Genomic DNA, 72,089 nt, shown 5'->3' with positions numbered 1-72,089 from the left:
CAACTTTTTTTCCCATCATAGTCAATTGCTTCAACGACAGGTGAGGATGTAGTTTCACATTGAAGCAAACCTTTATAAATCTCACATGTTCTTAAGTTTTATATTTCTCTCTTTCAATTGATAGCTTTCAGTTACATAGAATTAAGGTTAATAATTCTCAATACTTGATAGATGTTAGACGAAAATAGAAGTTACATGGATGCCGTTAGCCAGCTATGTGAATATGCATAAAACTCTTCTTAATCGATCCTATTGGAAAATTTATCTTCAATAAGACTTTACTTCAAACCAATCGATTATTAATTATTTATTTGATTGAACAATAAGAAAGTGGAATGACCACGCTAAAGAAAGTCACCATAAGTCTTCTCAATATAAAACAAACATTTTCAAATCACAATTCTCTTAATTACATGATTTTTTTTTAAATTATTAGGAGTTGAAATTTGTTTCTCCTATGTTCTTTCTATTTATTTAAATTAATATCGCCTTTAACCCATTTAGCCCCCGTTAATTTTCATTCTAGTACATTTTATTTTCTCTCTCCTATTTCCAATCACACGATCTTCCATAAAATAATATTACACGTAAATTGAAAACTCTTTATTCTCTTTCAATTATTCATTTTTCAAAAAAAAAAAAATCTATTCCAACCATTTTCATTTTTACAAAATGAGGGCCATTGACAACCATTATTCAAATTTTTTTTCTACATACTCATTTTCAACAGCACATTCATACAATAAAATGTTTTGTACGTAAATCAAAAAAATTTCTTATTTTTTAACCATATATTCTCCAAAAATTCAATATCCAAAACTTTATTTTTGTCAAATAATGACCATCAAACTGGACTTTATTGACCTCTAATAATTTTTTTTATTTTTTTTATTGTAGAATAATGATTATGAAAATCTGGCAAATTTTAAATTATTAAATTAATATAACTAAGCCCCAAACTAATAGCCTTTGCGCCCAGCAAGATCATCCTAGTCTCTTTACTTTGATCTCCATTATTTTCAAAATGTATTTTTCTCTCTTATTTTCAACACACATTTTTCAATAAAATAATATTATATACAACCTCAAAACTTTTTCTTATTTTTTAACCACATATTTTGCACTAACATACTATTCCAAAATATATTTTGGACAAAAAATAAAGCTCAAAAAGACTCTTAGAAGAGAGATTCATCATCCATTGTTCATTCATAAAACGAGGTTTCACACTTCACTCTTGTTTGCTTCCCTTTAATTTATCTTACATTATTTTTAACAACATATTCACGTAATAAAATACTTTACACACAAATTCAAATTTTTTTCTACTTTTTAATTATTACATTCTCCAAAAAATACTATTCAAAACAATATTATTTACAAATAAAAGCCACTAAACATGGTTTCATCTAGTTCTGTAAGCTTCTGTTTGATGAAAATCATTTGAAAAAAATAACGTTTTCAATATTGAATTTTTGGAGAATATGTGGTTAAAAAATAAGATTTTTTTTTTTTTGATTTACTTGTATGATATTTTATTGTGTGAATGTATGATTGAAAATAAGTGTATAAAAAATGAGTTTTAAAAGAATGGTGACCAAATATTGCTTAAATATCTCCCATCTCAAAAGAGTAATGTTATTTATAGTCCCTCACTATCTTAGTTATTGTACGTGATGTACATGTAACTGTTAGTGATCTGATATATTAATATAATAATTTTCTATTACATAATACATCAAATTACTAACCGCTATATATATACATATATGTAAATTATATATATATATATATATATATATATTTCATGTGTGTGTGTGTATATAAAGGTGTTGTTATATATATTTGTAAACATTTTTTTGAAATGCTTTCCTTAAAATAGAAAGTTTTATGTTTAACCACAATGATCATCAAATTAATTAGTTACTAGCTTTTTCAATTTGTAAAATTTCATAATAGTCCATGCACTAGTATTTTATATTTTCTAGTTGCTGAAATTATGATGTAGTTCCCATGTTAAATAATAATAATAATAATAATAATAATAATAATAATAATAATAATAATAATAATAATAATAAAAGTTTTATATATAAATTCATATTCGGTAGGAGTATTCTTTATAACCTAATTATTTATGTCACTTCTATATATATATATATATATATATTTATGAATATATACATGTATGTATATTTATGTTCGATATGATGATTGTGATAGTCAACTCTCTAGATAGCATTATTCATCTCAAAATGTTACAGTACAATCTTCTTTAACAGGCCAAATCCTTTCCCTTTCTTCTTCATCCGTTCAAGAGTAGCTCTTATGCTTGTCAAAACCCTTTCCCTTTGCCTTTATTTTTAATGGAGGTCATAATTGAAATCTGTGAAAGTACTTTCGTGGAATACAGCTTTAAATTACATTAACTTCAGGTCATGCCAGAAGGATTTCTGCCAAGCCCTTTGTTAGAAAACCATGGAAGAAGAGGCAAGTTGAGTTTCGAAACTTTCATGTAATTATGGCTAGCTTAATGAAGCAGTACTGTTTAAGTGTTAACTCCATGGACATTGCTTCGTTTTCCATTTTCCGGTGATAAATTATCAGAGTAGTATATTCAGTGAAATAGTTTTGGTGTAACTCTGTGTTTTTTTTCAGTGAAAGAGTGGTCTCTTTTCCTCTGGTGATCCTGTAAAAAGAGGTTGGGGCTCCCTCCCCCATTTTACCTCTTGCGTGAGAGTCAGTAATCGTTTTTAGATAAAGGATTTTAAAGAAATGCAGGAGTGACAAAGGAAAGAATTTTTCCTGGAAAAAGAAAGAACCCCCTTACCTGACACGCCCATGAGATATTTATAGGCGTCTGGCATCACGTAACTGCTGGGCAATTGCCATCTACGTGTCCCCATCAGTCTAGTATCACGTAATTGGGTAGTTGTCATCCACGTGTTCTCATGAGACTTGCCCGCTCTTCAGACAATTTTTTCCATTTATTCGGTTACTCGGGTAGTGGGTTCAATAATAACCGTTCGGATGGTTGTTGACCAATTCCAATGGTATTCGGGTAGACGACGGTCGCTCCGCGCATGGCAAGTGTCGGACTAGCATAGCAATTAGCGCTCTAGTATGATAAGCGTCACCCGACATGCTAATGCTGTCTGTACCTTACGAACAAGAGAAGGTAGCATCGATCGAGCTGACACTATGGTAGTCGTCATATCATGATAGGCGCTACCCGACATAGTGGGGGTCGCCCGACATAGCGGGGGTCATCCTTTCTCTACTAGTAGTCCCAATTAGTTATTTGAACCACATGATAGAAGCTTACGACGGGGTCACAGATCCACTTGACCATCTCCAGACCTTTGTTGATTTAATGAGGCTCTATACAACACTTGATGCAGTGATGTGTCGATCTTTCCTCCCGACCCTCAGGAGAGAAGCCAGAGACTGGGTGACAACACTTGCCCCCCAATCTATCCGAACATTTGATGAACTTTTCAGGAGCTCTGTGGCCTACTTCCTCAGTAGCAAAAGAAAGAGGAAGACGACCATCGGGCTGATGCAGGTGGTCCAGGAAAGGATGAGTCTCTGCAAGAGTATTTGGCCAGATTCAGCCGAGCAACCTTTGGAATAGAGGACCTTCAAATGTCGGCAGTAGTGATCGCGTTGATGAACGAAACTCGAAACGGGGCCTTTGAGATGTCACTTTCCAAAAATCCCCTAGAATCAATGCACGACCTGTTGAAAAAAGGAGACAAATTTGTTGATGCCGAGAAAGCGGAGAAGGTCACAAAAACCTCAGAGTGAGATGAGAAGTGGAGAGTCATAAGCGAAAAGCAGGAGAAGATCTAAGGTCTATCAACAAAAATAGACCAAAGGGTAAGCAAATGGGTAAGGGAACAGCCCAAGACCGACAAGCCAGGAAGAAACGAGAGGAGTCCAGGGCGTTCACCCCTTTAAACACTCCGCGTGCTAAGCTGTTGATGGAAATATGAGACAGGAAGGAGCTTGAATGGCCGAGACCCATGGTAACACCAGTCGGCAAGAGAAATCAGGGTAGATATTGCCATTTCCACAAGGATCATGGGCACGGTACCGAAGAATGCCTATAGCTGAAGGAGAAGATCAAGCGCCTCCTAAGACAGGGGGCTCTTGAGCAAATATGTGAAGGACAACCGGGGGAAACAAAAAATAGAGGACCACCCCCAATGTAGAGCTGGAGTAATAAACATGACTGCAGGGGGATAGCAGGAGGTGGAGATTCAAACTTGACAAGGAAAAGCTACGCACATTCTCTGGGATCTGTTCCATCCAAAAAAGAGAGGTTTAGTTAGAACATCACTTTTAGCGAGGATGATTTGGTGGGCGTAGCACGCCTCCATGATGATGCACTGGTAATAATAGGGGACCTAGCTGATTTCGATGTCAAGAGGGTGCTAGTTGATGGAGGGAGAATAGCAAATGTACTTACACAGGATGCTTTTTTGGGCTTAAAGATCTCTCCTGACAAGTTGAAATCGGTAACCACCGCCTACAAGGCTTTGGAGGGGCTATGGCAATTCCGGAAGGGACCGTGGAGCTCCCTGTCATGCTCGGCACATGTCTAACCACTATGGTAATTGTGGAAAGCTTCTTAGTTGTTAAAACTCCTATGGCCTGTAATGCGATCTATGGTCGACCATTGTTGAACGCAGCCGGGGCCATCACCTCAACCTATCACCAGGTCATGAAATTCCCAACCAGTAGAGGGGTCTGGTATGTACAAGAGGACCGACAAGCATCCAGAAAATGTTATGTCGACAACATATCAGTCAAGGGAGCCCCACCGGTCATGATGTTGGAGGTTGAACACTCGAAAGGGCAAATCGAACCACTTGAAATGGTTGAAAAGATCATCGTATCAAAAGGACAGGAGTTTAGCATTGAGACTGGTTTGGAACCTGATGAAAAGGGAAAGTTGGTAAGGTGCCTTGCAGATAACCCAGATGTTTTCACTTGGAGCCCGAACTACATTATTGGGATCAGCCCAGCAATCGCTCAACACCGCCTCGGTCTCTTACCCGGAACTAAACCAGTGAAGCAGAAGAAAAGGAACCTCGCCCCCGAAAGGTAGGAAGTAGCAAAAGCGGAGGTGGAAAAGCTACTACAAGTTGGTTTCATTCGGGAGGTGCATTACCTTGAGTGGCTGGCCAACATCGTGCTAGTGAAGAAGTCAAATGAAAATGGCGCATGTGTGTAGATTACACCGGGCTAAACAAAGCGTGCCCAAAGGACTTATACCTACCCCCGGATAGACCACCTGGTCGACACCACATGAGGTCATGAAAGGCTTAGCTTCCTGGATTCAATTTTCGGGTACCGTCAATTTTTATGGCGAGCTCGACCAGGAGAAGACATCATTTATCACAGATTATGGAAAATATTGTTACACGGCCATGCCTCTCGGCCTCAAAAATGCAGGAGCAACCTACCAAAGAATGGTGAATAGGCTCTTTCAAGAATTGATCGGGAATGTCATAGAAGCATACGTTGATGACATGGTAGTAAAAAGTGTCAAAGCTATTAATTAGGGGTGTAAGCGGTTCGATTTTACCGATTTTTGACAAATTTTCAAACCAAACCGTTTGAATCGATTTGAAAAAAACCCAAACCTAAATCAAACCATTTTGAACGATTTGAAAAAAATTCCACCTAAACCTAATGGTTTGGCCAGATTTTAAATCGTCGATTTCACCGTATATTTTTTTTGTCCGTCTACTTTTATAACATTAATTCATTGAATTCAGTATATATTTATATCTTACTAGCAATAAATTTAAAACAATCTAAGCCCTTATTTGAACCAAATTTTTGGGACAAAAAAATGAAAAATTGGACCATTATCCCACAAGTCCAACCGCATTTGTTGACCTGTTGTTTCATGCGTGGGACCCAGCTTCCTCTCCAATAGTCAATTTTCTCATTATGATAACATGAAAAATATGGCTCGAACAGGGGTTAAATATATCTACTATAAATTTAAATAACTACTAAATCAAAGTGAAATCATAATAAACTAAAATATAGTTTTTTCATTTTTGTTCACCTTTTTTAGGTTAATGACGTTATGATAACGTTACAATACAAGTCTACTAAATGAGATATAAGGCCCAAAAAATATAATGATATCCAACAAGACCTCATGATCATCATAGCTGAAAAATGGTTATTGATTAGACAAAGAGAATAACCAACTACAATAATAAAGTAGTTGTTTATAGTATCTAAACATAAAAATTACACAAGCTTATGTTTGTATGTTGTTACAAAACGCATTTAATTTCAGATTCTTACCTCAGTTTGCTCAAAAAAATTATTGATTTGAAACGTTATTCGTAGCAAATATTATCACCGATGGCCTAGGATCTCTTTGTCTCCGATTTGGTGTAATGAACTACAATTCAACTTTGAAGAGGCGAAAAAAATCTGAAGAAGAAGTGTGGGTAGTGCCGGTGGCTCAAAATTGTGTCGGGTGTCGGCTGGAGTTCATCTGAATTCTGAAAAGTAAAATGACTTTTGATAGATTATGTTAATTTTGAGATTATTAGATATAAATTGGGATAAAAATATCCACAAATGACAAAACTATTGAATTTTACATATTTGGATGAATTTTCAAAAAAATTCATTTTTTTATTTTTATATAATTTTTGTCGGTCCGATTTGGTTTTAAATCGCAATTAAAATTTTTAAGCCTAAACCAAACCATTTTGACCGGTTTGGTTTGTTTCAAAACCATTTCGTTGATCGGGTCCACGTGGCACCAAACCAATGATTCTAAAATGCGGTTTCGATTCGATTTTTGCTCACGGCCAATATCAACCATGTGACTTGTCTACAGAAAGTATTTGATGTGGCCTGATAGAATAACTAGAAGTTCAAACCGGAGAAGTGTCTTTGGTACTGTCGACAGAAAGTTCCTAAGCTTCATGATCACCCAAAAAGGAATTGAGGTAAACCCTGACAAGATACAAGCAATACTGGAAATGAAGAGCTTCACTAGTAAAAAAGAGGTTCACTGGCTAACAGGGCACATGGCGGCCCTTAATCGCTTTATGAGTCAAGCGACGGATAAGTGCTACCACTTCTTTAAAGCCATAGGGGGGCTCTACCAATTTCGAATGGACTCAAGAGTGCGAAGTATCGCTGGAATCCTTAAAGAAGTCACTATAGCAGCCTCCTATTCTGACCAGCCCATACCCGGATGACATACTGTATCTCTACCTCACAGTGTCACCACGGACAGTCAGCACGATTCTTGTGAAAGAGTTCCCAAAATCACAAAAGGTGTAGAGATAAGATACAGTCTGGCCGAGTAACTTTTGCTCACATTGATTGTTGCAACCAGGAAGCTTAGACCTTACTTTCACTCCCATACGGTGCAAGTAATGACTGACCAACCCATCAAGCAGATCCAGCATCTACCGAAAACCTCCAGGAGGCTACAGAAATGGGCGATTGAAATAAGTGAGTTTGACATTGAATTTAGACCCAGGACGACCATCAAAGAGCAGGCTCTGGCAGACTTCATTGTCGAGCTCACCATCCCGACAGAGCCCCCAGAAGGGCAGAAGGCAGACTGGAAGATCTTTGTAGATGGTTCCTCAAATGTAGAGGGATTAGGAACAGGGATCATAATGATCGGACCAGACTCCCAAGAATTGGAATACTCAATGCGCTTTGAGTTCCCTGCTACCAATAACAACGCTGAGTTTGAGGAAGTAATCACAGGCTTGGGTTTAGCAGCAAGGCTGGGAGTGACTTCAGTGGAGGTATGCAGTAACTCGCAACTAATAGTTGGGCAAGTATCGGGGGAGTACAAATCGAATGAAGAAAGGATGGCAGCATACCTAATTAAAGTAAGGGATCTGCAAAGAGGGTTCACAAGCTTTAAGGTGACGAGGTCTCACGAAAAGATAATGAGTGCGCAGACGCGCTGGCAAAGCTCGCATCTGCCAACCTGAAAAACTTACCTCAGACAGCGAGTGTGAAATTTCTACAACAACCCAACATTCAGCGTTGGGCCAAGATGAAAAATATTGAACACGAGGAAAGTTGGATGGATCCGATAATCAAGTACCTAGCAGAAGATAAGGTATCGAAAGACCCTATGGAGGCAAGGAGATTGAGAGCTCGAGCAGCTTCATTTACCATCATTGATGGGCAGCTCTACAAGCGGGGTTTTACCATGCCTTATCTGAAGTGCATACGACCCGCCGAAACCAAAGAGGTATTGTTTGAGATACATACTGGGACCTACGGTAACCACCAAGGGGCAACATCCCTTGCCTTCAAAGTTCTACGACAAGGTTACTATTGGCTACTATGAAAGATGACGCCAAAGAGTTAGTATAGAAATGTAACACATTCCAACATCACGAAAATTTGATCCATGTCCCAGCCAAACAACATGTAGCCATCTTTGGGGTATGCCCATTTTTCAGTGGAAAATGGTCATTTTAGGGCCTTTGCCCATGGCCAAATAACAAAGAAATTTTTTGCTTGTTGCCATCGACTATTTCACTAAGTGGGTGGAAGCGAAGCCATCAGCGACCATTACGACAACAAAAATACAAGGCTTTGTATGGAAAAATATGATATGCTGATTCGAAATACCCAGGGTGGTGGTGACAAATAACGGTAGACAATTTTACAATCATAGCTTCAAGGCCTTTGTGCAAGTTATCACATTGATCATAGATTGACCTCGGTCGCCCATCCTCAATCAAATGGACAAGCCTAAGTAACAAATTGAGTTATTCTCTAGGATCTAAAGACTAGACTGGAAAAGGAAAAAGGGCTTCGGGTAGATGAGCTGCGCAATGTGCTTTGGGCATATCACACAACCCCATGAGAGCCGACCGGGAAGACACCATTTAGACTAATCTTTAGAATGGAAGTAGTGGTTCTAGTTGAGATCCTAAGTGAGATAGGTAGGATGAAGGTCAAGCAGCCCGATGACACGGTGACTAGAGAGGAACTCGATCTCCTTGAGGAGGTAAGGAAGAAGGTGGCAATAAACATGATGGCCTATAAACGAAGAGTCACTGAGTACTTTAATCGGAGGGTGAAACCAAGAATCTTCCACCCGAGGGACCTCGTGTTAAGAGATGCAACAACAATAGGACTTCCCCCAACAAAACTTGAACCAAATTGAGAAGGCCCATTTGAAGTAATTCGTAGCCTGGGAAAGGGAGCTTACAGCCTTAAAGACATGAAAGGAAAGCTATTTGTTTGACCATGGAAAGCAAAGCATCTCAAAACATACTACCAGTAGATTTCGAGGTAAAGGCATAGGCTATGCTTTTGTAAATACAGTATAATAGGTTGTATTATTAATTCTCTTCATGTAACACCTCACGAAGGCACCCTTAGCGCCCTCATCATCGCCACTACCAAGGTCTTTCATTGAATAAGATACTTATCTTATTCAATGAAAGACCTTGGTAGTGGCGGATGATGAGGGCACTAACGAAGGGCCAGCCTAACTAGGACATCTTGGTATGCCTACTGAGCTCACAAATGCAAGTATTTTTATGTACTAACATGCATTTTAGAATCCCTATGCTCATCCCGTGAAGACATGCGGTCGACATAGTCTACGCGGCTAGGCGAAGAGCCTTGAAAAGCCAAAAATGGCTAAGACCCTTAACCGCTAGACCCATCTCTCGACGATCGACGTAGCACGGCTAAGTGGAGAGCCTTGAAAAGCTACAAATTAGCTAAGGCCCTTACCCGCTAGACCCCTCTCCTGACATTCGACATAGCCTGCGCGGCTAGGAGAAGAGCCTTGAAAAGCAAAAAAATGGCTGAGGCCATTGACCATTAGGCTCAAGCCTTGCGCCCGCATAATGAGCGCCACCCCTTGCTATCAAACTACTAAGCGAGGAAAACAATGTGAGAAAAAACAAGTTAAAAGAACGACGCATTCAACATTAATAATAGCGAATAACGAAGCATTCATATAAAGAGACATATGATGTGCTCTTGCCCACACTTCGGACAAGTAGGAAATGATGTTACAAATAAAAATAAAAGGCAACACAAAAAGAGGATAACTAACAAAGAGTACTACTACTAAGACATGCTTCAACTCGAGGGGAAAGCATTCCCATTGCCACACCATGACGACTGCCCAAGTGACATGGATGGCTACATCCCACTCTCTTTTCCTTTGCGCTGCGCAAGGAACTTATCAAAACCTGAGGGGTCAATAGAAAGATGCTCGGCCAATATCCACTCCTTGATTAGTTTGATGGATGCCGCCATCGCCTTCCCCCATATGAATGCAAGTCCCTGGCATGATCAGAAAATGACTTATACTGCTCCACGGATGCCTCTAAGTCCTTAACATACTCAGCAGAGGCCTTGTACCTCTCGATCATCTCCTCTGGAGTGCGAGCTAACACAGACTGTAAATTGTCATTCTCTCTCTCTTGCTCGCGGGCTCGAGCCTCCAATGCCTCTAGATATTTCTTCAAAGAAGATATCTTTTTTCTCGTAATGATGGGCATCTTTCTTCTTTTCTTCTGCAAGAGTCTTCAACTCTAAGGCCTGGTGACGACTTAATTCAGCAAGCCCGATCTGAAGGGCCACCACCTAAGGGATGAGGAGACAATGTGAAAGTCGAGTGTTAAAATCATGCTCAAAAGATAAGACTCAGCGTAAAAGAGATAAATAATTAGAAACATACCCTCTAGAGATAGACCGCCGCAGCTCTCTCAATGTCGTCTGTGCTACATCCTACAATTGCCCAGACCCGAGCGGGTGTCACCAAAGATTTAAGTACCCCCATCTCATGATAGCCATGGGTAGGAGAAGACCCAAAATTCGGAAGTGAATCCTCGCGCTTGCACTGCGTACAGCTAGAAACACCTGGCCTAGGAGTAGGGACAACCTCGATAGGCTCATCTGAAGGTTGGGCAAGTCTCTTTAGCCACTTGAGACCTTCCTCCCTGGACGGCTGTCTTCTTTCTTTTTAAAGGAATGAGTGATGGATCAACATCACTCCAATGGCCCTGTTCGGGTATAGAATCCATAGTCCCCTCCAAATCAAACTCCATCCCTGCGTATGTAAAGTAAGGTCCATTACGTTTGCACAAAAAAAAACATGGGAGTATGAAGCAAAAAAGGGAACCTTAAGAGCTTGCCATCAATGGGAGCAAAGTCCTCGTTGCCACCCGACAAGGTCTTCAATACCTTATCAAGGTCAAAATCCATATCTACATACATGCGGTCAAACTCATTAGCACAGAAAACCAACAAACAAAAAATATGTGTAAGTAAAAAATTGCAAAAACCAACTAAAACCACCTACCAATAGGATAATTCATCCCCACTATTAACATGTTCCTCATGGTTAAAATCGATCCTAAGTCAGGTGTGAGAGGGGGTACATCGACCAACTCCTGGATTTGAGTTTTTAGAAGAGAAATAATTTCTACTTGACTATTGAAAAGGCGAATTTGGGGATACCGCCAGTTGGTATTGAAAGGGAGCCCACCTTCTGGAAGCTGAGCAAAGAAGAACTGGGATTTTCACCCACTATTTGAATTCTTAAACTTGGTGTTGATTTTCACCCACAAATGCATTGCACTGAGCTAGTTCGTGCATCTCGAAGATGACGCAGCCAAAGAGGTCTATGGAAAATGGAATTCTCCTCTTAAGGCAAACATACAAGAAATACAATGCCTTTCTCCATCCATTAGGGTAAATTTGACTAGGGATAAGGTGAAATTCATTGAAAATCAACACCAAGAAGGGGTGAATGGGAAATCGAAAACCCTCATCCATAATGTCCTTATACACGGCTACCTCGCGCGGATCGAATTCGGGAAGTCTTTCTTTGGGACCTGGGGCTCTATAGACATAATTGTCGACCCTATCATACGTACCGAGACATTTTTTTCAACTTAAGTTGGGAATTGTAGAGACTATAACTTTTTGAAATTTCAAGAGGGACAATCTTGCCAGCCGGATCCTGCACAATTTCTAAGTTTTGGTTTGGAGACTTGGTGGAGCCAATATGTCTCTTAGGGGAGTTTGAGATAAACACCTAAGAATCAACTGAAAGGGTTCGATTATTAGAGTCATAAGGAAACCCACTGGATGAAAAAGGGAGGCCAAAAGACTTGGGTTGGTCGGTGTGCGGCTGGACAGCAGGGGTTTGGTTGATTGACTGGCCCTTGACTAGTCGCTCGACTAGCACGAGTTGGTTGATTGACCATTGGACTGGTCAGTCGACTAGCCTCGTCGATTGTCGGCCGAACTTGTTCAAGCGTCGACCGGTCCATGATCACTACTTTCGTTGAAAGAGGAAGAAATGATAGTTTGGTCCATGATTTTACAAAAAAATGAAGAAGAAAAAGGAGAAAGTTACCTTGGAAGAGAGAGAAGACTAAGATATTGGGAGGAGGTGAAAATGATTCACATGTGAGGGACCACCCCCTTTTTATAAGTAAGAAAATTCGATTTTTTTGGGGGGAAAATTCCCTCTAAGTTAGGACCCATTGGGTGGGTGCCAAGTGTACAGTGAAATAGGTGACCAACTTTAAATTGTCCTGCTCGACTTACTTAGGCGAATGATACGTATAAAAAAATAGAACCAGAAAAGGAAAATTGCTACCCCTTGCCGAAAAATATCAACAAAGGACAAGGGCCTAATGATATAAGCTAGCCTAGAGAACCACTCCCAATGATGAATGAGGCGGGTCACTATACGTCAATGCAAGGCCATCGACCCCCGGGGGCGCTGTTACTCTACGCAAGATCATCGACCCCGGGAGTTACCTATGTGGCCACCCCAACACTTATTCAAAAAATCTCAGGTAAATTGACAAAGCTCCATGGCAATTATTACGGGCGGTTATTATGGGCATAACCTCCAGGCGGGAAGTTAGAGACCCCCCCACCCAAAACATGATATAGTGGGAAAGCCAACGTTGAACACTTGGCACCATGATCGCTCGTCACTCACCTGACTTCCAGCACCTATAAATACCCCCAAAGGCGACACAGGTATGGGGACTGACATTTTCTAGCCATCTAAATTCCATCTAAATTTCTCCTAACGTATACACTAATTCTCACGCTCGAGGTAAAACGGGCGACAATGCCCCACCCTTCATTTTCAGGTCATATACGCCGATCAGAACAGTAAGAACCCAAAGGTCAACAGGTGGACAAGGAGGTATCTTTTCTTCTCCATTTCACCATCCTTCCTTTCTATAAAAACTAAAATCAAAGGAATTAGTTGGCTTATTGTAAAAGCTCCCATGAGGAAAATGTAAATGCTTTAGTAAGCAATCTAGTGCAAATAAAGCTCTTAAACTTACAGCATCCTCCTCAATCAAAGACTTTTGAGTTTCAATTTCTTCAATAGTTGCATATCTGAATGATATCATGTGGTTCACACTTCTTTGCAAATTGTTTGACAGTTGTGAAACGTTGGCATTTATCACACCTCTTTGCAAATTGTTGGGCGTCCTTTTTCAAGGTCGGCCACTGGTATCCTTGTCTCAAAACTTTTTGGACCAAAGCCCTCCTACAGAGTAATTGTTGTACACTCCTTCATGTATTTCTCTCAGAACATAAGTGGCTTGTTCTCCACCTATACACGAAGTAGGGGTAAGGAGAAACTTCATTTGTAAAGTACGCCATCTTGAAGAATAAAGTGTGCAACCTGCCTTCTCAGTCTTCAGGCCTCCTCTTTGTCACAGGGCAGGAGCTAATCTTGTAAAAAGGCCATAACTAGGGCCATCTATGTAGGGGTATCTTCTACTTACATCACATTTTGTTCCTTTGAAATTGAAGGCTTCGACAAGTGTTCAATTAGGACAACAGAGAGTAGTTCGGAGTCATTACTGCTAGCCAACTTTGAAAGAGCGTTGGCATGGGAGTTTTCACTTCAGGGGATTTGTACTAACTCAAATTTTTCAAAAGTGGGGATGAACTCGATGACGTGTTTGAGATATGCAGCCATGCTCTTGTCATTGGTGGTGAAGTTGCCATTAACTTGAGTAACTACCAGTTGGGAATCACAATTGTTGTGGAGCCTCTTGACTTGCATTTCCCTAGCTAAGGTTAGCAAGGAAAACTTCATATTGGACGAAGTTGTGGGTCGCTTTGAATCCAAACCTTACGACACAATTGAGCTTTTATCCTTCTGGACTGATTGGGACAATGCCTACTCCAGACCCAATTTCTACGGAGGAGCTATCAACGAACAAATTCAAGCAGGGGGTCGACTGGCTCCATTTCTAATTCCATTTCGAGAAGAGGGGTAAATTCGACCACAAAATTTGCCAATGCCTGACCCTTGATTGTTGTCCTTGGCTTGAAGATTATGTCAAATTCACTTAACCCGATAGCCCACTTTAACAGCCTTCCGGAAGCATCCATTTTTTGAAGCAGCTGTTTGAGAGAGAAGTTGGTTAGCACTTTGACAGTGTGCCCTTAAAAGTAGGGCCTCAGATTTCAAGAAGCGGTGATTAGTGCTAAAGCAAGTTTTTCCATATTCGGATAATGTGTCTCAGCTACTAGAAACGCCTTGCTTATGTAATAGACATAGCTGTCGATCCCTTTCTTTTCTTAATAACACCAAATTGACTGCTTTCGTAGTTACAGCTAGAACAGCAGCAATGACTTTCCATTTATAGGTTTCGACAGGAGAGGTGTCTGGTCGAGGTGCTTTTTCAGCTTCTACAGAGCCTCTTCACATTCCTGGGTCCATTGGAACTGGTTTTCCCTTGAGGATTTTGAAAAATTGGATGTACTTATCTGTCGCTTTGGATACGAAGTGGCTTAGAGCAGCAACTCGTCTTGTGAGGCTCAGGACATTTTTTGGTTTCTAAGGCAACCTCATTTCTATCAAGGCCTTAATCTTGTCCGGATTGGCCTCAATGCCTCTTTGATTCACTATATAGCCTAAAAACTTCCTTGAGGCTACTCTAAAGATGCGATTGAGGGGGGTTCAATCTCATTCTATACCTGCGGAGAATCTAGAAGATTTTCTCCAAATGTTGGATGTGGTCATCGGCTTTTAGGCTTTTCGCAAACATATCATCCACATAAACCTCCATTGTTTTTCCTAGGAGGTCAGCACACATTTTATTTACAAGCCTTTGGTAGGTGGCTCCAGCGTTTTCAGCCTGAAGAACACCACCTTGTAGCAGTACAGGCCTTGGTCTATAATGAAGGACGTGTGCTTTTCGTCGACAGGGTTCATAGGGATTTGATTATAGTTGGAGTAGGCGTCCATGAAACTCAATAGTTCATGGCCAATGGTGGAATCAACCAACGGATCTATTCTTGGGAGTGGGAAGTTGTCCTTTGGACAAGCCCGATTCAGATTAGTGAGATCTACACACACTCTTTACTTCCCGTTGTGCTTCGTGATTAGCACCGGGGTGGATACCCGCTTCGAATAAATTGACTCCCTAATGAATTGGTTGGCAATCAACTTTTGCACATCGTCTTTCAAGGCTTCATATCTTTCTGGATTTAAGGCTCTTTTCTTCTGCCGATGGGACTTTCGTTGGGGTTGATCTTTAAATGATGGCAACTAACCTTCAAATCTATCCCAACCATGTCATCATGTTTCCATGCAAACACATCCAAGTTACTTCACAGAAAGTTCTGCAGATTTTATTTCAAGGCAGGAGAGAAGCTCTTGCCGACCTGCAAGCATTTGGGCGAGGTCGAAGAGCCTACTTTGAAGTTTTCCAGTTCTTCCATTGGAGCCGTCTAAGGCTTATCTTCAATCATACGGGGGTCTAGTTATCAACCTTGGGGACTTCTGCAAACCCCATCCCTTCTTCAGGGATATTCTGAATTTCCATGGCCTCTTCTTCAAGGGTATAAACCATGTCGACGTCCTCCCCTTGTGCAGGACCTTCGACCTCGTCAATTTCCATTAATTTGATGTTAATGCTTGATGGATTGACTTTTTGCATAGAGCTAGAATAACATTCCCTGACGCTTTGTTGGTCGTCCTGGACAACAGCAATGCCCCGTTCGGTGGGAATTTCATGTAGAGATGATGAATGGAGGTTACTGCCCATAGCTCTTTCAAGGAAGGTCTCCCTAACACTCCATGATATGCTGAATGATGATCCATTACTAAAAATTTCATGAAATTGTGGGCTGTGAGGGACGCCACTCCCATCTCTGTTGCCAAGGTGATTTTTCCCCGGAGAGGATACGGTCTCCTGTAAACCCGTAGAGTAGGAAATTTACTGGTGTTAGCTCATGGTCTATCTCCATTTTTTCATAAGTGGATCCATATATTATATTGACTGAACTCTCATTATCCACCAACATCCTTTTGAGGCCATTTCTAGCCACCACCGCCCTTACAACTAGGGCGTCGCAGTAAGGATAATGTACCTCGACAGCGTCGTCCTGGGTGAATGTGACGAGCTCAATTTTTCTATCACCGAGTGATTGGCCACTATTGACTATGAAGCTGGCCATTGGAGGGTCCTTGGCTTCCTTAGCGTAGTTCCTTTCGGCATTCCTTGTCTCGCCACCTACCTATGGCCCTCCAAATATGGTATCAATTTCTCGAATGGTTTCGTATCCGGCATTTGGTGAAGGGCTCCTTCGATGCTTACGACCTTTTTCAGGTCTGGCACGATTGTCACCTCGCCCTTGGGAGTTGTTCTTCCAAGTTCAATTCTCGCTATTTCTCCTTTATCGACCTTATCTGGGGAGATTGTTTTCCTGATATTCATTCCTCCTTTAGTTGGATGGGTGTCTGGCTATGTCCCAGCATCCCGCTGTACTATAACTGTAGAAATAATATAGGTGCAATACCGAGGGGCTTCATTCCTATTCCTAGGTTGAGGGCCTCGTCCTCTCTCTCTTTGTCCCCTAGAGGGTCATTAAGGTACCCTATCCTAGTGTACCTTGATGTTAGGATTTACCTCTTCATAAGCTAGAGTTGGGATGGTGTTGAGCTTTGCAATCGCTAGTGCCTGACCCGGGTTAAAAGAGGCGGATGGTCGACCTTGCTGGTGTGATGTTGGACCTTTTCCTCTCTACATTTGTGGAGGTGGGAGCCCTTGGTTTGCCCTATTACGATGATCCTTAAATTCTTCATTGATGATCTCTCATTGTATCATTTCTAACAGGGCGTCATAACTAGCAGGGTCCTTGTTCTGCATATCCTTCCAAAAGAGAAAATTCATGTCTAACCTTCTTTTTTAAGGTGGTTAGTGCTTCTCTTTCAGTGACTTGTACACAGTAGATCATCTCATTAGTGAAGCGAGTCAGGAATCTCTTCAGTGACTCTCCTGGCTGTTGTCTCATATCTTGCAATTGCTGTATTGGTCCTTCACCCTCTTTGCTAGTAGCGAAATGTTTAAAAAAAGCCTTATTAAAGTCCGACTAGCTCCATATGCTTCCAGCCAGCCAAATGTACCATACTTCAGTTGCTCCGCTAAGTGATAAGTGGAAGGCTCTACACTTCGTTGCTGGTGTGGCACCCCTAAGTCCCATACGGGTTTTGAAGCTGTTGAGGTGTTTCGCAGGGTCTCCTCTTCCATCATACTTAGGTATCTTAGGCAGTGTGAAATGGTTTAGCATTGGAGCATTTCTGATTTCTTGCGAAAATGGTAAGTTATCATCATCATTGTCGAGGTCGCAAGACCTCTGTGGTTCACCGAAATTACCTCCTTCTATATCAAGGGCTTCCACAGGCGGTTGGGATTGTTCCATTCGTTGCTGTGCTTGTTCTGCTCTCCTTTCTCGCCTATTCCTAAGCGGGGGGTTGGCATTTTCTCCCATAGGATCATTGGGCACTTCCAACCGAGGCCCTTCTTGCTGCTTATTCATATGCGTCAGACGTTGGTCACACTTATTGCTAGGTTGTCCTGGGCTTAGTCTGTCAAAAATATTTATCGATCTTTTTGCCGGATTTCCCGAATTGTATTCTGGTGGAAAATTGAGGGGGACTTTGGCGTATTGGTCCGAAGCGTAATTTATAAAGGTATCTACTCCCACTTCTCTCTCCCGAGGGTTGTCTTCCCTTGGATATTATTGATATTCGGTTCCTCGACTATGAACCACATCCACCTCTATAGTAATTGCTTTGTAGGAAAGTATTCTTCTGGTGAGCATATCGTGGGATTGAATGCCCTTCCTGGCCTTGTATGATTCTCAACAGTTCATGCATAGCAAGATTCTGCTGAGTAATATTCCTCATATTCTCAGCCATAGTGGCTACTTCCCTAGTTAGTCTAGTGGTCAATCCAGAACCTCCCCGAGTCCTGCCGCATGAGCCACCATGTCTACTTGGCTGTTAAAAATGGTGGCGGGACGTTAGGGCAATGTGCGAGGATTATTCTTCTTGAGGATGTTCCCTCGTTCTTCGAGGAGCATGTTCTTCTTCACTAGTACTCATGATATCTTTCCAAAATCCTTTGTGTACGAATGTTGTTTTGCACGCACCCCTCTTGCCTAAGGATATTTCCTTTTTCTCAAAGGTTCTCCTTCTTGGCCTTTTCTGAAAACTCATATTTCCTTTATCTATAGGACTTTCGTGGTTTAGCTATTTCAAGCTTTCCACAGATGGTGCCAATCTGTTGACCTCTGAAAATGGCCAACAGGTGTCGTTAGAAGATAGTGTACACGTGGATATATTTCACAATATGTAAGCTATTAATAGTATATTTGTAAAAGGAGATGAACAGTAGATAATGGAAGTATATTGTATTCTCGTCTATGTTTCTAAGATCCCTTTAATTGATACAAGAATTGCTTATTTATAGTGATTATGACGACGTCGTCACCGTGGGATTTGATCCACATGACCTGATCTGCCGGCCCTAATGTCACATCAACTCTATTGCATATTAATTACATTGATAGAATTTCGACAAGAGGTCAGTTGCCTACAAACCTAGATTGACATTCCTGACACTCATTAACTACGCGCGTCACATAAGCTCACATCAATCAACTCTGAAGGCGTGCTTGCCCGAACCTCCTTTGGTTATCAAGGACTTCGGATACTCTAGGAGTTCGGTAGTAAAAGGTAAGCCACCTCGGAAGAACTTAGTGCAACGACCTTGGCGCATCTTGTAACAACCTCGGATGTTGATCCCTTCTACATCAATTTTTGGGTGCTTGCCACGTGTATAAATGTCCAGTTCCATGTGGACTATTTTGCATTGATCAGCAACAGATTGCTTACTGAAGCATTTACATTTTTCTCATGGTAGCGTTTTCAATAAGCCAATTGTGGTTAATTTTAATTCTTTCAATTTTTTTTTTTTTTTTTTTTAACAGACCGAAAGGATGGAAAAGACCATTGAAACTTTGAGATCCAATTTCACGTCCATAAGAACTAGGAGAGCAAATCCAGCAATGCTCGATAAAGTTGAGGTATCGTTTAATGTTTGTAGAACGTTAATGTTAATACTCAAATTTTGTTTTCTGCTGTAGTCTTACTGAATGCTGTACACATCACAATTCATATCGGGCCAAATAGGTTACTATGCGTATAGATTGACTGCAGTCAAATTCACAACTGTGGTATTCAACAGTTATAAATTATCCCCAATCTAAGAACCTCATCCTTTCCAAAGTTTCACCGGAGACATTTATGTTGAGAGAGAGAGATTTGGTGTATTGTTTATCACCCACAAGAACAAAGTTTTCCGACAGGATTGCACCTCTTATCATGTTTATGTGTTACTATTCTGTGAAATTGTTGAGGCGTACAATTTTGTAGAAGAAGTGCTTCGGTAAATTTGTTTTTGTTCCATTTGACTTTTAATATGGATAAATTATAAGGTAGACGGATACATTGGGATTTGCATGTCACTAGCATTGAGATTTGGATGGAATTTTTTCTACTCTTTTGAGATTGAGCATTGTATTTTTTTTTTAATTGTTTTTCCTTCCAACTACCCGCAATGTGATGTGGTTCCCCTGCTTGAAAGAAATACTTCTAAACATAAAGGGGTTAAAACGAATAGCATAAGAGTGATTAAAAGAGTGGATGTTAGGATCTTCCTCAAGCTGCTCAAAGTGATTTCCGAACTCAGTTAACCATTAAACATCGAATTCAACACCAAAAACGAGATGACCGACCGCCGGCGCCAATTCTTCCTATGGTTGCTATTTGCTCTTTTGCTTGTTGATTCTACCACACACTTAGGATGGATACCACACAGGTAAGAGTCACAAAGCCTCAAGCAATTGGTAGGGAAGATAAATTGGCAGGATGCATGAAGGAGAAGGAGAAGAAGAAGAATAATGCCTCTCTCTCTCGGGTTCTCTCACACACGGCACAAAGGAGATGAAGTCAATTACCAATATATATATTAGTTCAATGGCCAACTTAAGGTAAGTCACAATATGGTAAGTAGGCTGTAGTATGATTCCTCGTCTTTTAAACGTCTACTCCCGTCACTTGGGTTTTTGTTCAGAATGCTATTATAGGGGGTATTAGTCATTCAAAAATCTTTCAAACTCACTGGTGTCCGCCCCCTGCACCAGCATTTGTAATTTTCTGCTTTCATCAATTGTAATGTTCAGTTTTCAGCAATCAATGTTCAATTTACTTTCAATGTATTCAAATTCTCAATTGTAAGCTTTCTACAAAATTGCAATCAAATTTTCTTTCGTCCCGACGCGACCGAGAAAAGGCGGAAGGCAGACTACTGCCGCACGGTGTCCCTTTCTGTGCCAAGAAGAAAGGCACCCCGTGAAACTAGGGCTTGCTATATGCAGGCTGCTTCATACGTGTTTAAAAATGGGAAATATTATCAAATGGCTACTGCCAAATGTGCTTTTTAATAAATAGATCACTTTCTACTAACAATATGAAATTTGTTACTCTTAAATGAAATTATAAAATATAATATTCATGTTAAATTTACCCTACAATTAACAATTTCTCATGACTCAGTTACTCTAATAAGCGAGAAGAAAGTTAGCTGTGGCTGAAGAAGTTGAAATGCGACGAGTACAACTCAGAACAAGGACTTAAGGTATGTAATCTTCTTTTCGTAATTTATTCTATTCAATTTTCAAATTCCATTTTAATTTTTTTCTCGGCCAAATCCATCGACCAATGACCTATCTCATTGATCAAATCTCTACAGAACCTCAAATTTGCGTTCCATCAAAAGAAAGGGACACTCCAAAAAAGGGGCTCAAGCACGATTTTTTTGTTTCTAAACCACGATATCCGTTGCTATTACTCTTTACTAACGGGATATTAGTAGCCAAAAATTCATTGTTAATTTGAGGGTTTTGGTCAAGTGTGAACCTTTTACCAATGAAAATTTTAACTGGTAAAAATCTTAATCATTACCTACCGACTTTCCATTGGCAAACGTCTACTATTATAATAAGTAAAAATCAGTGTCATAAATAGTCACATAGGTGCAAAGCGTGGTATAAATTTTTATTATTGTTATTATTGTTTAATAATTATGAATTTTTTAACTTCTAGCCAACTGAATTGAAATGTCCAAAAAGTTGTTTAATCAATTATTGCACCACTAATTTATAGAGGGCACTTCCAAAGATTTTGTTATGAACTTTCAGTGTGGGATAAAAATTCCTTTAGTTGGACTATAGTGTATTGTACCTTTAATTTGGCTGTAGTGTATTATACTATTGTAACTCAATAGTCGGCTTTGGGTTTGCTTCCCAATGATTATCAGTTCGAGTCCCCTTAAGACGACATCGTTCAGTCATTCATGTCGACTGATAAAATTGGTTTTCATCATCGCCCGGGAGGTCGTTTGATAACATGATGTCTAACAGTGGTTTTTCTTTTTCTTTCGAAACTTTTGAAAGCAAGAACCTTAACATCTTAAACACAAGGGTGAAAGCCTTGATGTTGATCGTTCTGGAACTTTGTTACCGTCGGATTTAACGCTTGCCCAATCAGCTCAAACATAGAGGTAAATCTAGTCCAGCTCCTCGAAATTAACATACTTACATGTGTTAAACAATTAGTTGAAAGAACTGTTATGTTGCTGTCTTCATCTTGCATTATTGTTTGTTTTCGAAGGATAAATTTTCACGTGTCAGAAAATGATTTGCCCAGAGCAATACATGAATGGTTTTGCTGGAAAAATAGTGCAAAAAAATAAAAAAATAAAATAAATAAAGCCTCTTCACTGGAGTCATGTCCCAAATTCCCTTTCAAGCAAACTTACAATATGATTCGTCTAAACACACATGCTGTGAATTTTGATAGCTTTGAGAATGCTATTTCCAATGGCATGTATGTTAGGAAAAATAGATGACTTCATTATTTTTTCTATCCAAAACTCTGATTACCATTGTAATAGTTATTTTAATTGTAAAATAGCTCTGATATTGGTAAAAGATTAGTATGATTCCTCGTCTTTTAAACGTCTACTCCCGTCACTTGGGTTTTTGTTCAGAATGCTATTATAGGGGGTATTAGTCATTCAAAAATCTTTCAAACTCACTGGTGTCCGCCCCCTGCACCAGCATTTGTAATTTTCTGCTTTCATCAATTGTAATGTTCAGTTTTCAGCAATCAATGTTCAATTTACTTTCAATGTATTCAAATTCTCAATTGTAAGCTTTCTACAAAATTGCAATCAAATTTTCTTTCGTCCCGACGCGACCGAGAAAAGGCGGAAGGCAGACTACTGCCGCACGGTGTCCCTTTCTGTGCCAAGAAGAAAGGCACCCCGTGAAACTAGGGCTTGCTATATGCAGGCTGCTTCATACGTGTTTAAAAATGGGAAATATTATCAAATGGCTACTGCCAAATGTGCTTTTTAATAAATAGATCACTTTCTACTAACAATATGAAATTTGTTACTCTTAAATGAAATTATAAAATATAATATTCATGTTAAATTTACACTACAATTAACAATTTCTCATGACTCAGTTACTCTAATAAGCGAGAAGAAAGTTAGCTGTGGCTGAAGAAGTTGAAATGCGACGAGTACAACTCAGAACAAGGACTTAAGGTATGTAATCTTCTTTTCGTAATTTATTCTATTCAATTTTCAAATTCCATTTTAATTTTTTTCTCGGCCAAATCCATCGACCAATGACCTATCTCATTGATCAAATCTCTACAGAACCTCAAATTTGCGTTCCATCAAAAGAAAGGGACACTACAAAAAAGGGGCTCAAGCACAATTTTTTTGTTTCTAAACCACGATATCCGTTGCTATTACTCTTTACTAACGGGATATTAGTAGCCAAAAATTCATTGTTAATTTGAGGGTTTTGGTCAAGTGTGAACCTTTTACCAATGAAAATTTTAACTGGTAAAAATCTTAATCATTACCTACCGACTTTCCATTGGCAAACGTCTACTATTATAATAAGTAAAAATCAGTGTCATAAATAGTCACATAGGTGCAAAGCGTGGTATAAATTTTTATTATTGTTATTATTGTTTAATAATTATGAATTTTTTAACTTCTAGCCAACTGAATTGAAATGTCCAAAAAGTTGTTTAATCAATTATTGCACCACTAATTTATAGAGGGCACTTCCAAAGATTTTGTTATGAACTTTCAGTGTGGGATAAAAACTCCTTTAGTTGGACTATAGTGTATTGTACCTTTAATTTGGCTGTAGTGTATTATACTATTGTAACTCAATAGTCGGCTTTGGGTTTGCTTCCCAATGATTATCAGTTCGAGTCCCCTTAAGACGACTGAGGTGAGTATTCGGTTGTAAACTTCAGGGCCCGTGGGATTAGTCGAGGTACGTGTAAGTTGGTCCGGACACCAATGGTCATATAAAAAAAAAACAAAAAAACTATTGTATAAATAATTATTTATATTTTATTACCCCTCAACTATGTATATTTAGTAGGTGAATAATTGATTTTTTTTTTAAATTATTAGAATTAATTAATATCATCAACGGATTTTTAGTAGGTAATATGAATTATTCTTCACCTACGAAATTTTTGCTGGTGAAGAGGTTGAATTTTCTCTTTTTAAAAAAATTAATTACCCTATACCTACAGATATTTCGTAGGAGAGTGTTTGAATTTTTTAATTATTAAAATTGATTAATATTAACAATAACAATTATGTTGGTAATATAAATTTCTCTTCACCCACGAAAAATTCATAGATGGAAGGTTGACATAGTTTTTAGAAAAAATAGTTGAATGACATCATCCACGAAAATGCTAGTGGTAAATAGTAAGTGTACTTAACAACAATAGGCATGGAATATCCATTGATAAAAAACTACCACTATTACCAACGGAAATTTCTTTCGTGGTTTTCGAAATTAAAAGTCTAATACTTTTACCAATCGGTAATTATCCGTAAGTGAAAAGTTGATTTTTAGTTGTGGGAGTGATTTTTTGTCGGCTCTCTTATAAATTTGTCTGGATACAGGTAGATAAATGTCCAATATAATTATTTGTATATGAAAATAAGTTTCAATAAAAAGGACAAAGTATTTATTATAAACTGATGAAGAGTTGTAGAAACGTTACTTCAATTTCAATAACAAATACTTTTACAGTGAATGACCCTTATTCCCAGTTCTTTTCTTGTTGCCTTTGCATTTTATAGGCATTCCATGTTCGATTATGCGGATACTGATTTTACCTATGTAAATTTGCAGCACCTGGAATAGACTTCTCGAGGGCAAAGATTAATTAACTAGAATGACAATGCTTATTGGGGTACTCAAGTTACTTGTTTTTACCATATTTTGGCTGGATAGAGTACATTTGGTACAATCGTTATGGCATTCTACTTGAATTTTAGTGGGCTTTATTTTTTTAAACTTCTCCCAGTGTTATATGGGAAGGATTGGTTTGTTTACTTTTAAAATTCAAGTATTTTTGTTAGGAATATTAAAAGACAGGTGTTCTTTGCTACTAGCTAGGTTACCAATGTTTATAATGTTTGCTTTACCATGGCCTTGAACGTTAAATCTATTGGAGTTCCCTTTCATTGCAAACTTACCCTGTATGTTGATAGTCTGACACCACAAAGATCCCGATTGTTTAGGATGGTAAGCTCCTGAAATGGTGAATCAAGTGACATTTTAGAAATGAGGTAAAAATTAAATCTGATGAATCTGCTTTTCAGAAGTGTTGGGTTTTCCTAATTTTATGTTCTTCTTGGGGGATGACAAAGATGTGATCAGAATGAAAACCAAAAGAGTGACATAGTTCCGTTAGATTATTTGTACATAATGAGCATATCAAATTAAAGTGATGTGTTGGGCTAGGGTTTGAAGGGCCTGTTGGATTATTTGGGTCACTCAATCGTGTTTGGCTTGGGTTTTAAAAAATAGATAAAATTATAAAAGATGCAGCCAGAGTCCAGTATATAAATCATTTTTGTGGTGCAATTTTATTATGATCTTTGATAAATTTTGTGGTTTACATATAGATTTCTTTGATATAACAGGAAGTGAGAGTCATTATGATCTTTGACAGATTTTGTAATTTACATTTATATTTCTTTAATTTAACAAGAAGTGAAAGAGTCTTTTCATTTTGGGGGACTGCAAATGGTAATTTGGTACATCCTGCTGTTGAGTGTATTCAATAATTAGTTAACTAAGTTAGCATCATAAAATAAACGTTGATGGCAATGTTTGCACTGTCATGGCAACAGTTACAACGCTGGGGCTGCGAGGAAAGTTGATACTAACAATTCATTTGGTATAGAGGATCACCCAGTCAATTAGCTCATCTCGCTGACACTGCTGGACTATTGTTGGTTCTACGTATCAAAAGTAAGTTGTATGAATAATATATCAATTTTTATTATTATTATTTTTTTGTAAATTATATTTTATGTATCCCACAGTAAATGAAATTTCAAATACTGCGTGAATTTGGGGTATTCCATTGTATTTGGTGCAGGCTTGCAACGCTAAATCTGAGGACATACAAAGGATCAAGCAATGATGTAGAAATTAAGAGTGCAATTGAAACATTTGGCGTTGAGATTGTAATTTTTTATGATGAAGTATTACTCGGGTTAGTTTCTTAATAACTTTTATGTCAATATTTAATGCTTAGATTTACTTTCCTTGTTGAGAAATTCCAATAACATTTCTTCTATTCTGAAAATGCTTTACCTTTGAAAATGTTGTTGACAAAGTTTCATTTCCGCTCATGTGTGAAATAATTTCTTTAATTCAGTTTGCTGAGAGGACGAGCTCTTTCTTTCTTAGCTCTTTGTGAGGGTTTTATGCTAGAGTTACTCATTTTCCCCCTTTATTCTTTTTTAATTGTAAGAAACATGATGTAATTCACAGAAAATCCAATACATTTAAGACACTAACATTACCTTAAAAAAATAAATCCCGTGCAATGCACGTGCAAAGACTAGCTTAAAAAATGAGTACAAAACACACAAATCATGCCAACATCTTCAACAACATGCTAAATGTTTTTGAACTAATAGAACAAAAAACAAAAAAAGAATATGATTTACCTGTGCTCTAGTACAATGGTTAAAACAAAATCGAGGAAAAAGGCCCCTAGACAGGCAAAAAAAGGAAAAAGAACTGCGTCAAAACTGAAAGACATCATACATATGCATTAAAAAAAAGGACCAGCATACTTAATCTATAAATTTAACCTAAAACAAACCTGCTATGTGCCATTGATTTAATTTCATATATAGATAGGAGTAGCTCGGCATTGCAATCAGAGGTGGTGATGGCATCAATTTTGAGGCGAAGTGGTGGTGGCATCGATTTTGATTTCTCATTTGGGTTCAATTGGCAACGAATAAGAGCGTAGCAGACGTGGTGGAGGTTGTGAGTTGATGGCGGAGGGCATATTAGGACAGTGATGGGTAGCTAGGGTTGGGTTTTGAGGCAAGGATAAGGGTAGGGGTTTGGATGGGGATGGGGTAGTTGTGGAAGATGATGATTTTTATTTTTCATTTAATTATTGTAATTTTTTTATATGGAAAGAGAGAAAGGTACCCTTATAGAAATAATTAATAATGTGGCAAAATCATTTTATTTGTCAACTAATGATCAAATGGACAGTTTCCATGCATTTGGATCTCAGGTGCATATTTCTGAAAGGTTAGGGATCTTAGCTGGTATAAATTGAAGGTTAGGGTAAAGTTTGAAAAAATTGAAAAGGTTAGGGATCGCTACTGCAATTTTCCTTATAACTTAATCTAAAGAAATATTACTTAAGCCCTTGTTTGAACACCATTCTTCTAAAAATTTATTTTTCCAAAATTCATTTTCAACCACACATTCTTTAGTAAAATAATATTACATACAAATCCAAAAATTTTTCTTAATTTTTAACCACACATTTTCCTTCAAACACTATTTAAAAATGCATTCTTTCTCTCAAAATGGGAATTAAACAAGAGCTAACTCTGAAGTCCAAATCTCAACCTTTCTTCTCCTTCTCTAAAACCCAATAGTGATGGGCAAAGATGATGAAAAGCATTGATGAGAAATACCAATTAGGGAAAGAGAATGATTACAGGTCTATAGCCACAGGAAGCTAGTTTAGCTTGATTACTTGTTCGAAATTTTTTGCTCCAATAATTTGTCCTTGATCTCTACGCTACAACTGGGGGCTAGATGCAAGTGGCTATCGAGACGATGATGTGGGCATTCTAGTAATTGGAGTCTATTGTGACTCGATTCAACCCATCGACGGTGCATTATCCATGCGGGAGAGTATTAAGGTCCCCAAGTGTAAGGACGTTATTAAGAAACTCATGGCGAAAAATGGATGCGGAGCTTTTAACTTAGTGCTTCTCGATGGTTACACGGGTATTGGTGGCACGTGGCTTAGGGAGGCCATCAATCAGAATGCTCTAGTTTTTGATTCCATTAAGCTTGCTATGGAGCTTTTGGTTCATGAAGGAACTTCGTTACCAAGGTATTTAATGTATACGTTTAATAATATATATTGATCTTATGAAACTATGGACTAGGTTATTTTGAAGCAATCAAAATTGACTCTAATTCCAGACTTGGATACTTAATTATAGCTTAAAAATTTAATGTTAAATGGTTTATTGCATTTAGAACACAAGCACTCTTATAAAAATTGTTGGATTTTATACGCAATATTAAAGAGATGAAAACGAAAATCAACACAAGAATTTTACGTAGTTCGGCGATGTGCCTACGTCCACGAGAGCGAAGCGAAGATTTCTTTATTCAGTTCTGAAAAATAGGGTTACAACGTATTATTTATACTAACCCTAGCCTGGGCCCATATAAAACTTTAAGGCCCGTACAGAAAATACCCCTGTACCGTACAACCAGACAGTGAATTAAATCCGCGCAAGGTCGAAGCCACATGTACAACAATCTCCACCTTGGCGAATATTCACTCCCTTAGGGAAAAAAACATAACCTGAAAAATATCACACCATCTAGGACCAATGGGTTAGGACACATCTCTAACAGCTAGAGATGTTAATCAAGTTCAAGCAGTGCTTGAACTTATCCATTGTGATTGGCTTTGTCATCATGTCTGCTGCATTTTCTGAGGTATGCACCTTCTCTAACAACAGCTCTTCTGAAGTAACCAACTCTCTTATCTTATGAAATCTCACGTCAATGTGTTTGGTTCTTGCATGATAAATCTGATTCTTAGATAGGAAGATGGCACTCCTACTATCACAGTACAGCTTCATTCCTTCTTACTTGATTCCAAGTTCCCTGACAAGCCCTTTCAACCACAATAATTCCTTGGCTGCCTCAGTTGCCGCCATGTACTCTGCTTCAGTTGTAGATAATGCCACAAGTGATTGCACCATTGACCTCCAACATATGGGCCCACCTGCGAGTGTGAAAATATAACCTGTATGGGACCTTCTGTCATCCAAATCCCCTGCATAATCTGCATCTACATATCCTTGAACTGAAATATCACCATGTCGTCTCTCAAACATGATCCCGCACTCCATTGTACCTTTCAAGTACCTAAAAATCCACTTTACAGCTCTCCAATGCTCTCTACCANAAATCCATCGACCAATGACCTATCTCATTGATCAAATCTCTACAGAACCTCAAATTTGCGTTCCATCAAAAGAAAGGGACACTCCAAAAAAGGGGCTCAAGCACGATTTTTTTGTTTCTAAACCACGATATCCGTTGCTATTACTCTTTACTAACGGGATATTAGTAGCCAAAAATTCATTGTTAATTTGAGGGTTTTGGTTAAGTGTGAACCTTTTACCAATGAAAATTTTAACTGGTAAAAATCTTAATCATTACCTACCGACTTTCCATTGGCAAACATCTACTATTACAATAAGTAAAAATCAGTGTCATAAATAGTCACATAGGTGCGAAGCGTGGTATAAATTTTTATTATTGTTATTATTGTTTAATAATTATGAATTTTTTAACTTTTAGCCAACTAAATTGAAAGGTCCAAAAAGTTGTTTAATCAATTATTGCACCACTAATTTATAGAGGGCACTTCCAAAGATTTTGTTATGAACTTTCAGTGTGGGATAAAAATTCCTTTAGTTGGACTATAGTGTATTGTACCTTTAATTTGGCTGTAGTGTATTATACTATTGTAACTCAATAGTCGGTTTTGGGTTTGCTTCCCAATGGTTATCAGTTCGAGTCCTCTTAAGGCGACTGAGGTGAGTATTCGGTTGTAAATTTCAAGGCCCGTGGGATTAGGCGAGGTACGCGTAAGTTGGTCCGGACACCAATGGTCATATAAAAAAAAAAAAACTATTGTATAAATAATTATTTATATTTTAGTACCCCTCAACTATGTATATTTAGTAGGTGAATAATTGATTTTTTTAAATATTAGAATTAATTAATATCATCAACAGATTTTTAGTAGGTAATATGAATTATTCTTCACCTATGAAATTTTTGCTGGTGAAGAGGTTGAATTTTCTCTTTTTAAAAAAATTAATTACCCTATACCTACAGATATTTCGTAGGAGGGTGTTTGAATTTTTTAATTATTAAAATTGATTAATATTAACAATAACAATTATGTTGGTAATATAAATTTCTCTTCACCCACAAAAAATTCATAGATGGAAGGTTGACATAGTTTTTAGAAAAAATAGTTGAATGACATCATCCACGAAAATGCTGTTGGTAAATAGTAAGTGTACTTAACAACAGTAGGCATGGAATATCCATTGATAAAAAACTACCACAATTACCAACGGAAATTTCTTTCGTGATTTTCGAAATTAAAAGTCTAATACTTTTACCAATCGGTAATTATCCGCAAGTGAAAAGTTGATTTTTAGTTGTGAGAGTGATTTTTTGTCGGCTCTCTTATAAATTTGTCTGGATACAGGTAGATAAATGTCCAATATAATTATTTGTATATGAAAATAAGTTTCAATAAAAAGGACAAAGTATTTGTTATAAACTAATGAAGAGTTGTAGTAACGTTACTTCAATTTCAATAACAAATACTTTTACAGTGAATGACCCTTATTCCCAGTTCTTTTCTTGTTGCCTTTGCATTTTATAGGCATTCCATGTTCGATTATGCGGATACTGATTTTACCTATGTAAATTTGCAGCACCTGGAATAGACTTCTCGAGGGCAAAGATTAATTAACTAGAATGACAATGCTTATTGGGGTACTCAAGTTACTTGTTTTTACCATATTTTGGGTGGATAGAGTACATTTGGTACAATCGTTATGGCATTCTGCTTGAATTTTAGTGGGCTTTATTTTTTTAAACTTCTCCCAGTGTTATATGGGAAGGATTGGTTTGTTTACTTTTAAAATTCAAGTATTTTTGTTAGGAATATTAAAAGACAGGTGTTCTTTGCTACTAGCTAGGTTACCAATGTTTATAATGTTTGCTTTACCATGGCCTTGAACGTTAAATCTATTGGAGTTCCCTTTCATTGCAAACTTACCCTGTATGTTGAGAGTCTGACACCACAAAGATCCCGATTGTTTAGGATGGTAAGCTCTTGAAATGGTGAATCAAGTGACATTTTAGAAATGAGATAAAAATTAAATCTGATGAATCTGCTTTTCAGAAGTGTTGGGTTTTCCTAATTTTGGACTTGTTTGAGCCACATTATTTTTAAAAAAATACATTCTTCAACAATTATTTGACATCATTTCAACCACACATTTTTCAATAAAATAATATTACATGCAAATCTAAAACATTTCCTTATTTTTTAATCACACATTTTCCATTGATTTGACATGAATAATGCATTTTTTCTTGGAATATGGCTCAAAGATGGACTTTATGTTCTTGGGGGATGACAGAGATGTGATCAGAATGAAAACCAAAAGAGTGACAGTTCCTGTTAGATTATTTGTACATAATGAGCATATCAAATTAAAGTGGTGTGTTGGGCTAGGGTTTGAAGGGGTTGTTGGATTATTTGGGTCACTCAATCAAGTTCGGCTTGGGTTTTAAGAAACAGGTAAAATTGTAAAAGATGCAGCTAGAGTCCAGTATATGAGTCATATTTGTGTTGCAATTTTATTGTGATCTTTCATAAATTTTGTGGTTTACATTTAGATTTCTTTGATTTAACAGGAAGTGAAAGAATCATTCCATTTTGGGAAATGAAAATGGTAATTTGGTACATCCTGTTGTTGAGTGTATTCAATAATTAGTTGACTAAGTTAGGCATCATAAAATAAACATCGATGGCAATGTTTGCACTGTCATGGCAACAGTTACGACATTGGGGTCGCGAGGAAAGTTGATACTAACGATTAATTTGGTATAGAGGATCACCCAGTCAATTAGCTCATCTCGCCAACACTGGTAGACTCTTTGTTGGTTCTACGTATCAAAAGTAAGTAGTATGAATAATATATCATTTTTTTTTATTTTGTAAATTATATTTTATGTAGCACACAGTAAATGAAATTTCAAATAGTGCGTGAATTTGGGGTATTCCATTGTATTTGGTGCAGACTTGCAACGCTAAATCTGAGGACATACAAAGGATCAAGCAATGATGTAGAAACCAAGAGTGTGATTGAAGCATTTGGTGTTGAGATTGTAATTTTTTATGATGAAGTATTACTCGGGTTAGTTTCTTAATAACTTTTATGTCAATATTTAATGCTTAGATTTAATTTCCTTTTTGAGAAATTCCAATAACATTTCTTCTACTCTGAAAATGTTTTACCTTTGAAAATGTTGTTGCCAAAGTTTCATTTCCGCTCGTGTGAAATAATTTCTTTAATTCAGCCCCTGTTTTGTTCCCATTTTTTTCTCATTAAAATGAAAAATATGATCGCTATTCATCACATCAAGTCACCGAATTTGAATTTCTATCCCTTGTATGAGACCCATAACGACTATATTTTTTATTCTCATTTTTGAAAAAATGATAAACAAACGGGAGTTCAGTTTGCTGAGAGGACGAGCTCTCTCTTTCTTAGCTCTTTGTGAGGGTTTTTATGCTAGAGTTACTCATTTTCCTCCTTTATTCTTTTTTAATTGTAAGAAACATGATGTAATTCACAGAAAATCCAATACATTTAATACACTAACATTACCTTAAAAAAATAATTAAAAAATAATTAAAAAAATCCCATGCAATGCACGTGCAAAGATTAGCTTAAAAATGAGTACAAAACACACAAATCATGTCAACATCTTCAACAACATACTAAATGTCTTTGAACTAATAGAAAAAAATAAAAATAAAAATAAAAATAGAATATGATATACCTGTGCTCTAGTACAATGGTTAAAACAAAATCGTGGAAAAAAGCCCCTAGACAGGCAAAAATAAAGGAACTGCGTCAAAACTGAAGGACATAATACATATGCATTAAAAAAAAAGGACCAGCATACTTAATCTATAAATTTAACCTAAAATAAACCTGCTATGTGCCATAGAACTGAAGCGAATATGAGCGAGGCAAGATCCCTCACATGCATCCACACAAGAATATCAATTTCCAGCAATGACCAACAGTAAAATACAAAGAAACAAAACAAAATTAACTTTCTTTGATATGAAACTAAAATGGACAAAAAACGAAGGCAGATTTATACCGCAAAAAAGAAAAACCTATTTTTATCACAAAACTGAAATGAAGGCCAACGAAACACGATCCCACAAGCTAGGACAAAAAGAACTAAAAATAATGAGATGTAAATATTATTCATAAATAAAACCTTATTTATATAACCTTTGTTTGATCTCCATTATTTTCAATCGCACATTCTCCATCAATTTACTATTTCAAAATGCATTCTTAATATAATAAAATGGGGCTCAAGTCTAAAATAAAGAATCTAAAGTCAAAAGAATATCTGATAAACTAAAATTTTATAGAATTATTAAACCTAGTGCCATTTGGTACTCATTTTAATGAGTTTTTTTTAGACCAAATCTCATTCCCCCTACAATAATGAATGATAACACAGGATAAGAAGTCAGACAAATGTCAGAACAGATACAAATTGGAAAATACTGTTGAAACTAAGCTGTCTATTTTGCCCTTAGATTCTAATTGGAAATACAAGTGCCAGCCGCCTATGGAAAGTAAAGGGCATTAATGGAAAGTACAAAAAATGGTAAATGTCACTTCAAAGCTATATGGCTTGTGGAATGAGTTATTGTCAGAGGAAACCATTCAAATAGATGGAAATCATCCATTTGACTGTTAGTTGACCAATAAAATTGAACTTTAACGAACTTTGACCAATTTAAAGGGTAACTTTGCTATTGAACCCTATAAAACAATTAAAATAAAAGGAAAAAAACTATTCATTGCCTTCCCCACCCCACCCCACAATCCATTGCCTAAAACCACCACCGTTTGTTGCTGCCACAACCACTAAATTCACAGCCGCCACCACCTCAATCAATGAATCTGCAGAAATTGAAAATTAAATAAGAACCACCAACACTACCACTACACATCCACCACCTCCTCCTGCAATCCTCAAACACCAGACACCCCTACCACAAACTCAGAGGAAATCCACCAAATTGATAGTGCCACTGGGCTAAGTATCCTAATACCATCCTAGATTCTTCAAATCTAGGCTCAATTCCAACTCCTGCAGCAGCAATTGCAAAATTTGTTTCTTGGTCCAAGCTTTCTCAATGGCCTTAGCTGCAGCATCGCTGGCAAGCTGGTTGTTAAACCATGAAATAGTCTCCGTTTGAGAAGCGCTCATGTTGTTGCAGTTTCTCCAAGCTCTGGTGCTGCCGCACAAAATTCTAAGGAAATTTGAGAATTAGAGAAGAAATGTCTTGACATTTGTAGAGGAATGGCAGTCGTAAATTGAACTTGAGAATGTTGGATGGTCAAAACTTGATTTAATTTCATATATAGATAGGAGTAGCTCACCATTGCAATCAGAGGTGGTGATGGCATCAATTTTGAGGCGAAGTGGTGGTGGCATCGATTTTGATTTCTCATTTGGGTTCAATTGGCAACGAATAAGAGCGTAGCAGACGTGGTGGAGGTTGTGAATTGATGGCGGTGGGCAGATTAGGACAATGATGGGTAGCTAGGGTTGGGTTTTGAGGCAAGGATAAGGGTAGGGGTTTAGATGGGGATGGGGTAGTTGTGGAAGATGATGATTTTTATTTTTCATTTAATTATTGTAATTTTTTTATATGGAAAGAGAGAAAGGTACCCTTATAGAAATAATTAATAATGTGGCAAAATCATTTTATTTGTCAACTAATGGTCAAATGGACAGTTTCCATCCATTTGGATCTCAGGTGCATATTTCTGAAAGGTTAGGGATCTTAGCTGGTACAAATTGAAGGTTAGGGTAAAGTTTGAAAAAATTGAAAAGGTTAGGGATCGCTACTGCAATTTTCCTTATAACTTAATCTAAAGAAATATTACTTAAGCCCTTGTTTGAACACCATTCTTCTAAAAATTTATTTTTCCAAAACTCATTTTCAACCACACATTCTTTAGTAAAATAATATTACATACAAATCCAAAATTTTTCCTTAATTTTTAACCACACATTTTTCTTCAAACACTATTTAAAAATGCATTCTTTCTCTCAAAATGGGAATTAAACAAGAGCTAACTCTGAAGTCCAAATCTCAACCTTTCTTCTCCTTCTCTAAAACCCAATAGTGATGGGGAAAGATGATGAAAAGCATTTACCAATTAGGGAAAGAGAATGATTACAGGTCTATAGCCACAGGAAGCTAGTTTAGCTTGATTACTTGTTCGAAATTTTTTGCTCCAATAATTTGTCCTTGATCTCTGCGCTGCACCTGGGGGCTGGATGCAAGTGGCTATCGAGACGATGATGATGGGCATTCTAGTAATTGGAGTCTATTGTGACTCGATTCAACCCATCGACGGTGCATTATCCATGCGGGAGAGTATTAGGGTCCCCAAGTGTAAGGACGTTATTAAGAAACTCATGGCGAAAAATGGATGCGGAGCTTTTAACTTAGTGCTTCTCGATGGTTACACAGGTATTGGTGGCACGTGGCTTAGGAAGGCCATCAATCAGAATGCTCTAGTTTTTTATTCCATTAAGCTTGCTATGGAGCTTTTGGTTGATGAAGGAACTTCGTTACCAAGGTATTTAATGTATACGTTTAATAATATATATTGATCTTATGAAACTATGGACTAGGTTATTTTGAAGCAATCAAAATTGACTCTAATTCCAGACTTGGATACTTAATTATAGCTTAAAAATTTAATGTTAAATGGTTTATTGCATTTAGAACACAAGCACTCTTATAAAAATTATTGGATTTTATACGCAATATTAAAGAGATGAAAACGAAAATGAATACAAGAATTTTACGTGGTTCGTCGACGTGCCTACGTCCACGAGAGCGAAACGAAGATTTCTTTATTCAGTTCTGAAAAATAGGGTTACAACGTATTATTTATACTAACCCTAGCTTGGGCCCATATAAAACTTTAAGGCCCGTACAGAAAATACCCCTATACCGTACAACCAGACAGTGAATTAAATCCGCGCAAGGTCGAAGCCACATGTACAACAATCTCCACCTTGGCGAATATTCACCCCCTTAGGGAAAAAAACATAACCTGAAAAAAATCACACCATCTAGGACCAATGGGTTAGGACACATCTCTAACAGCTAGAGATATTAATCAAGTTCAAGCAGTGCTTGAACTTATCCATTGTGATTGGCTTTGTCATCATGTCTGCTGCATTTTCTGAGGTATGCACCTTCTCTAACAACAGCTCTTCTGAAGTAACCAACTCTCTTATTTTATGAAATCTCACGTCAATGTGTTTGGTTCTTGCATGATAAATCTGATTCTTAGATAGGAAGATGGCACTCCGACTATCACAGTACAGCTTCATTCCATCTTGCTTGATTCCAAGTTCCCTGACAAGCCCTTTCAACCACAATAATTCCTTGGCTGCCTCAGTTGCCGCCATGTACTTTGCTTCAGTTGTAGATAATGCCACAAGTGATTGCACCATTGACCTCCAACATATGGGCCCACCTGTGAGTGTGAAAATATAACCTGTATGGGACCTTCTGTCATCCAAGTCCCCTGCATAATCTGCATCTACATATCCTTGAACTGAAATATCAACATGTCGTCTCTCAAACATGATCCCGAACTCCATTGTACCTTTCAAGTACCTAAAAATCCACTTTACAGCTCTCCAATGCTCTCTACCAAGATTAGCCATATACTTACTAACCACGCTGACTGCATGTGCTAAATCTGGTCTAGTACACACCATTGCATACATCAAACATCCAACTGCGCTGGCATAAGGTACCTTTGACATCTCTGCAACATCTTCTTCACTCTTTGGGCACTGATTATTAAACAATCTGAAGTGATTTGCAAGTGGTGTGGCAACTGATTTTACATCTGACATGCTAAACCTCTCTAACACTTTGTTCAAATAATTTTTCTGAGATACCCATAATTTTCTAACTTTCCTATTTCTGTTGATCTCCATGCCAAGAATTTTCTAAGACGGTCCCAAGTCTTTCATATCAAACTTACTGCTCAACAAAGATTTCAATTTGTTTACCTCATTCATGTTCTTAGCAGCAATTAACATGTCGTCCACATACAACATCAAGAAAATATATGAGTTATCCTCAAGAACTCTGTAGTAAACACAACAATTATACTCACAACGACTGTAGCCAATCTGAATCATATGAGAGTCGAACTTCTTGTACCATTGCCGTGGAGATTGCTTAAACCCGTATAAAGACTTCTTCAATTTACACACAAGATTCTTTGTTCCTGGTTCCAAAAACCCTTCTGGCTGCTCCATGAAAATCTGTTCCTCCAAATCACTATGAAGGAAAGCAGTCTTCACATCTAGCTACTCTAAACTCCAAATCAAAATTAGCCACCATTGCCAAAACAATCCTGATGAAAGTGTGTCTGACGCCGGAGAGAAAATTTCATCATAATTTACTCCCTTCCTCTGTGAGTATCTCTTTGCTACTAATCGAGCCTTGTATCTTTTTACTTCCTTTTCTGACATTGCTTCTTTCTTTCTATACACCCACTTACACCCTATCTGTTTCTCCCCTCTGGAAGCTCCACCAAATCCCAAGTATCATTTTTATACAGTGATTCAATTTCCTCTGTCATAACCTCTATCCATTTACCTTTCTCCTGACTACCAATGGCATCCTGAAAAGTTATAGGATCGCTATTGCTGGTAATGAGTGCATAAGAAATCGAATCCTCGAATTCATACTTTGCTGGTGGCTTGGTCGTGCGACGTGGTCTATCTAAGGCAACACTATGATACTGCTCCACCCGTGACCTAGAACTATCTGCTCCCTGAGCATTAATTTTTGTGTTTACATTGTCTAGCTCTACTTGCACCACTTGACTCTTACCTCTGCCCTTGTCTGAATCGAGCTTCTCTTTATTTGTAGAAGCTTTAAGCATGAATGCTTCATCAAATACTGCATCCCTACTTATCACCATCTTCCTTGTCTCTGGATCCCAAAAAATGTATCCCTTTACACTTCTAACATAGCCCAAAAAAATGCATTTTCTTGATTTCGGATCAAGTTTGGATCGCTGATCACTAGATACATGCACATACGCCGGACAACCAAAGACTCTCAATTCAGAATAATCATCTTCATTACCTATCCAAACTTCCTCTGCAACTTTCCCATCTAGTGCTGCTCGTGGTGATCTGTTTATGACATAACATGCCATGTTTACTGCCTCTGCCCAAAAACTCTTCGAGAGCCCTACATTCAGCCTTAAACATCTTGCTTGTTCTGCAATTGTTCTGTTCATCCTTTCTGCAACACCATTCTGTTGCGGTGTCTTGCAAACTGTATAGTGCCGCTGAATACCATGCTCCTCACAAAATCTCAGAAACTGTGAATCTGTATACTCTGTACCGTTTTCTGTCATCAGATACTTAATTTTTCTGCCCATCTGGTTCTCTACTTCTGCTTTCCATAATTTGAACTTGGCAAAGGCTTTAGACTTGTGCTTCATGAAATATACCCAAACTTTTCTAGAGAAGTCATCAATGAAAGTAATAAAATACTGAGATCCACCTTTGGACAACCCCCTCACTGGTCCCCAAACATCTGAGTGCACATAATTAAGAATTCCCTCTGTCTTGTACTTTCCCATCTTGAACTGTACTCTGGACTGTTTTCCAAGTACACAGAACTTGCAGAAATTCAACTTGCATAATTTTACCCCCTTCAACAAATTCCTCTTGTGAAGCTCAACCATGCCACGTTCTCCTATATGCCCCAGTCGCATATGCCATAGAAGAGTGTCATCTGACTCTGATTCTGCTGTAGCAACTCCACCTACAACTGTATCCCCGAGTAGTTTGTAGATATTCCCTACTAATTTCTGACCCTTCATCACAATTATAGCCCCTTTCTTCACTGTTAGAGCCCCACACTCTGACTTATAAGAGTAACCGTTTGTGTCTAAAGTGCCTAAAGAAATTAGATTCTTTTTCAACTCAGGTACATGCCTAACATTTTTCAAGGTCCTTATCACACCATCAAACATTTTAAATTTTATGGACCCCATTCCAATGACCTTACATGATACATCATTACCCATCAAAATAGATCCAAAATTACCAGAACGATATGAATGAAACCAATCCCAGTGAGGACAAATGTGATATGAACAGGCTGAATCAAGTATCCAACAGTCATTTAATTTTACAGAATTACCTGCAGAGACTGATAACATGTCTCCATCTCCAGAATCCGAGTCTCCTTCTGCAACACTAGCTGAGTTTGAGGACCCATCACCTTTCCTTTCATCATTCTGCTTCTTATTAGGACAGTCTCCCTTAAAGTGGCCCATCTGATGGCAGTTTGTTCGTGAGAGACTTTGACATATAACGACTCTCCAATTTCTTCCAAACCTCCGTCGGAGACTCAACGTCCATGACATGATACATGATTTCTTCCGCCAAACAAAGCCGAATTGTACCAACTACTCGAGCCTCGAGCTCTTCCCAATCGGCATCTGACGTACCCTCTGGTTTCTTCCCAGATAGTGCCTTCATCATCCCTTGCACGCCAACAAATCCTTCACCCTTCGCTGCCATAATCCGAAGTTCCCATATCCGTCAAACTTCATCACATCAAATTTTGCAACCGAAGAACTCGCCATCTGAACCTAGCTCTGATACCAGTTGTTGGATTTTATGCGCAATATTAAAGAGATGAAAACGAAAATCAACACAAGAATTTTACGTGGTTCGACGATGTGCCTATGTCCACGAGAGCGAAGTAGAGATTTCTTTATTCAGTTCTGAAAAATAGGGTTACAACGTATTTTTATACTAACCCTAGCCTGGGCCCATATAAAACTTTAAGGCCCGTACAGAAAATACCCCTGTACCGTACTGCGGGGCGCTGCTCTCGCACCCCCAACCTATTCAGCGTCCCTAACAACCAGAGAGTGAATTAAACCCGCGCAAGACCGATGCCGTCGCTCCGCTCCTCTCACTCCACTCCACTCCGCTTCGCGCCCGCATCGACCCATTTGATCCAAGACCTGTGTTCCACTCTATATGAGCCACATGTACAACAAAAATTTTATGTTTAAAAAGGTGATACTTGCAAATTAGTTAATGCAATTCATGTAAGCAATTTGCAAACACAGAATTCAAAAGTTTTAGGTGTTTTTGGAATGAATTAAGCAATTTGCAAACAAAGCAGTCGAAGAAAATTTATAGATTTTTTGGAGTCTATTTTGTGCACCCGCGGCTAAGGTTTTGCAACGGGCGGCACTTTTCTCTTTATTTACAAGCAAACTAGTGGCTTTCAGTGTACCTTATGTCTGGGTTCAGTGTCATGTTCCGCAAATGAATTTGGGTGCCTTGGCTGAAACTTATTCTGGATTTGAATTCCTTTCTAAATTTTGTACCATTTTGGTTCCCTTTATGCTTAGAAGACAGCAAGTGCTGATGTTTACTTTGAGCTTTTGCAATCACTATTTTCTTGGGTTTTTACAATATTGGAAATGTATGTCAATTTTTGAACCAGGAATTGTTTCCATTTGATCCTCACACAGACATACCCCTCTCGGGGAAATGAAGCTCTTTGGGATTTTACTATTTATTATGATATATTACGTTGCACTTTATTGGATATGTGACTCCATGTATCTTCACAAAATCACCACTCAAGTCAACCTTGTCAAGTTGGAAATGAATGCATGATATATGTTTGTTGTTGCCTTGTAGGTTTTGAGATCCGAGTATTGTAGTCGTATCCTTTTTTGTCTTAGTCAGGTAATATTATTTCCTATGAAGCGAACCCAGAAGTTTCAATTCTGACTCAAGGCATATTATCACCTTTGTATATGGTATACAGCTCTTCGAAAAAGTTGAAGTGTATAAACTAAAAGATAGCTTTCAAGGAGAATTATCTACTGTCAAGTTGAAGTACAAGGCACATGCTAAAATTGATCATGATCTTCTACCCGTAGAGCTTTTGTTGCGAGGTAAAGAGCATCGAAAGGTAATCCAATTCTTCGACATTATTTGCATGTTATCTTTCTGCTTTATTTTATTATAGAGATAATCATCTTATAGAATCAACATGTTCAGGAGATATCATAGTAGGCTGCTGTGTTAAGAGTCAAGAGAAAAATATAATGGTGTGATCTTTTGCATTTTTATCCCTTTTGCACTCTTATCAATTTATTAGAGGATACCACAAACCAAGGATCTCATCTTGGATATGTTTCTTAAGCTCATCCATGAAAAATCCTTTGCTCCAGCCTATTACGATTACTAAATCTCCAGACTTCTATATTGTACATTTGTTTAATAATATGAAATTATATCTTATTGAAATCCTTTTCACCTACAGCACAACATCAAATCTTACCTGGACACTTGATAGAGTTTTTTTTTTTTTTTTTTTTTTTTTTTAAATCAATAAAATCAGTTTGCAAATCTTGTTTCCTTTCTATAAATATTTTCTTGAATCTCCTGATTGGGGTTCATATAAATATAAGTTGATGCGTATATAAAAGTATTAACTAGGTTTGCTTTTTAGGCATGAAGATGGTAATGCAACGTTGAGGAAGCTCTGCTCTGCAACAAACTTTGTTTGGTCCAACTAGCTACTTGAGAAGTTTGGATTATTCACTTCTAAAGCCTCTGTGGTATTTGCATGTTTATACATTAAGGATGAAAATGTCTTACGGTCTACTTTCTTCCATTTCTATTTTTTCTTATCAAGTGTTGTTATAGTAACTGTTATTGTGCTATTTTTGTATTTGTTGAGTTTTTTAATTCATTTTGACTCATTTCTAAAGCAAAATCCCCAAAAATTCATTCACATGCCATACTTATGTGTCCAATTATCTTTTCATCAGCTCAACCTCCCTTTCATTCCTCTGCTCAACACCCACCATTATTAACCTAACGATCTTTTCCATTCTTCTCTCCTCAACTCTTCCATCTTTCTCTCATCTTCCTCTTACGTCCTTAAATCTTTCTCTAGATTCATTTTCTTATCAACTATTGCTTCAATATCATAGATACAATCATCTCCACCAATGTTTCATTTTGTCTATTCAAGTTTGCCGCCTCCCACCCTCCCAAAGCGTTTCATTTTCCCTTAAATTCAAGGGAATGCATGTACTTCGATTAAATCTTTAGATATATGTGATTAATTGCTTGTTTTAGCAATTTTATCCTCAAATCTTATAATATTATCCATTGTAAATTTCATCTCTTTCATTATATCAATAATTAAAATCTAAAGTAGATTCATTACAATATTTCTCAAAACAAAAGATTTTCTTCCAAAAACCAACTTACCGTCAGATAAAATTTGAACTTCTACAATGTCATTTTTGTCTCATTCTTTTCAAGTTTCGAAATCATATGTTTAAAACAACCAACAACATTTTTCAAGACCAAGTTCTTGTAGATATTATATCATTATTTTCTCAATTATTACAATATTGTTAAAAATATAAAATGCAATTATTGTTTGAAGAATAACATGTACAACTATATCGGAAGCCAGTACCTAGATGCATAGCATCTCGTGGAAGTTTTTTAAGAAGCTTGTTTTATGTTTTTTACGGGTTCAATCTCAACCATGAACTTTTTGATTATCTTCTTAAGTTCCCTCTAGAGCTTGCATTGTAACGACATATTATCTGGAAGAACTTGATCTTGAAAAATGTTGTCGGTCATTTTAAGTATATGATTTCGAAACTTGAAAGGGATAAGACGATGAATCTTACAGAAGTTCATCTGACGGTGGATCGGTATTTGGAAGAAAGTCTTCCATTTTGAGAAAAATATTAGATTGTAGTGAATCCTTCATATTTTAATGATAGACATGATGAAAGAAATGGAATTTACAATGGATAATCTTATAAGATTTGATTTTTGAGAAAATCAATCGCACACATCAACTGGAGATTTAGTCAAGTACATGCCTTGAATTTAAGGGGGAAAGAGACCCCTTGGTATGATGGGAGATTGTGGACTTGGATAGACAATAAAACATTAGAGAAATGAGATGAGTATTGAAGCAATGATATATGAAGAAATGAATCTGGAGACAAAGTTAAAGAAAAAAGAAGAAAAGGAAGATGGAGTGGTTGAGGAGAGAAGAATGGATGAGGATCACTAAGTCAAGGATTGTGGAGGTTGAGCAGACAGAGACACAGCTGATGAATCCATGTGAAAATTTTTTGGGAGTTGTGCTTAAGAAAGAAGTTGGGATGACTCAGAAAAACTCAAAAAATACAAAAGCAGCACAATAAAAATAAATATAACAACACTTGCATGAGAGAATAGAAATAGAAGAAAAGAGATAGCAATACTTCTTTATCCTTAATGCATAAAAATATACAGACACCTCGAAGGTTTTAAAAGCAACTAAACCAAGCTTCTCAAGTAAATTCATTTGTGCTGCACATTTTTTGATCAACAATCCCACATCCAAAGAACAATCTAGGCTCGATAGGAAAATTTGGCATGAAGATTAACTTACCAAGGTCTAGCACTTCTTCTCAAAGCATTCAATTTATCTAAGGAATCATAATCTAGTTACATCATTTATGCCTTTCCACATGCAATACTCCTCGGGTGACTATCTAGAAACTTTCCTTTCATTAGTAAAATTAGAAATGAGATGACAAGTTTAGGATATAATTCTCTAAACACCATGATGAACAACCTTTTGAGCACCCTTTTCGTGCATAATTTTGAGACCAAGATGCGCAAATATTTTGAAGCAAGGTAAATACGCCAGGTCACTCCCAAGGTTGAATTGTTTCTATGTAAGCTATAATTCTAGACAACAGTTATTTGAATAGTATTTACATCATTATTCACTTGTGTCTCTTTTCATTGAATATTTAGTTTTCAACTCGATGGAAACACAATATTTCAAGTTGACAAATTTGCCACATCTCTTTAAGCATGAACCTTTTGGTTTCATCCCATATATTATCAGTGTTTTGATTCCTTATTCGAACATCACCAACAATAGGAAGACAACAAACTCGTATAGTCATGAATTATCCATAAAACATTTTAGCAGCAAGTGCCTTGCTTGTAAAATTACCAAATTGCAACCAAGAATGTTGTATGATACCTGGTGCCTAGATCTGTCATGTTATCATAGTCCACAACAAATGGTCTAAAAAATTCTAGTCATCATAATCATCCTGATAAGAGAACCTACTGGAGCTTCTAAAGAATGATTTAGCTGGCGAGATATTTGATGAAGGTTCCACCTTCGACATTCTTTGAGCTACATCTTTCTCAAAACAGAATAATATGCAACGATGAGAAATGCAGAATACCTTATCAGTTGTTGAGCTTGTCTTGTACATGCTAGAACAATGCTGGGTTATACAGCTTTCATGGGTGGTGAGGGAAGCAACATTTGATTCAGAACATGTGGGAGAAGGTGATGGGTTAACTAAAGGTGATGATGCACCATACAATTAATAGCTCCAACTATGGCGCCTCCCAAGTGGAGATGAAGTAGGGGAACTTTATGACTTGGGATTGGATGAGAAACTTTAAGTGGCTCTGCAAATGGACTCTCAACATATTTTAAAATAAATTGTTCAGGATATTGGGGTTGATGGGCCCATAACTCACATCCAACATTGATGAATGATACAAGACTCAGAGACAACACCTACCACAGAGCTATGATGCTCGGACTCGGGTGCGGGTGTCGGATACGGGTACAGATCTAGGAGTCGGATTCTTCTCATTTTAAAAATTAAGATATGGGGATACGGTTAAAAAAAATCCGAATTTTGAATACCAATACGGGGATACGTCTTATAATTTTTTTCCTAAAAAAATGATTCAATTAAAGCAAACAATAAATCATGCCATTTACAATAAATAATAAAACTTTTAGAGATAACACGTAATTTATGGCAGTATGAATTGTTGACTTTTAAACCACTTAATTCTTTCATTTATTTCTTCTTCTTCTTCTTCTTCTTCTTCGTCTTCTTTTTTTATTGGAAAAATACACTTACTGAAGGATAGCCCAACTAGTTACGAAAATTCCCTCGTATGATTAACTTCTTCATTGGACTCCTCCTTTTTGCAAAATTTTGAGAATGTTGCTGCAATCCTCCATAAATTTCTACATATTTCTATCAAAAGACTAAAAACAAATGGTTGTTGCCGCTACAAACGCAAGTTAGAAGCAATACTTCACCGTCCATTGTTTTCTCCCTTTTTCAGCCATGTCCGAGTTCAAAACCGAGGATCCGACACATATCCCGTGTCGGTATCCATGTCGTGTCATGTCGACACGGGTACTTCACCATTTTTGAAGAGTCCGAGCATCATAGCCACAGAGTACCTCCCATGACATACTATTAGCCCTTTAGAGCATGTTTGGTCATCGAAGTATGAAGGCTCTTTTGAAGCCATTTGTACCTTATAGAACATATTCATGCAATTCAAAATGCCTTTGAAGGTTCATAGGCGGACTATGATTGCATACTTCAAACATGGCTGAGAGTTTGGATGCAACCATCTATCTTTATATGGCATTTATTTCTTTACTTGATAATTTTTCATAGTTTACTATGAATTATCACTTATACAAGATGAAAATACCATTGATTGAGATAATAAGAGAGTTGTAATGTGGAAAGTGGTCTTAATAGTAAAACGACGATGCTTGTGCATCAGTTGGTGACTCCTCTGGTTTCCAAGTAAAAAAGGGCAGATTTTGAAAGAAGAGGAAAAAAGCTATTAATAAGCATGAGAGCAACAAAAGATCAAAAATAGATGGAAAGCCTTGACGCAGGAGTTTCGACTACGGTCTAAAAAGGACAATGGAGAAAGACTGCACAGATGCACCAACTAGAAAGTAAAATAAGTGTGAAGTTTTTCGTTACTAAATATTGTTTAGTAGTTGATGCTACAAATTCCAAAATTGTAGATTTTGGAACCATTAATCATATCTGTACGTTGATGCGGGTACTTCAAGAAAGTAGAAACTCAGTGAAGACCAGTTTAAAATTATCATAGGTACAAGAGCAATATCAAGCAATCATGCACTGCTAATTTCACCGTTGATGCAAAGTATTTGGGAGCTTGTTAAGCTACTGAATTAGCTGTATGACTTAAAAAATCCTTATGGGCATTGAGGTGGTGCTTGCATATGCACAATCCTTTACACTGTATTGGGATTACAGTAGGACTGTTGCAAATGCTAAAGAATCAAAAGTTATAAGAGCGATAAACACATTAAACGAAAATATCATCTCTTAAGAAAGATAGTGGTAAAGAAAATGTGGTTGTCAATAACATTGTTATTGGAATGAACTTGCAGACTTGTTTACTAAAAGCCTATTGGCTAAAGTTTTTGAGGGATACCTACAAGATGCGACGCACATACTATAGGACAAGTGAGAGATTTGTTCGGTTGTGTGCCCATATCGTATATTTTGCTATAATTTATAATAAATAAATTATGGCTTGATTTATTTATTGTATTTATTTATATTGAGCATACCAATTAAAGTGCTATGATCACTTAATATAAGTTGGGTACTTGCGTTGAGAAGTACTGTGTGACACATCTTATATTTTGATTATAAACAATTTGTTCACAAGCAATGTATAAGGGTTGGCACCTTGTGTTGAAGGTTGTAATATTGATCGATTCACTATTGAGGTTTATGTTTTGTTTTTAACACAAAAATAGTTAAAGATGACACTAATACACTTGAAGTGTATTGAATGGACCACGTGTCGAATTAAATTTTATAGCATGATTATGAGGAGAATTAAATTTCGCTTGACCGCTGTGTATTTCATCTAAATCTTTTGACATGATTATGTATATCTTTTCGTGATTTTAATGATTCTTTGATCATCAATGGGTGGGTAAGATCAATTTGATTGGTCAAATATTTCGATGAGTTGAAAACTTGAGAATGAGCGGAGTACAGAACATGAATTCGTATTGAGAACTGTCGCCCTAAAAAATAGGTAGAGTGACTACTTGAGTATTTTCTGTGGAACGGTTAAAATCTAAATTCAGTGTTTAGCGACGTCCAAACTTCAACATCTGTGATTAGTTTACAGGACCTTTGAAGAAAATGATACTTAAGTTAGTGAGAATAATTAGAATGACAAAATGATCATTTATGCTCGTATCTAATTATCGAATCTCGAATGAGGATAAAATACATATATGATAGGTCAAATGAAAGCATTACGAATTTATTGTTTTTTGTGATCTTATACACTCAAAGAGTTCAGTCTTATGTCTTTAGTGAAAAAAGTGAAAAAAGTAAACCCTAATAATTGGATTGGGTGGTGTATGGTTGATTAAACATAATCTAACTATTGGAGCTTGAATAATATATGTCCAATCAAGTCCCTATGGTAATTCCATAAAGTATTGAAACTTATTTACGATAATTATAATAGTTTTGGGCTTAATTGTAATTCAATAAAGTTTTGTACTTAATTGTAATTACTATAAAAGTTGTAAATTAAATTATAATTGTAATTGAAGTTCTAGAACTGCACATGAAATTAAATGTAAGCTAATTGGATCTGAACTTTAATTAAAACTCGTACTTAGATTTTAATTAGAACTTTTATTTGAATGTTGAATTATTATTTTACAAGGATTAAAACTATTCTATCTCTATAAATAGAGATTAAATGGAAACTATATGGAATTGTACAACAATCATAATACATAATTTCATAGTGTTCAAATTTGGAGAAAGAAAAAGAGAGAAAATAATTATTTGCTCATCTTATTCAATTGTTCAATTCAAGAATCACTTTCTTGATTAATTAAAAGAAGGTGCCCATCCACAGGTATAGTCTTTGACTTTGGAAAATATCACAGGAGATTTGGAGGTTTGAAACATCAAGTTCTTGAAATTAAAAAGCTGGAATTTCGTAATTCAAAATTTATTCAAGAATTGATCATCGAATTTGGGTAAAAATTCAAATACGTTATTCTTGATATAACTTATTCTTGATATAACATACACAGGAACATCTAGACGATCTTGTTTATTGAATTAAAGAAATTTTTTAATTTCTAGATGATTCCGCTTCTGCATTCTAACAGTAAACACTTGCTTAAGTTGTTCCACTTTTCCATTTCTTGTAACACAACTAAAAAAATTAGTTAGACACTAAAATACATATAACTCATATAATGAAGACTATATAAAGTTAGGAAGTGAAATGCGTCGCTTGCATGTCAATTGAGAAGCAAGCAAGCGCAAAATCCCATGTGCATTTTCTGTCAACGATCAATGTCCAAATAAATCATTATACCTAACAAATTGTGAGAAAGGTCCAAGACAACAATTGTTTTGTGTTCTTGAAGGGTATTTAGCAGTGGTGATATTGATATATCTTGCAATCCACAATTAGACTCAATAACTTCATCCTCTGATACTCGGTAAAGAGTGTGTTGTTATAATTAAATTCTCGCTATGACTTCAAGAAAGCAAGGATAACACTACTTCATCTATATCTTACCCCTAAGTTGTACAATTTTTTGAGAACTTTCAAATTGACTAGCTCGAATAGAGCTTCGTAGCAGTCAATGTAGAGTTTCATAATATTCTTCGGCACCATCACTGCTCAAGAATTAAATTTCTCATAGTTGAGTACGTAATATCACATAATTATCTTACACATTAGAGTAGATTATTATATTGTATAGTATAAGCACAAAATGAATATTCCATAGGTGAAACACCTTTCCACCTTCTATTGACACTCCATTTTTCACTGCAGACACTCTAAGGTACGTGCCTCAAGAAGAGTGAGGCATGCGCCCCAGGTTTACTTTGACATTTGACCTATTTTTGTTTATTTTATTTTATTTTTAGTTTTTCCAAGTCTAAATGTGACTTTCAATGAAAGAAACATTTTATTTGGGCCCATCTAGTTCTCAGATTATTAAAAAAAAAAAAAAAAAAACACAACTCATCGTATTTCTAACTTAACAATAAAAACACCTATCGTACTCCATGCCTTATCACTCACCTGAGAAGTCTCTCACTAGATTGTAAGGAGGTAACCAATAGTTCTCAAACTCCAGAAGATTATTACTTTTTCTGCATTTCGTCTCCTCTTTCTCAAATTCTTCTTATTTTTGTATTATTTAAAAAAAAATACTATTTTTTTGGATTTTTGTGAGGCGTACGCCTCAATCCTTGCCTCTTTATCAAGCGTACATCTCAAAACAAACTCACAATATTTAAAAGTCTATGTGGATGACATAATACTCATTAATGATGACGCTTAAAAAGTGGTGATATAGAGAGGTATGTTGGCTACAGAGCTCGAAATCAAAGACCTAGGGCAAAAAGGTATAATCTTGGAATTGAAGTTGCAAGATCAGCAAAGGGTATTTTTATTTCTCAAAGGAAATTTGTCATAGATTTGTTAAATGGAATCGAGATGCTGGGATGTAAATCGGTTGACACTCCCATAGACCACAACCATAAACTTGGAGAAGTAACATGAGACTTTGTTGATAAAGGAAGATATCAAAGATTTGTGGGAAAATTGATTTACTTATCTCTTACACGACAGGATATAGCTTAAACGATTAGTTTAGTTAGCCAGTTAATCCACTCGCAACAAGAGTGTCACTTAGAGGCTGTACTAAGAATATTGAGATATTTAAAATCCACACCTGGTTATGTTTTAATATTTTCAAAGAATGGACAAGATGCAGATTGAGAAAGTTCAGTAATAGATGGACGATCTACAGCTGGATCTTGCACTTTTGTTGAAGTTAATCTATTGACAAGGAATAAAAAATAACACATAGTGGCTAGATCAAATCCAAAAACCGAGTCCAGGGCTTTAGCTCATGGCATACATGAACTCTATGGTTGAAGATTGTACTTGAGGCCGCCTTTAAGATTGTATTACGATAACAAGGCAGCCATCAGTAGAGCTCATAATTCGTTACATCATGATTATACCAAACTTGAGGAGCTAGATACACTTCATCAAGGGAAAGATTGACACCGACGAGATTTGCACGACATTTGTACCTTCCAAAGGACAACTTGCAGATATATTCAGGGTGTTAATGGAGCTGCTTTTTTGGAGTATTCTATGCAAGGTGGGGTGTACAAATATCTTTGAACTAGATTGAGGGGAAGTGTCTTTATGTATTGATTTCCTATTCTAGGAGATTATGAGTTGACTAATTATCGACATGTAATTTATGGGACGTGATTAGATTATTTCCATTTTTCTCCTAGAGTTTCCTATTTTCAGATTCCCTGTATAGTTGGCTGATTCTCATAATCCTCGTTTAATGAATGACAGAAAAGTATTATTCTCCAATCCCCATAGAAACCATGAATGCTATTATTATAGCCAGATCGAGACAGCAAAGTTTAATACTTCCAGGGTAAAAATCTCAAACTAGCAAGAAGGTGAAGCATTCAAGAACAGACGTATTCAAAAGGATTAACATAGTTACTGTAGAAGGCTTTTTTTACTTGTGAAAACATACCACCAATAGAAACGTCAATCCAGCCTTTTCCAGAATGATGATTCTCTGAAGGGTTGAGTGTTTCCAAAGATTTAAAGATTCTTCCACCGTACTTCATATGCTAAATGTGGTAGGACCCTGTATCAAAGGCAGATTCAAATGAGCACAAGAACAACATATGTGAAAGCAAGCTGACTGGAACGAAGAGTTTGAGTACTAGAAATACAATTAAGTTGTAGTAAAATAACAGTATGTAAACTTATAGAATTATACTCAGCAACAGAAAATAGAAATTAGGTCATTTGGCATTCGAGAGGCTAATATCTTTTTCTGTATCTCCGCATGCTCTCTTCTCCCCTGGTTCCTACATTTATAATGTGTTCTGTAACAAACCCTTCAACCATTTCTGTTAGCCCCTCATTTGTTTGTTGAATTTCCCCTTTGGCAATTTCCTTTCATGCCCTCCTCAGCCTTTTCCTGCATATGGTACACTAAGTTGGACGGTGTCCTATCATTACTTGAACCCCTCGGCAATCCACCTTGTCTTCAAGGTGGATGTCTAGGTTAATTGGCAATTGCAGGCTGCAGTATAGCCCACAATTTCCACCCCAAAAGAGAAAACATGAAGGTTCGAGTGATGCCTCATGACTAGAAACAACAGGCAATGGGGACAATTGCTCGTCCATAGGTTGCTGAAGGCTCCAATACATTATACTTCTCATAAGAGTAAGGATCATCTTTAGGGTTCCCTCCATGATATCTTCAGGCCGCAAGAAAATGGAGCAGCCAATCTTCCTGGCAACACTGATTATATAAGCAGAATTCAACTTCTTCTCCTCATCACTTTTACCCTTGGTAACGAGATTCCAAATAACAACCCATGGCTCAACTGCACTGAGGAGCCCAAGAAAGACTAATGCACTTGAAAGGTTCTTGTCCTTAAAATTTTCCATTTGAGATATTCTGTATAAATGCTACGTTTTTTTGTCAGCCCACATCAGTATATCAGCCTCGGAATCCTCCTTTCCTTGGGAACAGGATCTTAAGTGCTTCAGGAGTTGAAGCGTATTGAAACTAAGCCCCTAATAGGCGCCACAGTGCTTTGAGGTAACACAACAGTGAATCCAACTTTTTTGAGTATTTAGCTGTGATTAAAAGAGCAATAAAGCTGCTCAGTTAGAAAGCTCATCTGAGATACCCATACAACACTGTGTAGAATAGGAGTCCGCCAAAGAAAATCGAAGTACCTGGAAGAAAGTGATGTATCATGGGGTTAAGATAGTCAAATGATCAAACATTATACTATGTACTCTAGCAACAACAAAATTTAGGCTATACTGTGGAATCTGGATCCAACATACTGCTGCTTATTCCCAATAAATTAGAGGTTGGCTACATGAGTTAATAAAATTTAATATAGACCCATTTTCCCACCAGGCTAGTATTGTTAATAGCAATGTATTTACATTGTATAAATGTTGGGGATAACCGGATAAGTTTGCCTGTGTCATTTTCCATGAAATCACATAAATTGACACGACTGGCCAAGAATTGGGAAATGAGAACTCTGTGAAAACTACTCGATTTATTAAAAGGTGGGTCTCTAGTGTGAACCACTATTGCCATTTGGTACTTAACAGAAGTTGTTACACAGTTCTCAGGATTCTCCTGTGGAAATAAAATATATACAGAAGTATAAGATATTCCATGTATGTTTCACTCTTAATATTTCAGCAAAAAAATAGAATGATCGGTAATAAAAAGTAAGCTGTTTAACAATGGAAAGAAAATGATAAATAACTTCCAAATTCATGTTAAAACAAAAAAATAATAGCAAGATAACAGATTAGCCATATACATGTCTACGGCCAAGATAATGTATTAGTTTCTTCCCAGACAGAAGCCATTGCATGGCCGGTTCGATAGCCCACATAGCCTATTTATCAAGAGAGAGGTCAAGGAAGCTTCGTAGGTGTTTCCCAGTTCCCCAAATCCTTACATGCCAAATACATAGAGATGTTAATGCTCTGTTTCAAATGACTAGTGACTCGAGAAGCCAAAGCCCATTAAAGTCAAACGTAATGAAGTAAATTTATTTTACAAAAAAATACAAATGAGATTGTTTAATTCATTTTTTGTTCCATCTATACGGAGATGAAATAGAAGGAAACCAAGTAATATACTACATCTGCAAGATACAAATGAAACGGAAGTGGTCAGCAAATTTAAAGAAGTCAAACACACATTTTGATCCCGTTTAACAAATGTGATTCAAAAAGAGTTGTAAATCAATCAAGGATAGGATCAAAGTGAGTTGGTTTTCTGAGATCTATTAGCTTTCAGATTTTTCCGCATTGTACACCGAAATTTGAAAATGGTCTGATTTTCTAGCGTGATTACTACTTACTAGCTACTATATATAGGACAGTCAATCACTAAACCTTAATCATAATACATTCTTCGCTTTACATTATAAGAAACAGATATTCCATTCTTGATTGCTTACCTTTCATACCATAATTACTAACCGTATTTTTTTCTCTCTTCAGATGCACATTTAATTATTTATCTTCCTACCATAATCAGACACCAATAAAAAATGGCCAGCTTGACAGTTGTCTCAATGAAACATGTCCCCTCCATTTTTTGGTATGTACTACTAATGTAGGTGAGAACACGCATGGCAGGGAGGGGGAGAGCAAGGGGAGGGGGATAACCCAGAGAAATATTCGAATTTAAAAGGTTGCATAAATAAAATGTCAAATTGTTCAATCACGTGCTTTAAAAAATTTCAAACTAACACATAGTTACAGTAGAATTTACTTTGAGAATTGCATTTTCTCACAGGGACTTGATAATTTAGGTTACACCCATAACAGGATGTCAGTCACTTGTTACATTAACATGGTATACTACATCCCAAGCCTTGACTAGATTAGCAAAAGTAATTGGTAATTTTATTTGCTTCTATGTCTGTTCCGTATCGATAAATTGTTTCAAAATTGAAAAAGTTCGAAGCTCACTTCTTCTGTAATGGTATGCAAATCAAAGCATCCAGGTGCTAGCTGGAGTTCTCAAAGTTAGATGGTTATATCATTTGCTTCCATGCATTTGTCTTTAGTATGTTATGATGAATTTGTTTCAGTTCTAAAAGGTGCATTACCGATTCACTGTAATACATCCTTTTGCAAGAGCCATGCTAGCAAGGGGTGCCACCTTGGTTTTCCTAACTTTCTAAAGAAGCATGGAGACAAGAGGGGATACAAATGTGCTATAACATGACCACAGATTAAAAATTAGGATATGAGGTGTGTGGAGATTTTGATGGATACACACAAACGTTATACGTTATACACACATGTAAGTGTATATGCAATAACTTTTCCCTGATATTTTACCTATTGGTCTTAAAAATTCCATGTCCATATCTTAGCTTATATAAATAGTAACTATAACTTCTCTTCCTCTATAACACTTGTGCTATCAGTTCTTTATCCAAATTCAGTTAATCACTAACCCTCAGTGATAGCTCAATGGTCAGGCGTTGGGTTTACTCCCCAATAATTACCAGTTCGAGTCCTCTCAGAACCACTTAGGTGAGTACCCAGTTCTAAATTTCAGGACCCCATGGAATTAGATAAGGTGCGTGTAAGTTGGCCTGAATACCCACGGTCACTAATAAAAAAAAAAATTCAGTTAATCACTTCTTGGTATTTTTTTACATTACAAGAATATAATTTTTTTGGCACACTTTTCGAAAAAATTTTGTTTTTCACCACCCGAAAATGGAAAAATAAAAATAAAAAAAATACTATAGATTTTCATACTAACCATTTTCACCACCCAAGAACAATGTTGTACAGCATTCAAATACATTTTAAGACTTGTTTTTAGATAGTGGATCTTAAATTTGGAACTTCAACATTAGGTGGTCAGGTGTCAAGAATAAATTCTTAGGAGATTATGGGAATATCTCATAAGCATACCTTCTAGTCACAGAATTGTCGATATTGTTAGAGAAGTATCAAACGCATGTAAGGGAGTGCCCAATGAGTGTTAGTGTCAATATATGTCCTTGTAGTCTTGTTGAGACTGCCCATGCTTCTTCACCTCTTTTTTTTTTTTTTTTTTTTTTTTTTTTTTTTTTTTTTTTTTTTTTTTTAATAACTAAGGCAATTAATAAAATTTCCACTATAGGCTGCATATAAACCTAGGGCTAGATTAATATTTTTGCCTATCCAAGGATGCATGACCAATAGGGAACTAGAGGTAAAAGTGATTGGTAAACGTTTCAGAAAAATCAGGAAAATGATCTATCTATTTAAAGGTGTAGACTCTAACCTATTATATTTGCCTAGTCAACGGTTGCCAACAAGTTCTAATACGACAAAATGAATTTTAAATCCAATTTTTGTACAATGCATATATGGCTATAGTTTGAGAAGAATAAAAGATATTCAGTACTAATTGTACAATACATAAAGGGGAAATAATAATACTACTTGCAACAAAATCCTCTAGAATAATTAGTTATTGAGAGAAATAGCTGTCACTGGAACCATCACGTTAAGCTTTTTGATAAGACCAGCACAGTTCTTTCAGATGCAAAACAGAAACCGATGAGTGCCTGTTTGGCCAAAACTTCTTACAGATAAACAGTGAAAGTGAGCAGTAAATTCAACTAAATGGTGCGGTCAACAGAAGAGACATGTAAACTAGCTAACATTTCATAAAACAAAAACTTAATTGCAATTAAAAACAGTTACCAGAAAACGCTAATCCCAGATTAGTTTTTGGCACGCTCATTCCAAAAATCTGCAACTCCTAGATTTGGCTTTCTGATCCAATGTTCATCAGTGGCTTTTATCTTTTTCAGATCAGCCATCTTTGATACTTAAATAACAGCTAAAAATCAGCTTCTTATGGAAACACAATTATTTGTTCCTCTTTTTCATGAAACATTTCAAAGCCACGTAATAAAGGGTTATGAATCATTTCAATGTAAGCTAAGTTATATTGTTTAAATGAAATTCCTACCCAAGTTCATAACTATGTTAAACCAATCTAACATCTGATCTGAGCATACACCTAAACACGTCCCTGGAAAGTGACACGATATATTCTAATTATAGGTTGAATTGGAATGACAGGTTTCAGAAACCCTTCCACTATTTAGGTACCAGTTCCTAGTTCAATTGGATAGAATTAATAGTAAAATCCTTTAGCACCCTTCAGATTGCTAATACCACAAGAAATCGAAGAAGCAAAATAAGAGATGATGAAGGGAACAATCATATTACGATGATTAGTCATGCTCATAATAAGATGTGGGATTTCAGATGATGAGAGTGACAATAAGGATAGTGATATTACGTGGAAGACATGTAGGAAATTAATCAAAACCATTGAAATTTGGTGCTTGGTTAGGAAATCATTCTGGTGTACTTCTGAGAAGACCGACATCGAGCCAGGCAACAGCTGCCATGAGAAGAAATTCTCAGAACACTGGATCAAAGTGATTCAGAAAATTCAGAATGTGGCTGTCTAAAATGATGAAAACGTTACTTGACCTCTACTTTCATGGTCATCGGTGCAATCAAGCTTGCTGCGGTATTTGGGAAAGGTTCCACCAATTCTTCCATGTCATTGCTTCCTACGCTGCCGTACTGATCTTCGCTATCATCCATATCCCACCCATCAATTTCTTTATTCATAACTAAAACCTGTAACTCCCTGTGCTTACTTTGATGCCGAATACAGCAGTTTTCTTCGCCCCCTAACAATAGACCTAGCTTGCACTTCAATTGGAGATGCACATCAGTTAGCGTTTTTTAAGAAATTGGGGATCTATAGGGTATTATTTCTCGTGGAGCAGAATTGGCGATTTGAGAAATTGATTTGTTAATTGGAGAAAGGTGGATGGTGTAAGTAGAATATCCTGCGCTTTTATTCCAATTTGGGCCAAACCCTAAGACTTCCCTGTATCTCCGTATGCTCTCCTCCCCTGTTTCTTGCATTTATAATGTGTTTTGTAACAAACCCTTCAACCATTTCTGTTAGCCCCTCACGTGTTTGTTGAATTTCCCCTTTGGCAATTTCCTTTCCTGCCCTCATATGGTACACTAAGTTGGACGGTGTCCTATCAGAATGACTGGCACCAATTTTACTAACACTGTTTTAACATCCACTATTACATACTTCAAAACCACATTAGGTATGGAGACAACAGAGCACTGTTAAAGAATAACATAGCATCCATGACATGTTTTTGCTCTTGCGAAAATGATGAATGAAATGATGTGGAACATGATTTCCAGTACATGAATATCACATTCCTTTCCCTATTTTGCTATTTAACCTCTACTTTTTCCAAAAAAAGTGATGCAGATTTGCTAGACCACGACAATTTCCTAAGGAAGAAGCTTAATCTGCATACTCTGCCATAGAGTGTAATTATGTGAAATATCTATTGTCAGCACTCAACAATATATTAGAAAGAATGGCACAGCAATTGAGAACCTAAATACATTTGAATATGCAATTACCAGTAAAATGTAAGGACATAAGGAGGATTGGTAAGATCTCAATACACAGTATCTTCTTCGCCTTCCCATTATATCAACTTCGGACATCCAATTTAATCTTGATATAGTTAAAGTTAAAGAGACGAGAAAGTATGAAATTTTTAAGCACTTGTATAAGCATTAAACTACCATGAATGGAGTATTAAACAATGGCATCTAGGCTTCTCGACCTACCTGCATTAGCAATGCTTGCAAAAAATTATTGGAATCACATTCATGATTATGACTTCCATCTGCAAGCTGAGCTCTTTCCTTGAGCAAGATATATGTTATTGGAACTTTACAAATAAAATTGACATAAGGGCCTTCACGTATTGCACATAAATGGTTCGTGATAATAAAATTGCGGAAATATGAAATACGAAACAAACAATGGCTCGCGTAAGTCTGTGAAACCAATTATTGAGAATACATGAAAACCTTTCCAGATCATAATTTATTTGGAGAATAACCTCTTAATTCTTTACTGATTCATATGACATGATTTTGCAGGGTTATTAGATAATCACACCAAACAAACACTAGAAAATTATCCTTACAAAATTTATAATGCCCCAGACTGTATGTACCTAACATTGTTTCGTCTTATTCACTCAAAAAAAATGGTTGTAATTCAAAACCCAAACTTCTACATTATGATTACCAATAATAAAAACCAAGCGCAAAATTAGGAATCACTGCATACCTCTGGATATCTTCTCTTCGAAGAGTTTTAAACAGGTACAAGCATGCCACTTCAACCTTCATCTCTTCTATGTTGAGTTTACCACTATTTTGACATGAATCTAGTTTCATATGTACCAAGTCTTCATCAATTTTGCATGTAATATGTTGCAGCAGTAAAACCATCAAGTAACAAACTTTGTCAAAGACAAATGTTCACAACAAGATTAAATAGTAGTTGTAATTACTTCAGTGATTGTACATGAGCCGAGCATGTCAGGCAAAATTACCTGAGCCTTTGACGAGCTTTGGTATCAATTTCATTTTCGAAGAAATGAATATTAATCAGCAAAGAACAGGTGCTTAATGTAATTTTTGTTGCTCAACATATGGAATTTTGGAATACTAGAGAAGCATAAGCAAGTGCATAAAATAAAGCCGAATCAAATCCACACTTTTCTTAAAAGAGCTAGGGCTATATAATTTAAAAATTAATATTCATTAGGGTAGCAATTATTAAGAAGATGATAAAATTGATGAAATATGTGATTAAAAAGTTGTAGATCTCACGGAATATGTGATTGAAATTAATTATTAACTTTAACTTGAAACAAAATCTGAAATTTAATTTTCATCAAACAGGTCTCAGGATAATCCTTACTTTTTAGAGAAGAACGGATGGAGTGGAGCGAATTGATTTTTTGTTTTTATCTTATATTGACTTGAAACAGTAAAAAGCTTCAAGAATACAGCTAGCAATTACTAGTATCAATCATGCTTGGGGTACTTTGTGGTATCCAACATGGTGTCCAAAATGGACACTTGGCACCTCGGCCTGCCACGTCGGGGCCCGCAAGCACCTCGGCCAATGCTGAGATGCTGGGTGTCCATTTTGGACACCATGTTGGATATCACAATGTACCAAGAGCATTATCCTTACTAGCATTTACAAGATAAAGCCGGTCTTCGAAAAGTTTTCATTCTTCAGTTTCTTTTTCCCTTTTTCTTGTGACGTGAATTGAGGGAATATGAAAGCATAATTTTGCATAAAAAATCTATTCGCGTAAAATGTGCAGTAACCATGACCTGTCTTCTACATTATTATCTGAATCATCTTTGAAGTTACCAGGTAATTGTGAGGGAGAATTGACTTTGATAAAACAAACTACTTGTTTCCTCTCTTTAACAGAGAACACTGCAAAAAACTGAGCATTTTTTCCTCCCTAACACCATCTAGTTCTATGCCAAACATGTCATCAGCATCCCCTCCCTCCAGTTTACACCAAATGGAAAATCTCGTCTTCTTCTTCCTTTATCCTCTTCTTTGCACCTTAGCAGTTCATTCCGCAGATAATTACCTCACAGTGGATATAGCTATTAACTCTGGTTCAATTGGCATTTCAACCGCCTTCAATAACAAAGAATGGACTGGAGATATAACAGAATCAAAATCTACTTCCTCGCTAGTGATAAAGGGCTCATCCACCACCTCAACTGCCTTCCATAATTTGGTTTCAACAGATTCCATTCCCTACAAAACAGCTCGAGTCTCTCGCAAGCAATTCTCCTACACATTTCAAGTTAGTCCAGGTCAGAAGCTTATTTGTCTTCACTTCAGTCCGGCTTCTTACCAACGTTTCAAAAAATTTAAGGATTTGTTCACTGTCGAAGCTGGGGCTTTCACTCTCCTTAGAAACTTTAGCACTTCACTAACTGCTGATGCCCTCGACGTGAAGTCTTTGGTTAAGGAGTATTGCATGAATATAGAACAGAATCACCCCTGAGTATAATTTTCTCTCCTGAACACAGTCAATCTGATAAAACATATGCTTTTATAAATGGAATAGAGGTAATATCCATGCCTAGTGATCTTTATTACTCTCATGATGATGATGATAATGGAGCCCGAGTGGTTGGCCAAAATCTCGATTCTATATCGACAACAACACTGCACTGGAAATGATGCAGTGATTACATTTCAGATGGGATCCTATTCCTTATCTTGGCATGTTTGGGAAATGGGCAACAGTTCCAGATGAAAAGATCAAAGATTTTACCTGGAAAACATCTGGGGATATTGGATTCAGATACTTGCTCAGGCTTCATTTCTGCGAGAGGGGACTTCAGCTGGCAGAGACTAGAAACAGAGTATTCTGTGTCTCCATAAATGACATGATTACAGAAACTAATGTGGATATCGGCAAAGAGAGGAGCGTCGTCAGTGGAATCCATTTGCACAGAAACTATATGGTGATGGTGAAAGGAAACAAAGAAGATGGCAAGCGTGATCTATCAATTTCCCTGTAGTTAAAGGATGAATTGGCAAGTGAACTCTTCAGAGGATTGGAGATATTGAAGTTGAGCAACCACGATAACAGTCTTGCAAGTCCAAACCCCTCCCCTCCCAGACGATCTTCAAAATCCGCTACGTGCTAAATTTACTATCATTTTTTGGTCATGGAACTGCAATTGCCACTGGTGCAGTAATTATAATCTCCCTAGTCAACATCATTACTTATAAGTTGCGGAAAATTTGGGAAGATAACTGTACCGACTCTGGATACAAGCCATCAGGCTTGACTGAAAAACTATGTCGTCCTTTTTCGCTTACTGAGATCCAATCAGCTACTGAGAACTTCAATGATGCACTTGTTATTGGGAGGGGTGGATTTGGCAAAGTATACAAAGGATTTATTAGTAAGGAGCAAAAGATTGTAGCCATAAAACGATTAAAATCCAATTCCAGGCAAGGGGCGGGCGAGTTTTGGACAGAGCTCGAAGCCCTTTCGCAGCTCCAACGTACTAATATCATTTCTTTAATCGGATACTGCAATGAATGCCAAGAAATGATCCTTCTCTATGAATATGTTCCTAGTGGCACATTGGCTGACCATCTCTTTGGACGCAGTGGGAGAGTGATTATCACTCTTCTCTCTCTTGGGAGCAGCGACTGAGGATCTGCACTGGGGTAGGCCGAGGATTAGACTACCTTCACACTGGCACTGATCAACGAATCATACACCGTGACATGAAGGCTTCGAACATCCTGCTGGACAAAAATTTGGAGGCTAAGATTTCAGATTTTGGGTTGGCCAAAGCTTGAAAGAAAAATCGGGTGCAAAGGTACATTTGGGTATTTTGACCCAGACTATTTCAGAACTCGTAGATTGATGAGGAAAAGTGACACATATGCCTTCGGGGTTGTGTTGTTGGAAGTACTGTGCGAAAGACCAGCACTGGATCGAAGAGTCGAAGAGGATAAGCGGAGCCTCACCATTTGGGTTCAAGATTGCATCAGCAAAGGAGAAATTTAGCGGCTTGTTGCTCTAAGTCTGAGGGCCCAAATATCACCAGAGAGCCTGATGACATTTCGTGAAGTTGCTAAAAGATGCTTGCTTGATGAACCAAATAAACGGCCTACAATGGCTCAAGTTGTGGTACAACTTGAGTCTTCACTGGAGCAGCAGGAAAGCTCTAAATCTTCTGCTCCAGAGATAACTAGTTCTGATTGTGTCGTGCCTTGTGCTGGGGAAACTCTCCATTCAATTAGCGCCGAGATAGAAGAAATGTCCTCTGTAGATGAGCAGACTATGCCACACTTTCAGACCGAAAGAAGCAAAATAGTTCAGAATGCTGAGCTATCAGGCAGAGGAGCACAGGTGTATAAGAGAAACAAAAATGCTTACAAGCTACCACGATTTTGGCCATGGAATGCACTATGGAAAAAGGCAAACATAACAAAGAAAAACCATTTATCAATACCAGGTATTGTAACAACTGCATACAAATTTGATAATAGCCCTGTAATTGGAAGTGATTTCAAATGGTTGTCTCAGCAACATACCCAAAGCTCAATAAGATGAAATAGATGGGGTTTAAGTGTGGATTCATTACGATGAAGCTTACACAGAATCATTTATAACTAGAGTAGCCAAGCTAGAAATTAATCTATCTCATATAAGTTCTATATATGTAGGTTTGAGTGAATGCAAATGTCTCAAACATTATTATCAAAATGCTTCTCATTTTTTGATGTTTCGGTAAATGCAGAAATGAAAAGGAGTGCCAAAAAAGGATTCATACGATCCCAAATTTTTATGAAACAGTGATTTCTGTCATTAGTATATACGTCTTCTGAAAATTTTCAAGTAATAAACATTGTATGTACAGTATCTTATAACTTGAGCTCGGTAGATCACAGTAAGTGAACATGTCGACCTTAGTTTCTTTGATAATTAGAACGGAGAAGCTCGAGCAAACTTATTTATTAGTCAAGTCCAAATTTGAATAGCACTAGGTTCAATCCAAATTAAGTCTCACAATGGATGACGGAATTATCTTGCAGAATATTATGGAGCAGAAGTTGAATCGCATAGATTTGATCTGGCGACAATTGCAGCTGCAACTAATAACTTTTCGCTTCCAAATGAAATTGGAGCAGGTGCATTTGGTCATGTTTATAAGGTGAGGTTTGCTTTTCCTTGTTTTGCTAGGAAATTAAGATGGTGATTTGAAGTTCAATCCTTCTGCTAATGCTATTCTATATGTATAGGGTCTGTTATCTACAGGACAGGAAGTAGCTGTTAAAAGGCTTTCATCAAACTCCTGCCAACCCTACAATGTTTTTAAAAATGAGGTTCTATGGCTTACCAAACTTCAGCATCCAAACCTCATTAAACTAGTTGGATATTGCATTCATGGAGTAGAATGGATACTTGTGTATGAGTTCACGGAGAACAAATCCCTAGATGCTTACTTATTTGGTTAGATTCCAGTCCTCTAATTTTTCTAAGACTACACTTTAGATTCTGGAATATAATATTCTTACTTCTGCATTAATTAAATACTGATAGACATATATGAACTAATTGACTTGAAATGAGACAGATGAAACGAGACATGAACTTGGATGGACCATACGTTTCAAAATCATTACTGGTATTGCTCGTGGTGTTCTTCATCTTCGGCAAAATTCAGGATTGAGAATTGATCACGTATATATCAAAGCAAGTAATGTTTTACTAGACAGAGAGATGAACCCTAAAGTTCCAGCTTTCGGTTTAGCTAGAACTTTAGAAGAATGTCAAACTGAAATGAAGTCCACATTCATTAGTGGGGTGTAAGTATCAAGTCAACCACATATGCTTTTAACTCTACCTCCATCTAAAGTAACTTACTAATTTCTCTAATTTGTCTAATTTATGCAGTGGTTATATGTCTCCAGAATATATATATGAAGGTATATTCTCAGTTAAGTCAGACGTGTATAGTTTTGGAGTTCTTGTCCTAGAGATTGTGAGTGGAAGAAGCATTCATGCTGCTTTTCCTGACCAAATTGTTTGTGTAAAGAAGGAACTAACTTAAAATTATCCTTCTAATACTTGATGTCACCAAACTATACACTAAGAAATGAATTGTATATATGTGGTATATGTTCAGGTCTGGAAGATGTGGAACGAAGGAAAAGCCTTAGAATTTTTAGATAAATCAATGAAGGACGAGTTTCCAGCAGATGAAGCATTAAGATGTATCCAAGTTGGACTTTTATGTATCCAAAAACAACGAGGCGATCGACCAACAATGCAATCAGTGCTTGAGATGTTGGAAGGAGAAGTTCTATCGTTGCCACAACCATTACCACCTCCATATGTTGGAAATGAGACATATTCTGAATTGAAGACGAGCACTCACATCGACACTACCAATGAGGTAACTATTACAGAGTTAGAGTGTCGATAGAAAGCATGTCCACATGACTGCAACCTTTTTGATTCAGTTTCAAGGTGTCTTTCATATGATTGTCAACAAAGAAACGTCATTAATCTTATGAAGCTATTTTATATCTGAATACTATGCACAACCCATAAAGTAGTTTTTTGCATGTAATCGTATAAATATGTTAGTAATAGTTCTCATTCGCATCCTTTCTTTGAGTTTGAATAATTGTAATGACATTCAAGTCCTAAATTTGAAGATAAGATTATTTGTCTTTTACTTTGCTAAATTCTGATAGACATCTCGAGTTCATTTTGTAACAATTGGTAAGATTGCATTTAAAGTTGAGTATGAATGAAAATTAAGAACTATCAAGTAATCTAACCGTTATAGTGAAAAATGACACATTTTTACCAAAAAATAAATAAATAAAATAAAAATTCACAACCTAATTTTTATACATTTTTTTTAACATTATAAAAAACCAGAGAGAAAATATTATGAAAACTTATTAAAAACACAATTTTTTTCGTGTAGAAAAGAACATATATGTATTGAACGGTGCAATAATATACAGCAAGTAAATTGCCGTGTCCTACGGGCTACAGCTACAAGAGGGATGTGGAAGTTTGCCTTTTTTGGCAGCCCTATGGTTAGTCCACAAACCCTATTTAAGTCCAAAATTGGATTGAAGGAATTAATGACTGGTTTTAAATGTAGAGGCATACCTCTATTTTTTGCATAGTTACTAGATTCACATACCGATAGGTTAGTGTTTGGATCAATGGGTCATTACTTAAAAATTATTAAAAAAAAAACTTAAAGTATAAATTTTTTTGAGGCAAAATTAAAGTTTTAAGTTAGTTGTTATTAATTAGTTAAGTCTATTAAATAAAGTAAAATGGTGGACCATAATAATTTTAAATATATAGTTAAAAAATTATAAATGATTTATGACATGCATATAAGTTATTACACAAAAGTAACAATAAAGTATTGTGTGTTCTAGTGGTGAGGAGTGAATTATTTTACTTGTTCCAAGTTCCTTGGCCCCAAAAATTTTAAAGGAAAAATTATATGTACCTTTTTTTTAACTTCTCTTTTCAACAATTAGTGGTGAGGAGTGAATTATTTTACTTGTTCCAATTGCTTATATAAACTGATATGATCCAGGATCTGAAGATTGAGAATTCAAATCCGAGCAGAGATCCGTTGATAGTTGAGGTTGGTCCGATGACTAGGTCGAGGGCGAAGAAGGTCAATCGGGCGATAGGAATGTAGGTTCAATCAACAATTGAAGAAACATCGGTCTTGGAGCAAAAGGGAACAAGTTTGATGTTGAGTTCGGGAGCCAAATCCAAGTGGTTGAACTTAATTCGAGTCCAGAACGAAGCTGTCGAAGTGCCGGAGTTTCGCTCGCTTGCCGCTGGAACGTTGCAGTGGTTGAATGAAAGTGGAGAAGTTAGGGTGAACAAGTGGGTTTTGATTAATTTCTCGATAGGGAGTTATAGTGACAAGGATGTATGTGATGTGGTGCCTATGCATGCGGGTCATATCTTGTATGGAAGACCATGTCAATATATAAGAAAAGTTACACATGATGGGTATAGGAACCGATATAGCTTTGTCAAGGATGGGAGGTCCATTACTCTTGCGCCATTAACACTGACACAGGTGTATGAGGACCAAATTAAATTGAAAAATGAGGAAGAAAGGAGAATAAGAGATCTTGGAAAACAGAGAGAAAATGGTGGGGTGGCCGAGAGAGGCCACATGAGAGGAGAGAAAAGTCAAAAGTAAACTTCTTTACGAAGGGGAGTGAGTTGAAATAGGCTTTGGTCAATAAAAGGCAAATGTTGTTGTTGATATACAAAGAGCAACACCTCAATTTTGAGGAATCTAACGCACTTCTCCATAGTTTGGTTAAGTCTTTGTTGCAGGAATTCCAAGATGTGTTTCCAGATGATGTGCCAAGTGGGTTGCCACTGACTCGAGGCATCGAGTATCAGATCGACTTCATACCTAGAGCTGTCATTCCAAATCGACCAGCTTATCGAAGCAAAGTAGAAGAGACAAAAGAGTTTTAGAGGCAAGTGGAGGAGTTGATGAGCAAAGGCTTTGTGAGGGAGAGCATGAGTCCATGTGCTGTACATGTTCTACTGATGCTAAAGAAAGATAGGTCGTGGAGAATGTATGTGGATTGCGGAGCTATCAACAATATAACAGTAAAGTATCCTCACCCCATACCTAGGTTAGATAATATGCTAGATGAATTACATGGTGCTTGCATTTTTAGTAAAATTGATCTTAAGAGTGGGTATCATCAAATTCGTATGCGGAAGGGTGATGAATGGAAAACGACATCTAAAACTAAATATAGATTGTATGAGTGGCTGGTTATGCCGTTTGGTCTCACTAATGCACCAAGCACTTTCATGTGTTTGATGAATCATATTTTGCATACTTTCATAGGTAGATTTGTTGGAGTTTATTTTGATGACATTTTAATTTATAACAAAGACCTAGATGAGCATTTAGAATATTTGAAATGCGTGCTTGTTGTGTTAAGAAAGGAATAAATGTATGCTAATTTTAAGAAGTACACTTTTTACATGGATAAAATTGTTTTCCTAAGACTTATGGTTAGTGCTAATAGGGTAGAAGTGGATGAAGAAAAGGTAAGAGCTATTAAGGATTGGCCAACATCTAAAACCATAATTGAAGTTAAGAGTTTCCATCGCTTGGCTAGTTTTTATAGGCAATTTGTAAGAGATTTTAGCACGTCACCACACCATTAACAAAGATTGTTAAGAAAAGCGTAGGTTTTCACTAGGGTGAAGTACAAGAACATGCATTTAACACTATTAAAGACAAATTGTGTAAAGCACCTGTTCTGACATTACCTAATTTTGATAAAATTTTCGAGATTGAGTGTGATGCATCAGGAATAGGTATTGGCGCAGTGCTAATGCAGGAATGGAGGCCTATTGCTTACTTCAGTGAGAAGTTGAGTAGAGCTACACTAAACTATCTGACATATGATAATGAGCTATATTCACTTGATCGAGCATTGGAGACTTGGCAGCATTACTAGTGGCCTAAGGAATTCGTGATACACACTGACCATAAGTCCCTAAAGCACTTGCGGGGTCAAGGTAAATTAAATAAGTTACATGCGAGGTGGATGGAATTTATAGAGACGTTTCCCTACGTCATCAAGTATAAACAAGGTAATGAAAATGTGGTTGCAGATGTGTTGTCTTGAAGGTACGTGCATCTTAATTTTTTAAGTGCAAGGTAACTTGGTTTTGAGCATATAAAGGGCATGTATGAAAATGACCTTGATTTATCTAGCATATATGATTCATGTAATAAGGGAGCTGTTGACAAATTTTATAGGCATGAAGGATATTTGTTTAGGAAAAATAAATTGTGCATACTTAATTGTTCTATGCATGAATTGTTGGTCAGGGAAGCACATAGTGGAGGTCTAATGAGACACATTGGGGTTCAAAAGACTTTAGATATGTTAGGGGAACATTTTTATTGGCCTAAAATCGAAGTTAGGGATGTCAATGGGCTGAGCCGGTAAACCCACGAGCTCGGCTTGTGCTCGTGGCTCGTTTTGAACAAGAGCTCGGCTCATTCATTTTGGGAGAGCTCAGCTCGGCCCACGAGCCGAACTTTGGCTCGCGAGCTCATTAATTTTTTTTTAAATACAGAAAAACACAAATAATTTAATGAAGAAACTTTTTGAAAAAATAAAAAGTGTTAAAAAAAATACAAATAATTTAATGCATTTTTTAAAAAATAATTTAATGAAGACATTTTTTTTTGTTTCTATCATATTGTAATATTTTCTATAAAGTATAAAATATTTATGTAATGAAAACGAATTGTTTTTTGAAATACATTTACAAAAAATACATTCTTTTGATTTCTTTTTAAAGAAGATAAAATGTAAATCCTCCTCCTTTATCCGAACTTGAGACCCACTACATAAATTTTAAGTAGGCGAAGTTAAAAATTATACACGAACAACTTGTTGTAATGTGTACAATTTTTTAAAGAAAATTAAATTTAACGATTAAAAATAAGAAATTTTGATTAATATAATTAAATCAAATATCATTTACCTAACAATATGCAATTTCAGCGTATTTATCTTGTAGTCGAAAATGAGCTTCCAAAATATTTTCTTTCAGTCGGCTCATGACATCGGTCAAAACCCTTTTACCTACACTAAAAGCAGACTCCAAAACAACAGTGCTAACTGAAGGTGTCAGCATATTTTTCACAATTGCAGAAATAATTGATCAACGTCTTTCATACTTTCACTATAATTCAATTACTTCTTCTGAACTTTTTTTAATTGTTTTGTCTGTTGACATATTATGATTGAAGTAATCAATTAATTTGACAAGCATCGCATTTTGAGTTGCGATCGATGTTTGATGAGATATGAGTGTAGACGACATGGCACTAGATGAACACATTGCAGTTGCATCATATCTAAATGTATTAATTCTTTGAAATAAATTCATTATTTCGGTATCATCTTTTTCAATTTCAGCCGAAGGAGTAGGTGCAGAGGGTATCCGACTAACATTCGCACCTATTAATTCCGCATATAAATCATATATTCCACATAATGTTTGCTCTAAATTCTTATAGGTGATAGGTGTATCAAGTATCAAGACTTTATTGATTTGATCAATTACGTATTTAGTTCTCGATATATTATATCGGGGGTCCATTGCGCATGCTAAAGGAAATAACATAGGCAGTTCTTCCCAATATTTTCTAAACTTTAATTTTATAACAATTATAATTTCACTAAAATCAAGATTATTTTTATATTTATGGAATGTTCTTGCAATTATATAAAGGCGTTCAAGCACTATATAGCTTGTGGGATAATAAACGCCCGATAAAATCTTTGTGGTCTCATAAAAAGATGTCAAAAATCGTTTAACTTTCAAAGTTAAAACCCAACCTGATGCATTCAACATACTATCGTCATCGCTTCTAACGTGTCTATTATTATAAAAGTCAGCTATTAAAATGTTCAAAACCTTCACATGACTTTAATACCAGGTAAATAGAGTTCCATCTATTGTCTACGTCGCCAACAAATGTTTTAGCAGTCTCACCCCTAGTTTGGCACAAAAATCTTCAAACGCTTGTTTTCTACTAGGAGAGATCGTAATATATGCGAACGTGTTCCTAATCCCTTGAAGTTCATCCTTTATATTTTTAAGTCATCTTGCACAATTAAATTCAAAATATGACACAGACAACGAATATGAAACAAATATCCACCGAAATCAGGTTGAAGTATCCTACACAATTTACCGACGACTACTTTATTAGCACTAGCATTATCGAAAGTAAAAGACTGAATTTTTGTCTCACAATTATATTCTCTAACAATATTGATAATATCATTATATATATTATTAGCATTCTGAGGAAACTTAATAATTCTAAAAGCAATAATTTTTTTATGCATACACTAAAGTGGGTCTATATAGTGTGCAATTGTAGCTATATATGCTTTTTTATTAACCCCTTCTTATATATCAGGAGTTAAAGATATAACACCCCCATATTGTTGTAAAGTAATAATTAATTATTGTTTTGAATCATTGAAATATTGTATTGTATTGGCACGGAGAGTGTTTCGACTTACCCCAGCATATCTTGGTTGCAAATATTCTTTCACGAATGAGATGAAGTGCTGGTTGTCGGCAATAGCCAGAGGCACTCAGTGACAACAACAAATTTTATCATTCCGGTTTGAGTATTGTCCTCCGAATACACCCACGTGGATAGGGGTGAAGTCGTAGAACTGGCGCCTGGACTGCCAACTTAAAGTGATCCCAACATTTTGCTTGTTTTCCCCCCTTTCGCTTTTCCTCGCATTTGAGATGTTTAATTTGGCATTTTCGTCCTCATGTTCCGCTTTGGGAATGTTAATATCATCCAAATCAACTGGATTGTGGCTTCCATGATCGTGAATGAAATATATTCAGGTATGGGTACGCCATTTAGATCGAAAAATTCATTTGGAAATTGACTTTGCGGTATCGTAGGCGATTCGCCATATGGCCCACATCCGTATCGAACAAGCTCTCAATAAATGAGCGTTGATCCATTTGTTTGATTGTTTGTGATGAAATCCAAATATAATAACTAGTAAAAATATAAATGTAGTGAGAACTGAGAATTGGATGAATTGAAATTGTAACTAAATAAACTGTATGCAACAGTACAAGAGAGAGTAAAAACTTGATAATTGATATAAAAGAGAGTTGAGAAGTGAGAATGGAGTTTTGATGTTAAAAGAAATTGGGGGTTGGGGGTATTTATAATAAAAGTGAAGTGAGGAAAAAAAAAGTTCAGTAACCCAAACGGTCACTAAAAATATTCAGTGACCAAAAAGTGACAAAAAAGTGACCATTTTGGTCATTGTGGGAACGAGCCACGAGCCACTCGGTTCGTGGCTCGTCCTCACAAGCGGCTTGCTCGCGCTATAGGCAAGATTAGTGGGCTCGGATCGTCTCTTACTGATGCTGCTCGGTTCCTGCTCGAGATTGAGCTCGTGGTTTTACGAGCTCGAGCTGCCTGCGAGCCCGATTTTAACGAGCCAGCCGTTGGCTCGTTTGACATCCCTATGCGAAGTGATGTAGAACGATTTTGTGGAATATGCATAACTTGTAAAAATGTTAAGTCTAAGGTTTTACCCCATGGTTTGTATACTCTTTTACCAGTACCTAGTGAACCTTGGGTGGATATCAATGGATTTTGTGTTAGGTTTGCCTATGATAAAAAGGGGTTAGTGGTTGATAGGTTTAGTAAAATGGCACACTTTATACCATGTCACAAAATCGATGACGTCACTAATATTGTAGAATTGTTCTTTAGGGAAATAGTACGTTTACACGGGGTCCCTAGGAGCATAGTGTTTGATGTTAAGTTTTTGAATCATTTTTAGCGTGTTTTGTGGAATAAGTTAGGTACTAAATTATTAACCGATGGACAAACTGAGATAGTAATTAGGACCATGACTCAATTGCTTCAAATTGTGATCAATAAAAACTTTAGAAATTGGGAAAAATATATACCATTTATCGAATTTGCTTATAATAGAGCTGTGCATTCTACTACTTCGTTTTCACCTTTTGAAATCATTTATGGGTTTAATATACTAACTCCTTTGGATTTATTGCTTTTGCCTGTTAATGAACGAGCTAGCTTGGATGGTAAAAGAAAAGTTGAGTTGGTAAAGTCACTCCATGAGAATGTCAGGATGCAGATCGAAGAGAAAAGTAAGTTGATTGCATCAAAGACGAACAAAGGGAAAAGACGCGTGACATTTGAGCCAGAAGATTGGGTTTGAGTACATTTTAGAAATGAGCATTTTTCGGAACAAAGAAAGTCTAAGTTGCAGCCGCGAGGTGATGGTCCTTTCCAAGTCATCGAGAAAATCAACAATAATGCATACAAAGTAGATCTGCCAAGTGAATATAATGTTTCAGCTACATTTAACGTTGCTGATCTTTCTCTTTTCGATACAGGTGTAGATTCGAGGATGAATCCTTTTAAAGAGGAAGTGGATGATATGGTCCAGGATTCGAAGGTCAAGAATTCAACTCCGAGCAGAGATCCGTCGATAGTTGGGGCTGGTCCAATGACTCGGTCGAGGGCGAAGAAGGTCAATCAGGCAATGAGAATGTTGGTTCAATCAACAATTGAAGAAACATCGGTCTTGGAGCAAAAGGGAACAAGTTTGATGTTGAGCTCGGGAGCCAAACCAAAGTGGTTGAACTTAATTCAAGTCTAGAACGAAGTTGTTGAAGTGCCGGAGTTTTGCTCGTTTGCCGCTAGAACCTCGCTTGAGCAAGAAAAGTAGAACAAACTTCGCTTGCTTTTCGCTGGGACTTCACTCGAACGACTGTAACGTCGCTCGCTTTTCGCTCAACGTCGCTCGAGCGACGGTTAATTCCGGGATTTTAATTTTTTACGCATTTTTCCATATTTTAACCAAAATTTTATACTATTTGAACTTCTTATTATATTGGACATTGTTTAGTCTGTTTTTCTCATATTTTCTAGGATTAGTATAAATACTTTAAGTTAGTTTTCATTGTAAGACTTTTGACATATTATTCAATTCAGAAGAGGCTTTTGCTTTCTTCCATTGCTCTTCTTTGAACAATTAATCGAACTTATCAAGGATTAAATCTTTGTGGCATTCAACATCAAATTGTGGGTTCTTCAATTGTGTAAGAAAGGGGTTTATCGCATCTTGTTATCTTTGGTTTCTTGTTTCACTTGTTGGGGTCAAATCCAAATCGGGTTATTAATTGGCGTTCTTAGGTTCCGCATCAATCTAGTTGTGAGTTTCGTGGTTACCGTTGCTACCAGGTTCGCATCATAAACACACATCTGGTTTTGAAAAACTTATATCAAAAACGAAATTATCATTTTCATTTTCTATATTGAAGTACACTTAAAAGTTCTGAAACTATTTGTAATTGCTGCACAAGTGATTTGTTGATCGTTGTATATTGAAATGATTGTCCACAGAGGTCGTAGCAACTATACGCAAGGAATTTCGCTTTAGGACATCGAGCTGTCGCGAG

The 72,089-nt window shown here is 36.8% G+C and overlaps 1 protein-coding gene, 1 long non-coding RNA gene and 1 pseudogene across 2 annotated transcripts; 2 read left to right on the top strand and 1 right to left on the bottom strand.

The window, feature by feature from the left end:
• Positions 1-26,406: 26,406 nt before the first annotated feature.
• Positions 26,407-34,919, bottom strand: LOC111367799. Its single transcript, XR_002697889.1, has 2 exons — positions 32,859-34,919; positions 26,407-26,641 (listed from the first exon to the last, which is right to left on the bottom strand). It is a non-coding gene; the product is annotated as an uncharacterized LOC111367799 (long non-coding RNA).
• A 24,057-nt stretch (positions 34,920-58,976) lies between these two features.
• On the top strand, positions 58,977-61,061 carry LOC111366870 (annotated as a pseudogene).
• Positions 61,062-62,063: 1,002 nt separating this feature from the next.
• LOC111367797 (putative receptor-like protein kinase At4g00960) lies at positions 62,064-63,730 on the top strand. Its single transcript, XM_022988859.1, has 5 exons — positions 62,064-62,190; positions 62,279-62,489; positions 62,614-62,845; positions 62,934-63,069; positions 63,166-63,730. The coding sequence occupies exons 3-5, from the start codon at positions 62,760-62,762 to the stop codon at positions 63,463-63,465; spliced, it is 522 nt and encodes a 173-aa protein (XP_022844627.1). The 5' UTR covers positions 62,064-62,190; positions 62,279-62,489; positions 62,614-62,759; the 3' UTR covers positions 63,466-63,730.
• The last annotated feature ends 8,359 nt before the right edge of the window (positions 63,731-72,089 follow it).

The sequence above is a fragment of the Olea europaea genome, chromosome 18 (assembly GCF_002742605.1).
Source record: "Olea europaea var. sylvestris chromosome 18, O_europaea_v1, whole genome shotgun sequence".
Taxonomy (NCBI): domain Eukaryota; kingdom Viridiplantae; phylum Streptophyta; class Magnoliopsida; order Lamiales; family Oleaceae; genus Olea; species Olea europaea.
The sequence above is the reverse complement of the archived record's forward strand: the minus strand, read 5'-3'. Positions and strand labels throughout refer to the sequence as shown.

Bases quoted from the DNA above. Each gene is read 5' to 3' on its own strand.
- LOC111367797 (XM_022988859.1), top strand. From the start codon at position 62,760: ATGAACCCTAAAGTTCCAGCTTTCGGTTTAGCTAGAACTTTAGAAGAA. The intron at 62,846-62,933 runs GTAAGTATCAAG...TAATTTATGCAG, and splicing joins TCCACATTCATTAGTGGGGT to TGGTTATATGTCTCCAGAAT. The intron at 63,070-63,165 runs GTAAAGAAGGAA...GTATATGTTCAG, and splicing joins TTCCTGACCAAATTGTTTGT to GTCTGGAAGATGTGGAACGA.